General features: G+C 45.2%; 2 protein-coding genes across 3 annotated transcripts; one reads left to right on the top strand and one right to left on the bottom strand.

The window, feature by feature from the left end:
• Positions 1 to 27,651: 27,651 nt before the first annotated feature.
• On the top strand, positions 27,652 to 30,373 carry LOC123092933 (G-type lectin S-receptor-like serine/threonine-protein kinase At2g19130). Its single transcript, XM_044514790.1, has one exon. The coding sequence runs from the start codon at positions 27,712 to 27,714 to the stop codon at positions 30,184 to 30,186; it is 2,475 nt and encodes an 824-aa protein (XP_044370725.1). The 5' UTR covers positions 27,652 to 27,711; the 3' UTR covers positions 30,187 to 30,373.
• A 25,113-nt stretch (positions 30,374 to 55,486) lies between these two features.
• Positions 55,487 to 64,121, bottom strand: LOC123092932 (uncharacterized). 2 transcript variants are annotated; one of them, XM_044514789.1, is made up of 11 exons: positions 63,476 to 64,115; positions 61,943 to 62,200; positions 61,611 to 61,853; positions 61,340 to 61,489; positions 59,480 to 60,939; positions 58,289 to 58,362; positions 58,018 to 58,099; positions 57,817 to 57,942; positions 57,572 to 57,678; positions 56,369 to 56,523; positions 55,487 to 55,986 (listed from the first exon to the last, which is right to left on the bottom strand). In XM_044514789.1, exons 1-11 carry the CDS (start codon positions 63,932 to 63,934, stop codon positions 55,747 to 55,749), a joined length of 3,354 nt encoding a protein of 1,117 aa, XP_044370724.1. In that variant the 5' UTR covers positions 63,935 to 64,115; the 3' UTR covers positions 55,487 to 55,746. The 2 variants fall into 2 exon arrangements, with proteins under 2 accessions (XP_044370724.1, XP_044370723.1); XM_044514788.1 differs by having other exon boundaries at positions 57,572 to 57,942; positions 63,476 to 64,121.
• Between the last annotated feature and the right edge of the window lie 7,968 nt (positions 64,122 to 72,089).

Below are 72,089 nucleotides of genomic sequence, written 5' to 3'. Positions count from 1 at the left end.
TGGCTACGCCCGGTCCTTGGTTAGGTTAAAACAACACTAACTTGACGAACTATCGTTGTGGTTTTGATGCGTAGGTAAGAACGGTTCTTGCTAAGCCTGTAGCAGCCACGTAAAATTTGCAACAACAAAGTAGAGGACGTCTAACTTTTTTTGCAGGGCATGTTGTGATGTGATATGGTCAAGACGTGATGCTATATTTAGTGTATGAGATGATCATGTTTTGTAACCGAAGTTATCGGCAACTGGCTGGAGCCATATGGTTGTCGCTTTATTGTATGAAATGCAAACGCCCTGTAATTGCTTTACTTTATCTCTAAGCGGTAGCGATAGTCGTAGAAGCAATAGATGGCGTAACGACAACGATGCTACAATGGAGATCAAGGTGTCGCGCCGGTGACGATGGTGATCACGATGGTGCTTTGAAGATGGAGATCACAAGCACAAGATGATGATGGCCATATCATATCACTTATATTGATTGCATGTGATGTTTATCCTTTATGCATCTTATCTTGCTTTGATTGACGGTAGCATTTTAAGATGATCTCTCACTAATAATCAAGAAGTGTTCTCCCTGAGTATGCACCGTTGCGAAAGTTCTTCATGCTGAGACACCACATGATGATCGGGTGTGATAGGCTCTACGTTCAAATACAACGGGTGCAAAACAGTTGCACACGCGGAATACTCAGGTCATACTTGACGAGCCTAGCATATACAGATATGGCCTCGGAACACGGAGACCGAAAGGTCGAACGTGAATCATATAGTAGATATGATCAACATAGTGATGTTCACTATTGAAACTACTCCATCTCACGTGATGATCGGACATGGTTTAGTTGATTTGGATCACGTGATCACTTAGATGACTAGAGAGATGTCTGTCTAAGTGGGAGTTCTTAAGTAATATGATTAATTGAACTTAAATTTATCATGAACTTAGTACCTGATAGTATCTTGCTTGTCTATGTTTCTTTGTAGATAGATGGCTCGTGTTGTTGTTCCGTTGAATTTTAATGCGTTCCTTGAGAAAGAAAAGTTGAAATATGATGGTAGCAATTACATGGACTGGGTCCGTAACCTGAGGATTATCCTCATTGCTGCACAGAAAAGTTACGTCCTGGAAGCACCGCTGGGTGCCAGGCTTGCTGCTGATGCAATTGACGACGCTAAGAACGTCTGGCAGAGCAAAGCTGATGACTACTCGATAGTTCAGTGTGCCATGCTTTACGGCTTAGAACCGGGTCTTCAACGACATTTTGAACGTCATGGAGCATATGAGATGTTCCAGGAGTTGAAGTTAATATTTCAAGCAAATGCCCAGATTGAGAGATATGAAGTCTCCAATAAGTTCAATAGCTGCAATATGGAGGAGAATAGTTCTGTCAGTGAACATATACTCAAAATGTCTTGGTATAATAATCACTTGATTCAACTGGGAGTTAATCTTCCTGATGATAGTGTCATTGACAGAATTCTTCAATCACTGCCACCAAGCTACAAGAGCTTCGTGATGAACTATAATATGCAAGGGATGAACAAGACTATTCCCGAGCTCTTCGCGATGCTAAAAGCCGTGGAGGTAGAAATCAAAAAGGAGCATCAAGTGTTGACGGTTAACAAGACCACCAGTTTCAAGAAAAAGGGCAAAGGGAAGAAGAAGGGGAACTTCAAAAATAACAGCAAGCAAGTTGCTGCTCAAGAGAAGAAACCCAAGTCTGGACCTAAACCTGAAACTGAGTGCTTCTACTGCAAGCAGACTGGACACTGGAAGCGGAACTGCCCCAAGTATTTGGCGGATAAGAAGAATGGCAAAGTGAACAAAGGTATATGTGATATACATGTTATTGATGTGTACCTTACTAATGCTCGCAGTAGCACCTGGGTATTTGATACTGGTTCTGTTGCTAATATTTGCAACTCCAAACAGGGACTACGAATTAAGAGAAGATTGGCTAAGGACGACTTGACGATGCGCGTGGGAAATGGTTCCAAAGTCGATGTGATCGCAGTCGGCACGCTACCTCTACATCTACCATCGGGATTAGTTTTAGACCTAAATAATTGTTATTTGGTGCCAGCGTTGAGCATGAACATTATATCTGGATCTTGTTTGATGCGAGACGGTTATTCATTTAAATCAGAGAATAATGGTTGTTCTATTTATATGAGTAATATCTTTTATGGTCATGCACCCTTGGAAAAGTGGTCTATTTTTATTGAATCTCGATAGTAGTGATACACATATTCATAGTGTTGAAACCAAAAGATGCAGAGTTGATAACGAAAGTGCAACTTATTTGTGGCACTGCCGTTTAGGTCATATCGGTGTAAAGCGCATGAAGAAACTCCATACTGATGGGCTTTTAGAATCACTTGATTATGAATCACTTGGTACTTGCGAACCGTGCCTCATGGGAAAGATGACTAAAACGCTGTTCTCCTGAACTATGGAGCGAGCAACTGATTTGTTGGAAATCATACATACTGATGTTTGTGGTCCAATGAATGTTGAGGCTCGCGGCGGGTATCGTTATTTTCTCACCTTCACAGATGATTTGAGCAGATATGGGTATATCTACATGATGAAACACAAGTCTGAAACATTTGAAAAGTTCAAAGAATTTCAGAGTGGAGTGGAAAATCATCGTAACAAGAAAATAAAATTTCTACGATCTGATCATGGAGGAGAATATTTGAGTTACGAGTTTGGTCTACACTTGAAACAATGCGGAATAGTTTCGCAACTCACGCCACCCGGAACACCACAACAAAATGGTGTGTCCGAACGTCGTAATCGTACTTTACTAGATATGGTGCGATCTATGATGTCTCTTACTGATTTACCGCTATCATTTTGGGGTTATGCTTTAGAGACGGCCGCATTCATGTTAAATAGGGCACCATCAAAATCCGTTGAGAGGACGCCTTATGAACTGTGGTTTGGCAAGAAACTAAAGTTGTCGTTTCTTAAAGTTTGGGGTTGCGATGCTTATGTGAAGAAACTTCAACCAGATAAGCTCGAACCCAAATCGGAGAAATGTGTCTTCATAGAATACCCGAAAGAGACTATTGGGTACACCTTCTATCACAGATCTGAGGGCCAGATTTTCGTTGCTAAAATCGGATCCTTTCTAGAGAAGGAGTTTCTCTCGAAAGAAGTGAGTGGGAGGAAAGTAGAACTTGATGAGATAACTGTATCTACTCCCTTATTGGAAAGTAGTTCATCACAAGAACCGTTTCCTGTGACAACTACACCAATTAGTGAGGAAGCTAATGATATTGATCATGAAACTTCAGATCAAGTTTCTACTGAACCTCGTAGGTCTACCAGAATAAGATCTGCACCAGAGTGGTACGGTAATCCAATTCTGGAAGTCATGTTGCTTGACCATGATGAACCTACGAACTATGAGGAAGCGATGATGAGCCCAGATTCCGCAAAATGGCTAGAGGCCATGAAATCTGAGATGGGATCCATGTATGAAAACAAAGTATGGACTTTGGTTGACTTGCCCGATGATCGGCAAGCAATTGAGAATAAATGGATCTTTAAGAAGAAGACTGACGCAGATGGTAATGTAACTATCTATAAAGCTCGACATGTTGCGAAAGGTTTTCGACAAGTTCAAGGAGTTGACTATGATGAGACTTTCTCACCCGTAGCAATGCTTAAGTCTGTCCGAATCATGTTAGCTATTGCTGCATTTCATGATTATGAAATTTGGCAAATGGATGTCAAAACTGCATTCTTGAATGGATTTCTGGAAGAAGAGTTGTATATGATGCAGCCAGAAGGTTTTGTTGATCCAAAAGGTGCTAACAAAGTGTGCAAGCTCCAACGTTCCATTTATGGACTGGTGCAAGCATCTCAGAGTTGGAATAAACGCTTTGATAGTGTGATCAAAGCATATGGTTTTATACAGACTTTTGGAGAAGCATGTATTTACAAGAAAGTGAGTGGGAGCTCTGTAGCATTTCTGATATTATATGTAGATGACATATTATTAATTGGAAATGATATAGAATTTCTGGATAGCATAAAGGGATACTTGAATAAATGTTTTTCAATGAAAGACCTCGGTGAAGCTGCTTACATATTGGGCATCAAGATCTATAGAGATAGATCAAGACGCTTGATAGGACTATCACAAAGCACATACCTTGATAAAATTTTGAAAAAGTTCAAAATGGATCAGGCAAAGAAAGAGTTCTTGCCCGTACTGCAAGGTGTGAAATTGAGTCAAACTCAATGCCCGACCACAGCAGAAGATAGAGAGAAACTGAAAGATGTTCCCTATGCTTCAGCCATAGGCTCTATCATGTATGCAATGCTGTGTACCAGACCTGACGTACGCTTAGCAATAAGCTTGGTAGGAAGGTACCAAAGTAATCCAGGAGTGGATCACTGAACAGCGGTCAAGAACATCCTGAAATACCTAATAAGGACTAAGGATATGTTTCTCGTATATGGAGGTGACAAAGAGCTAGTCGTAAATGGTTACGTCGATGCAAGCTTTGACACTGATCCGGACGATTCTAAATCGCAAATTGGATACGTGTTTTTATTAAACAGTGGAGCTGTAAGTTGGTGCAGTTCTAAACAAAGCATCATGGCGGGATCTACATGTGAAGCGGAGTACATAGCTGCTTCGGAAGCAGCAAATGAAGGAGTCTGGATGAAGGAGTTCATTTCCGATCTAGGTGTCATACCTAGTGCATCGGGACCAATGAAAATCTTCTGTGACAATACTGGTGCAATTGCCTTGGCAAAGGAATCCAGATTTCACAAGAGGACCAAGCACATCAATAGACGCTTCAATTCTATTCGGGACCAAGTCCAAGTGGGAGACATAGAGATTTGCAAGATACATACGGATCTGAATGTTGCAGACCCGTTGACTAAGCCACTCTCACGAGCAAAACATGATCAGCACCAAGACTCCATGGGTGTTAGAATCATTACTATGTAATCTAGATTATTGACTCTAGTGCAAGTGGGAGACTGAAGGAAATATGCCCTAGAGGCAATAATAAAGTTATTATTTATTTCCTCATATCATGATAAATGTTTATTATTCATGCTAGAATTGTATTAACCGGAAACATGATACATGTGTGAATACATAGACAAACATATAGTCACTAGTATGCCTCTACTTGACTAGCTCATTAATCAAAGATGGTTATGTTTCCTAACCATAGACATGTGTTGTCATTTGATTAATGGGGTCACATCATTAGGAGAATGATGTGATTGACATGACCCATTCCGTTAGCCTAGCACTTGATCGTTTAGTATATTGCTATTGCTTTCTTCATGACTTATACATGTTCCTGTAACTATGAGAATTATGCAACTCCCGTTTACCGGAGGAACACTTTGGGTACTACCAAACGTCACAACGTAACTGGGTGATTATAAAGGAGTACTACAGGTGTCTCCGAAGGTACATGTTGAGTTGGCGTATTTTGAGATTAGCTTTTGTCACTCCGATTGTCGGAGAGGTATCTCTGGGCCCTCTCGGTAATGCACATCATTATAAGCCTTGCAAGCAATGTGACCAAATGAGTTGGTTACAAGATGATGCATTACGGAACGAGTAAAGAGACTTGCCGGTAACAAGATTGAACTAGGTATTGGATACCGACGATCAAATCTCGGGCAAGTAACATACCGATGACAAAGGGAATAATGTATGTTCTTATGCGGTCTCACCGATAAAGATCTTCGTAGAATATGTAGGAACCAATATGGGCATCCAGGTTCCGCTATTGGTTATTGACCAAGAATAGTTCTAGGTCATGTCTACATAGTTCTCGAACCTGTAGGGTCCGCATGCTTAACGTTATGATGACAGTTTTATTATGAGTTTATAAGTTTTGATGTACCGAAGTTTGTTTGGAGTCCCGGATGTGATCACGGACGTAACGAGGAGTCTCGAAATGGTCGAGACATAAAGATCGATATATTGGAAGCCTATATTTGGACATCGGAATCGTTCCGGGTGAAATCGGCATTTTACCGGAGTACCGGGAGGTTACCGGAACCCCCCGGGGGTTATTGGGCCTACATGGGCCTCGAGGGAGAAGAGGGAAGGAGGCAGGAGGGGGCCGCGCGCCCCTCCCCTTCCTAGTCCGAATAGGACAAGGGAAGGGGGCGCCCCCCCCCCCTTTCCTTCCCCTCTTCCTCCTCTTTCCCCCCTTCTCCTATTCCAACTAGGAAAGAAGGGAGTCCTACTCCCGGTGGGAGTAGGACTCCCCCCTTGGCGCGCCCTCCTTGGCCGGCCGCCTCCCCCCCTGGCTCCTTTATATACGGGGGCAGGGGGCACCCCATAGACACACAAGTTGATCTACGGATCGTTCCTTAGCCGTGTGCGGTGTCCCCCTCCACCATATTCCACATCGGTCATATCGTCACGGAGTTTAGGTGAAGCCCTGCGCCGGTAGAGCATCATCATCGTCACCACGCCGTCGTGCTGACGGAACTCATCCCCGAAGCTTTGCTGGATCGGAGCCCGGGGATCGTCATCGAGCTGAACGTGTGCTGAACTCGGAGGTGCCGTACGTTCGGTGCTTGGATCAGTCGGATCGTGAAGATGTACGACTACATCAACCGCGTTGTGCTAACGCTTCTTCTTACGGTCTACGAGGGTACGTGGACAACACTCTCCCCTCTCGTTGCTATGCCATCACCATGATCTTGCGTGTACGTAGGAAATTTTTTGAAATTACTACGTTCCCCAACATCTCATTCGTGCGGAACCTCTTCAGTCTTTCGTAATTTATCTCAACCGGTGAATTCTCATCTCGTTTGACATTCTTCATCTCTTTTTCTTCTCCGGCGGATTCAATTCAAGTTTTCGGTAGATCAAATCCTTTTTCCTCGAAGTGTTTTCCCTGCTCGTTCGCCTCTCGCCAATTTATCCTTCCGAAGTGTTCAAGACATCTCAGGAGATTTGTTTGTGTCCGAGTTAATTCGAGGTTGTCACCTCATTCAAATATTTCAATTGTTCTGGTGTATAATCTATCTGTTCAACAATCCTTTCCAATGGTATTTTCTCTCTAGTGGGCCCTAACCCACAGGTCTTTTCCCAGGATCTTACCTGACTCTTCTAATTCCCCCGGAGTTATTTCCAAATTCTTTTCGGAGTTTGACGTAAGAATGAATTTCATCAGTCAGATGCCTTTTCAAGATCGATTTCAAATCATTTTCATTGTTGGCTCAACCTCTCTGCTTTTCATTCTACCGGAGTATCTCAGTATTTTGGTGGTGTTTTCCCGTCGTCATTGAAGACCGAAGAAGAGTTTTTCCTCTAAATCTTGCCCGTTCTCCCGAAGATTCATGATTCTAGTTTCATATTATCCTCTCAAATTATTCCATTTGTCAGATATTCTTTTCTTAACCATCCGGAGTATGTGAGAAGTTGTTTTCCCGTTTCTTTTCATCGGAGGCCATCATTCTAGTTATCGTTCTCTATTTATCCCGGTGCTTCGTTCAAGTGTTCTTTAATCAGCTCATGATCCCTTTGTTCTTCTGCATCTATATCCCCTCTAACATATTTGGTTTTTCTAATCCTTCCCGGTGATTCATTCTCTTTCATCAGTCATTTTTGAATTCTTACGGTGGTTCGTTCAAGATTCTTTTCCTTGATTATCATTTTAATCCTTTCGTTCTTTTCAATCCTACCGGTGGTTCATGAAGACCTTCTCAAGTTTGCGATATGTCACTTCTCAATCCTTTTCAAGAAGAACAAGTAGTATGCAAAAATCCATTGCTTGTCATCAATTTAATTTGATGAAGGATAAGCATACAATAAATCTTATTCTTATTTCATCCAAGTGAGTAATCTTTTCCTTCAGAGTTTGTTCATGATGAATAAATTCTAGTTCCAAGTGTTTTCCATCTTTTCTTTTCCGGAGTTCAAATTTCCTCAGCCATTTCGTCGGAACCTCCATATAAATCATCGCAAGGCTTTTATCTTATTCTTTCTTCCTTCATTCTATCTCATCATCCTTTTGTTACCGGAGTTCTTCATGGTGGTTCTTCATGATTTATTTCATTCTTTCAAGAGTTCATCAAGATTCTCGTTGGTGGAGTTCAAGTATCTTTTCTTCTCATCTCGAAGTGCAATTAATCCTCTGTATTCTTTTGAAGTGGAGTCTTGCATTTCTTCATTCTTCTAAGTTATCCAATCATTTCCGTTTGCGGTTGGTTATCACCTCATAATTTCTGAGATGTTATCCATAAGTCCACAACAAGCTTATTCTTTCGTTGTTGATTTTCTCAACAACTCCGTTCAACCCTTCCTGCTAAGTTCTTTTCATTCTAGTCTTTCAATTCTTCCAGAGGCATTGCGTCATTTATGTTGTCAAGTGTCTTTCCATCTCGTGAAGTTCATGTTCTTTTCCTTCCATTTTCAGCCGGAGTGCTGCCTAAATCCTTTCAGTCTTATTCGTTTCGTATTTCGTTCTAACCGGAGTGGTTTCATAGTCTATCTGATTCCGTGAGCTTTAGATTCTCGTCGTTCCTCTCTTATTCTCGAATGCTCTCGATTCTTTGCTTCTTCTCTTGAGTTCTTGTTTCACCTCATCCCTTTTTCTCTTCCGTCTCGGTACTAAGATCTCGGGACGAGATCTCTTGTTAGTGGAGGAGTGTTGTAACGCCCCGGATTCGATGCGCCAGGTTTCTGCCAGTTATTCACCGTCATTGCCATGTCATTTGCTTGTGTGTTGCATTTTATCATGTCATCATGTGCATTGCATTGCATACGTGTTCGTCTCATGCATCCGAGACTTTTCCCCGTTGTCCGTTTTGCAATCCGGCGCTCCTATGCCCTCCGGCGTTCCCCTTTCGTCTCTCTTCGTGAGCGGGTGTTAAACATTCTCGGAATGGCCCGAGGCTTGTCAAGTGGCCTTGGTATAGCAACGGTAGACCGCCTGTCAAGTTTCGTGCCATTTGGAGGTCGTTTGATACTCCAACGGTTAACCGCGTAGCCCGAAACCTCCCTTTCTCTTTGCAGCCCAACACCCCTTCCAAAGTGACCCAAAACCCAGCAAACTCCCCTCCATGCTCTCGGTCGTTCGATCACGATCGTGTGGGCGAAAACCGCTCCTCATTTGGACTCTCCTAGCTCCCTCTACCTATATATTAGCCCATCCCCCCGAAATTCGCGGATGAATCCCCCAAACCCTAGATCAACCTCCCTCTCGCCTGCCGGACATGTCCGCCCGCCGCCGGACACGTCCAGCGCCGCCGCCCTCGACGAATCCGCCGCCGCCACGTGTCGCCCACGCCTCCTCTCTCTCCTCCCCGCCGCCGCGGCCCGCGAGGCCCACGGTCGGACCGCCCGCGCCCGCGCTGGGCCTGAGCCGTGCCCCGCGCGCCGCCGTCCGCCGCTGATCCGCCGCCCCGCAGCCCGCGCCTGCCCCGCCGCCGCGGATCTCCGCCGCCTTCGGTCGCCGTCCCGCCCGGCTCCGCCGCCTGCCGGAGCTTCCACGTCGCCGGCCATCTCCGTCGCCGCCCGGGCGCCTCGCCCCGCGCCTCTCCCCCCCCCCCCCCCGCCTCCTCCGTCAACGGGCGCCGCCCCCGCCGCGAGCGCGAGCCCATGAGCTCGCCGGAGCCGCGCCTCGCCGTCGCTGCCAGAGTCCGCCACCCTCGGCTTCCGCGCCGCCGCGCCGGAACCGCGTCGCCCTGCCTGCCCCCGCTGACCGCCGCCGCCTCCCGCGTCCCCGCGCCTCGCCGCCGGCGCGCCGTCGTCAACTTCGGCCGGATCCGATGAGATCCGGCCCGGAACCCCGCAGGTGGATGAGATCCACCAATCCTCCCATCCAAACGCCCGGATCCTTTCGTCCCGGGTCGAACCCGTCCCGCGTTGACTTTCGCGGAGGTAGAAATCCACCAAGTCCCCAGATCTGTAACATTTTCATGCCATGTTCTTCATGTCGTATCTCTGCATCCGTAGTTCCGTTTTGTGCGTGTAATATGTCGAATTGTTCGTCTCAACGAGTACATCATTTTATTCCATTGCATCATGTTCATTTGAGGTCATCTAGATGCCCGAATCATCGTTGCAAGAGTGCTTCATAATGTTTTCTGCTGTCTGTTAACAGAACGAGCTCTTTTGTCATTTTTGCCATGATTGATGTGTGCATCCTATGAGGTTGATGTCTACATGTGTTTTGAACTATGACATGTCTTCTTTACATAGGTGTTTACCATGTATTTTTGTGATCAATGTGGTGACTAGCACAAGCACGCAAACTAGGCATCGTGATATTGCTGATTTTAGTCCCTGTTCTGCTGTTATTTTGATGCCATGTAAACTTGATGCTACAGAGAGATCCATGCTTATTTTCAGATACTTCAGTAAGGAAGTTTTGAACATATGGTTATGCTCTATCCATTAATGCTCCTGGTTGCAATTATGGAGTAGCCTAGCATGTCATTTTCGTGCTCTACTTTTGCTTCAAAATGTTTCCTGGCAGATTCTTTACATGTTATTCAATTTTGCCAAGGTTGTTGTAGTTGATCCTTGCATGCTATGGACTTGTTCTTGCCTTGGTTTGTTCCACAAATATGTCTTCTTACTGTTGGTTGCCTTGCCATGCCATGTATTGCTCTGTGGTGAGTGGTACAAGCTCATCAACATGCCTTCATAATTCTGTTCCTGGCATGTATGAATCTTTAATATAACTTGCTATGTTTACGTGGGTGCCATCATATCTTCTCATCCTTTTTGGCTCATCGTCAGTAAGGGAATTTTGTTCTATGCAACTAGTAGATTCATATCATGCCTTTGTTTGCCATGATAAGATCCTGTAACATGTTGTTTGATAGCTCTAAACATTGCAACCTGATGTTATTTTCTGCAAAGTCTGAACTGTTATTATTTGCAATCTTTCCATGTGTGTTTGAGCATGTTCTAGTAGTTTCTGGAGATAGCTCAGTGTTCATGTTTTGTTATGCTTTACCTGTACATCATGTCCATGCCTTTTGTTTTCTTGTTGAGGTCCTGTAGCATGTTGTTTTGATGCTTGCAAGATGCCTAGTTGCTGTTTTGGACAGCTTGTCCTTTAAACTTGTATAGTGTGCATGTGTTGAACCGTGGCTCCGTTTTGAGTGTGCTTTATATGAAACTTGCTTGATTTTGCATGTAGTTCCATATTATCATGTTGCATCCATGTTTTGAGGTGTTTTGCTTGATGTTTGTATGCATTTGGCATCAATGCCATGTTTAACTTGTTTTGCTCATATCTTCTAGGTCGTAGCTCCGAATTAAATGAACTTTATATGTAACTTGACTAGAATCTCATGTAGATCATCTTGTTGCATCTTAACTTGCTATTTAACAACTTCAACTTAAGGTTTATTCAGATCTGGACCAATTTCAAAATATGCATATGAGGACTTACCGGAATTGGTATATGTTGTTCCCGACCTCATTTAAACTTGCCTTGATGTGTTGCTCTTGTTTGCATCATCTCTTGCCATGAGTAGCTTCATGTAGCTTTGTCATGCATCATGCTTGTTGTGCATCATGCCATGTTCATGTGTGGTGTGTTTACCATGTTGTGTGCTTCTTTTCGATAGTTCCTGCTTCGTTGCGATCGTGAGGATTCGTTCGTCCACGCTTGGTTCGGCTTCATCCGTTCGTCTTCTTCATGGACTCGTTCTTCTTCCTAGCGGGATTTTAGGCAAGATGACCGCTACCCTGGATCTCACTACTATCATTGCTATGCTAGTTGCTTCGTTCTATCGCTATGTTGTGTTACCTATCTTTTGCTCATCAAGCCTCCCATATTGCCATGAACATCTAACCTTTGACACCCTTCCCTATGCAAACCGTTGTTTGGCTATGTTACCGCTTTCCTCAGCCCTCTTATAGCGTTGCTAGTTGCAGGTGAAGTTGAAGATTGCTCCATGGTGGACAGGATTTTGGTTGGGATATCACAATATCTCTTATATTATTAATGCATCTATATATTTGGTAAAGGGTGGAAGGCTCGGCCTTATGCCTGGTGTTTTGTTCCACTCTTGCCGCCCTAGTTTCCATCATACCGGTGTTATGTTCCCGGATTTTGCGTTCCTTACGCGGTCGGGTGATTTATGGACCCCCTCGACAGTTCGCTTTGAATAAAACTCCTCCAGCAAGGCCCAACATTGGTTTTACCATTTGCCTCACCACCACCTATATTTACCTTGGGAGTAATTAACCCAAGGGTCATCTTTATTACAGCCCCCCCGGGCCAATGCTTGTCTAAGTGTTGGTCCAAACTAGAGCACCGTGCAGGACCATCCCTTGGCAACTTGGGTTACGTCGGTTCCTATACGCTTAGCTTATCCGGTGTTGCCCTGAGAACGAGATATGTGCAGCTCCTATCGGGATTGTCGGCGCATCGGGCGGTCTTGCTGGTCTTGTTTTACCATTGTCGAAATGTCTTGTAAACCGGGATTCCGAGTCTGATCGGGTCTTCCTGGGAGAAGGTATATCCTTCGTTGATCGCGAGAGCTTATCATGGACTAAGTTGGGACACCCCTGCAGGGTATAATCTTTCGAAAGCCGTGCCTGTGGTTATAGGCAGATGGGAATTTGTTAATGTCCGGTTGTAGATAACTTGACACCAGATCCGAATTAAAACACATCAACCGTGTGTGTAGCCGTGATGGTCTCTTTTCGGCGGACTCCGGGAAGTGAACATGGTTTCTGGGCTATGTTTGACGTAAGTAGGAGTTCAGGATCACTTCTTGATCATTACTAGTTGACGACCGTTCCATTTGCTCTCTTCTCGCTCTTATTTGCGTATGTTAGCCACCATATATGCTTAGTCGCTGCTGCAGCCTCACCACTTTACCCCTTCCTTCCCTTTAAGCTTTGCTAGTCTTGATACCCATGGTAATGGGATTGCTGAGTCCCCGTGGCTCACAGATTACTACAAAAACAGTTGCAGGTGCAGGTTATGCGATGATCATGACGCGAGAGCGATGCTTGCTTGCGTTGGAGTTCTACTTCTGCTTCTTCTTCGATCAGGGATAGGTTCCAGGTCGGCATCCTGGGCTAGCAGGGTGGATGTCGTTTGAGTTTCTGTTTGTGTTTCATCCATAGTCGGATGATGCTCTTATGTATTGTGATGATGTATTCGTGTGGAATTGTATGCCTTATGTATGTATCCCCATCTATTATGTAATGTTTATGTAATGATATCCACCTTGCAAAAGCATTTCAATATGCGGGTCTATCCTTGGTGGGACCTTCGAGTTCCTTTTGGATAGGGTCGCATATTGGGCGTGACAGGCGGAGCGCGGACGGTGGCAGAGAGCGACATCGTCTAGCTTCAAACCCGAGCTCCTCGAGCTGATCTAGGGCAGGGGATAAGAACCACTCGTCAAACTTGGCTTGGACCTTGCAGTTGGTACTGAACATGCGGATGTCAAGGCGTCTGGATGGCCCAGGGTGCAATGAAAGGATCTTGGAGACTGCGGCCATGCATCTGCAATCCTCGTCGCAGAGGTAGCTGTCAATGGTGAGGTTGAGCGGGACACGACGCCAGATGGGGCGCCACCGTCGGGAGAGCAGGGTGGTCCCGCACGGGAGATTTGGTGGGGAGGAGGCCGATGATGATGAGCAACATGTCGTCGGGGAGGCTGCTGATGAAGTCCAGGCTCGCCGGATGCGGCTTTGGCTCGAGCCACCTCTGCTTGTTGGCTGCCTCGCCGTCCATCTTAGCCGGCGACGACGCTGGTGTACACGTGTGCTGGTGTCTATTGTGTGTTGGGTGTGCGTGAGTGCGTCCTTCACGCGGAAGAAGTGTGCCCTCAATTTACTAGCACGTGGGGTGCTACCCCGAGTGGTTTCAACTTTGTTTACTTGACCGTATGTCAGATGGGGCTCTAGTTTACTTATTTTCACCCACTGCCACATGGGCCAGCACACAAAGATAGAGAACACGAGCTAACAAGGCAACATGTGGACTGGTTGACCCGTCAACTAAACAATATACGGAGCTATACGCTAACACAGTGACCGTATAATCCCTCGGTATAGAGAGTTCGAGTGAGAGGGGAGGCCCATGAGAAATAGTAGAGAGAGAGAAAGATCTATTCCCTCCGTTCGATAATGTAGTGCCTATATTTTTTAAAAGTCAAACTTTTGAAACTCTGACCAAGTTTATAAAGAAATTACTTATATCTACAATACCAAAGATAAATGATAGTATGAAGTAAGTACATGTTGTGATGAATCTAATGATCATTCCAGATGTAAATGTTTTTCTCCACATATACCTGGTCAAACTTTTCTAAGGTTTGACTTTTCAAAACATCCATATGCTTATGGACATGAGAGAGTCCCTAACTAGAGAGAGAGAGAGAGAGAAATAGAAAGAGTGAGTGAAAAAGTGTGTGTGCGTGTGTGAAAGAGACATGGACAACACACGATAAAGTAGAGAAAAAGCATGTGTGTCTTATGCAAACATATAACTCATGCATCTTCGACAGCGGAAGCGAGGTGATGAGATAGTGTGTGGTTGTTTGCGAGCGTGAGAGAAAGACCCCTAGCACGTGGCCAAGAGAGGTCTGACAAACAAGGGAGAGAGGTCGAGAGAGATGTACGGAGAAAATGCAGACATGAGGAGGAGAGAGTGTATGTTTGTGACAGAGAGATCCCCTGGAGATCGTTTTGGGACTACATGGGTGGGAGATCGAGTGACAAGGTGTGTGCATGATAGAAGATACCCCTAGAGATATCAAGATAAACGCATGGATGGAAGGAGACAATACGTGTGTCCTGATGGCTAGTGAGATATAGTCATTCTTTGGGGGGGTGCTCTAGCCGCGGTAGCGACATGAGCGGCGATGATGAGCTCTCGGCTCCGGCGAAACTATGGCGTAGGCGAGGCAACAAGCGTGGAAGCAAGAGGGAACGGCGGCGGGGCTCACCGCGTGCCAGTAGAGCAGCTTAGCAGACTCGGTGGTGGCTGGACGGTGTCGGAGGGGTGATGGCGATCTCGGGTGGCCTACAAAGAAGATGACAGCGATGTCGGTGTTTGGGGACGTCCGGTGATGCGTGGCTCGGTGGAGACATAGCAGGCGATGTGTCGGATCCCGAGGACACGTCGTGGAAGAGAGACGGCGGCAGTGCCTACGATGGTGCTCGGCGGCGCACTGCGGTGCGCTCGGGTGTGAGATGGAGAGGTGCCAAAGGAGGGGGAGGTGACCAAGAGAAGTGAGGGAGAGAGGCAAGGAGGTGCATGGCATCCCCAGGGGGTCACGGGTGCAAGCAGGGAGGCAGGAGGTGGCACTGCTCGTGCCAGTGCGCTCTGGCCACGCGCCCCTGTCCTCCTAGCACGAGGTAGGGGGTCACTGGCAGTTGGGCGAGTGGGCCAGCCGGGCTGCATAGTGCGAAGCTGCTAGGTAGGCTCTCCTTTTATTATTTCTTTTTGTTTTCTTTTCTGTAATTTGTTTTGATTTAGTTATAAACACTAAATCATTTTTGTTGCTTCTGATAATTTTTGTAGGGACTAGTTGGATTATTCCAAAGCCCCTCACCAAAATTCAGAATTGTTAGAGCTAGTAAATATTTTATATGAATTAATAGCCCCAATTCAAATACAATATGAATTGATTCAAAAATCCAAAATTTCATGGAGAAATGTGCATCATCTTTGGTTATTGTTTCCAACACTTTCCAAAAATGATGAACATTTTAAAGGCCATTTGGGTTCACTAAGAGTTTTTTTAGTTGAACCTATTTGAATCCCAAGTGCTAGGGTTTGATCATCCCTCATTTCAAGTTCATTTGAAAATGTAAACATGATACTCACATGAAAGGCTAGCCTAGGTCATACCAGAACTAGGGATGTGACAAAAAGTCATTATATCAAATAGATCTCCAAGAACATCGAGGAGAACATTGTATTGAAGATCAAAAAGAGAGAAGAAGCCATCTAGCTACGACCTATTGACCCATAGGTCTGTGGTAAACTACTCATGCATCATCGAAGGGGCAAGGGTGATGATGAAGAACCCCTCCGTCATCGTTGACCCCTCCAGCAGAGTGCCAAAAAAGGTTTCTAGATTGGATCTCGTGGTTCTGGAACTTGCGGCGGCGGAAACTGTTTTCTCTCGACTCCCCTAGGATTTTTAGGATTTTAGAGTATTTATAGAACTGATAGTCGGTGGATGGGTGCCTGTGGGCTCTAGTACCAACCAGGGCACGGCAGGGTCCTCTGGCACGACATGCTGCCTAGTGGGCCCCACGGGGCCTCTCTGGTGCACTTCTTGTGCCTCTTGGGTGTCTTCTAGGCAGAATTTTTTTCCAAAAAGTTCCGTGGCATTTGGGCTCTGTTTGGTATTGATTCTGCGAAGTAAAAAACAAGCAAACAACAGCAACTAGCACTAGGCACTATGTCAATAGGTTAGTCCCAAAAAATGATAAAGTTGCTAGTAAATGAATATAAAGCATCCAAGAATGATAATATAACAGCATGAAACAATCAAAAATTATAGATACGTTGGAGACGTATCAAGGAGCTAGGGAGGGCGAAAGGCCACTGTCGCGGAGGAAGACCAACTCGAAGAAGGAGGACAAGCACGATGCGGCGTCGATTGCCTTGCTTGCAACCATGAAGGGCATGATGAGTAAGAAGGACACAAGGGAGGAGAAGCACCAGCAAGACAAAGAAAAGCAAATAAACGCCTTCATGGAGATTCAAAGGAGAAGGCTTGAGCTCGATGCGAAGAAGCAAGCCAAGATGCTTGAGATGGAGGCGGGGAATCAAACCAAGATGCTCGAGATCAAGGCCGCCAATGCCAAGACCAAGGTGAAAGAAGTGGCGCTTGCTAGAATGATGACGGGGCTGGAGATCATGAAGGTGGACCTGAACACCGTGTCGCCGAGGAAGAAGCCATGGTTAGAGAAGATGCAGGCTGACATGCTTACGTTTGACGACAAGTGATCTATGGCGGAGAGCGCCGTCCTTTTTTTATACTGGCAAGTGTGCTGGCATGACCACGGTCGAGATGGCGTGGTCGATTCTCGCCCGTTTTTGTGTGCTGACATGTGCCCCGGCCGCTGGCAAGTGTGCCAGCATGAACTGTGTGGTGGTTTTTTTGGAGGCTGGCATTGTATGCCGGCAGCTGACATGACGCCGACATGAACTTTGGGCGATGGCATGGCCGTTGGCATGATCTATGACTGCGAGTCTTTTAAATTTATGCATGAACATGAAATAGATTGCGTGCGTTGGCCGTACGGCCGACCCAAAACAAAAACAGAACGGGCATCCGATCCAAATGGACGAAAAGCAGACAAAACACGCGCCCATTTGGGTCGGCGTGTTGGAGTTGCTCTAAAACGAAAAAAAGAAGTTGCTGTTCCCGTCGCACAGCGAATTGTCTCAGAGGAAGAAAAGACCGATATTTTGGGTCCGATTCATCGAACGTCTCGACGCTTACGTCCCCGCCCTTGGCATCGCATTGGCCATGCACGGCAGCTCGACAGCAATCGACACCGCAACCGCGACGGCCAACCAACAGCAATAAATCGGGCCGCGGCACTCCCCTTTCCTAGCATGCATCAAGCGACGATTTCAACCCTTGGCAACAGGAGAAGGGCGCAGCGTCCAAATCAGCGCAGCAAACTTCTCTGAATCGTCGTCGCGGCCGCATCCCCGTGGTCATCCATTCGTTGGCGTCTCCGTTCCTCATGCTCATCCCTGTTCCAATCCTGATCCGTGGGCTGTCACATGTTACCCGAGTTAATGGAGTACGTCGCATCCATTAACTCCGTTTACCGAGTCTTTGGGCTGTCACATGTTCATGCTCGGACGGTCGATTTCTTCAGTGACATGCATCCGTCCAAGAGTACTTGTCTGTCTTTGGCGATATTTTTCAGCTAGCCAGAATTACTGGGGGATGCCATCCATCGGGAACTCAGAGTGCCGTTCGCTGAAGAAAATTATACTGCACGGCTGTGCCAGTACCTGATCACCGCCTGTTTGTAGCGGGTACACGTTTCCATTATCTCAAGTGGGACGGAGTACTCGCGCACATTGATTTCCATAGGCCTTTTTGGTTGATGAATAATTGAATGCGGGTGGATGAAAAGCCGGCCTCCAAAGGCTTGATGCTGCGTGTGGAAGAAAATGCCAGCACGTACGTACTTGCCTAGTTGCATGATTGCTTCATCTCTCGCCGCTTGCTCAACAGATCCTTCATAACTAGCGACATCAAACCAAACCAACTGGCCAGTGAGTGATGAAACATAAATTATATGCTAAGTAAGCAATGTTGCTTGCAGGTCACTGCTGGCAAATGAGTGAAGATCCTGAGGCCAACTTATAAAATGATGAAAAATGAAACACAAAGGACTGGAAATGACCCGTGCCACAAAAGATTGGCGCCTGGTCTCGCTGTTGTTTTCGGCGCTATTAAGTTCGAATGTGACATTACTTTTTTTCTTGAAGGGAATGTGACATTACTTGCTGACTAGCTCCTCTTCCCAAAAGGTCTTGCGTTTCTTCAAAATGGCAGGACGTGATACTTTTCGGAAGTACTAAATAGTTCATTTAGCATGTTTATTTTAGATGACGTTTTCCGTTTTAGAGGGTGCTTGAATACGTTTTAGTCCCATGACTAAGAGGGTGTTTGGATTCACTTTTAGAGGCTAAAGTTCCAAGCACCCCTGACTAAAGAAAGGCTAGGACTAGTTTTGAGGCTAAAAAATTTTAATCAGAGGAAACCTACTAAAATATGGAATAGTCCTCTCTCTCCTCATTTAACTCCTCTCCTTTAACACCGGCGAGTTTTGGATTGGAGGGTTGGAGCATAATAAATGCTCATTAACTTAATTTTAGTCTCTTTAGTATTTGGATCCAAACATGGGTGAGGCTAGCAAGTTTTAGTCTCACTACTTTTAGTCATGGGACTAAAACGTATACAAGCACCCTTTAAAAATAGTATGACTAAAACTTGCTAGCCTCACCCATGCTTGGATCCAAATACTAAATAGACTAAAATCAAGTTAATGAGCATTTATTATCCTCCAAACCCTCCAATCGAGAACTCGCCTGTGTTAAAGAAGATGAGTTAAATGAGGAGAGAGAGGACTAATCCACATTTTAGTAGGGGTATCCCTGACTAAAATATTTTAGTCTCAGGACTAGTTTTAGCCCTCTTTAGTCAGGGGTGCTTGGAACTTTAGCCTCTCCTAGAGACTATTTTAATCAGACTAAAATAAGTCCCTTGGATCCAAGCATCCTCTTAGATTAGTGAGAAATAACTTCCACTAGTACTAACATACACGCTTTCCTAGACTATGTTACTACCTCCGTAGTGGGTAGTAACATATGTGTGGGGTCATGCAAAACTTCATTTATTAGATTGTAGACTCATATTGTCTTGAAATATGTGATGTTACGTGAACCAGCTAAATTACTCAATCTATCTCTCTCCTCATTAACTCATTGTCACATAGACAAATTTGTTGAGTTGAACTCGATGTTACTCTTGAAATTACTCTCAATGGCTAGTCTTACCATGATTGATACACTGTCAAATGAAAGTGAGGCACCAGCGCAAATTATTTGGGCAAAAAGACTAAGAGAAAGTACAATGGACGTTCAAAACTTTGTGACCGCCGAGTGGTCTCGCATGACTCTATTCACAAATGTTCAAATCATGATAAGTTTGGTGCAGCCTCGAAATAGGCTTGCGTCATGCATAAAGCAATGACCAAAGTACACGGTCAAATGACACAAGGTGAAGGGGCAGCCCTCTTACAAAGCACATCTTGTGATCTCTGTACACCGCAGAAACTACGCTACCGAATCAGAACATGAGGATGACAGAGTACAACACCGCGCCACGCCCTACCACACCTAGAACGTGTTTGGTTGCCTATATTTGGCCCAACGAGGCCCGCACGGAAAGAATCCGGCCTGTTTGGTAGCCCACATACACTGTTCGACATGCATCGCACAAAGTTTAAAGCACCTCCTAGTCATGTCCAACAGCTACGCCCGTATTCGCAGTTTTTAGAGAGGCAGGCTCGGCCGAAGCAGGGGAGAGGAACGCGGTGTTGAGCTCGTGCGACCAGGGAGATGCCGCGAGCTTGCGCGCGTCTTCGAAAAATCCCGCCGATTCGGTCGCCCCTATTTAGCCCCCTCCTCTCACCGCCCAAAGTCCCGCCACCCTTCTCCCCCCTTTTGAGCTTTGCCCCGGACGCACATCGGCACCGACGAGCAGGTAAGCGACGCTCCTTCACCGTCGGGCGGTCCACGGCAGCGATGACTCCTGTCATCAACTTCTTCAACCGTTCCCGCGTCCACCTCGAGCTGCAGCGATGGCCTCTATGAGTTCAATCACCCTCTTCTCTCTGTTAGTTGTAGCTAGATCCGAGAGCATGTGATGTAGGTTTTGATGTGCAAGCATGTGGTAGGGTTGATTCATGCAGTTCGTGTGCTATGCTTACTGTCAATGCGGTAGCTTATGATGTTGTGGTAGCCATTGATGGTGGATTTGTAGCATGGTAGAGTAGTGTGACAGTGATGCATACACTGGATTCATAGCTAGTTGTCATGCATGCTCCTCCTTTCATAGATCATCTGGTACTATGTGTTATGCTTATTGTCAATGCGTGCTACGATTGTAGGACATAACCTTAGTCAAGCCCTTGTCCTTTCCAACAACCAGTACGGTGCGTCGTATGTGGAGGACTCCCACTACCCCCCCCCCCCTCGATGGGAGATGCCTCCTGATTCAGATGTGTTCGAGTTATCACCCGCTGGTTCTCTTTTTGTGTTTGTTGTGCTTGTTGAGCCAACTGCTGTTGCCGCTACACTGACGGCGGCCACAAAGGAAAAGAAGGATGGTAGGGGGAACAATATGAAGTGGCAGCAGTTCATGTACATGTGCGCCGAACAAGATGTGTGAGCTCATCTCTAGTGGGGTTAGTACTGACAAGGGCTTCAAGGAGGCGCACTTGAACACCGTTGCGAAGCAGGTGTTCAAGTTCTATTGCCGGGAGGTGCTGCCACCCAGGTGTACAACCACCTCAGGAAGTGGAGAGCTCGATAGATCCAAGTGTCTAAGCTCAGAGACCTTAGCGATGCCTCATGGGATCAAAACACTTGCTCGATCGTTCTTGAAAGAACATGCAGTGCCCCCATGTTTGGTTTTGGTAATTGATGACAATCTCTATGTACTAATGGTTGCCTTGAGTTATATTTGAAGGATTTGTCCATAGGCTTTTCTTGGAGTCCATTTGTTGGTTTCAAGGAGGTGATGACCAAGGTGCTATTCAAGGAATTACCTAAAGATTGGTCATTTGAGAGGTTGATCAAGACTAAGTCAAAGAGTAAATCAAAGTGATCAACTTACAAAGCGGACAAGATGTACCAAGGTATCAAGTGATCCCATGGTATGGTAAGCATTGTCCATTACGCTTTGTATGCTAACCCATGGTATTCGTGAGAGTTCGTTATGGGGTTAGGTTGCGGTGTGCAAGTTCAAGTGGAGCATCACGAAGAGATCAAATGCTTGAAGTCTGTCGTCCATTGTGGTAAAAATGGATTTGTGAAGATGTGCGAAAGAGTGGCTCACCCATAGTGGAGTATGGGGGAGCAATCAACTAGTCTTCATCGAGCCAACGCAATCACGAAAGGTGGTCCAACTTGAGGGAGTCAAGATCGTCATCATCTAGCTCAAGTGGACCATGTGCAAGGCAAAGGTTTGCCCTTGATAGGTTTTCTATTTTACCGGTCTCATGGTGGTAGTAGGGAGACCAGGTTATAGGATCGATTGTCGTACTATCAAGGGGGGCTCTCGATGAGTAGCTTGATCGTATTATTCATAGAGAGCTCAAACCATTGCATCCTTGCATCATCTTTCTTGGTTCTTGTATGGTTCTCTTTGTGAGATTTGGAGCTTATGGTCATCTTGATGACAAGCTCGAGTTCATCGAAAACGGAGTTCACATGCATCTTCTATGATGTTTTCGATGTTGGAGGTTCTTCCGGTTCTACTCTGTTGGAGGTTTCTCTCCTCTTTTTGTTAGGCATACCTCCTCTGCCTCTTCTTACTGTATCCAACAAGCTTGAGTTTGCTCAATTCGGAGCTCATTTACAGAGGTTGTGACAGTTCTGATTTTATTGGAACCGTCTATTGTCTTTAGCTGCGTTTTGTAGGCATCCAAGTGCTAAGGCCTCTGTGGTGTGCGGTAGTACTGCTCAAGGGAGCGGTAGTACCGCAGGGGCCAGCGGTAGTACCGCTCCTGGTGAGCGGTAGTACCACTGCCTCTAGCCCAGAACGCTGGTGCGAATGCTGGGTGCTAAGAGGTAGTACCGCGGTCAGAGTGGTAGTACCGCCTACCGGCGGTAGTACCGCTTGTTAGCTGCTAGTACTACCGTCCCTGTTGTGGTTTCGATTTTTCGTGTCAGGTTTCCGTAAAGGACCATGCACGGGAGCGGTAGTAGGGACGGAAATAGGGCGCGGTAGTACCGCTCCTACGTCCACTCCAACTGCCGCTCAGCTCGCTGCCCTCCTCTGTTTTCCAGCGGCTATAGGGAGCGGCAGTATTGCTTATCAGTGGTAGTACCGCCCACAGGGCAGTAGTACCGCCCTAGTGCATGTACTTCTTCTCCCTCAGCCCTGGTTGCCCTATGCCTGCTTGCCACAGTAGTAGTACCGTTGTGGCAGCAGTAATACCGCTCCGACAGCGGTAGTACCGCTCTGTGCGGGCTGTGAGCATAACGGTTGGATTTTCCCCCTCCTATAAAAGGGGGTCTTCTTCCCCAATGTACCTTATCCTTTGAGCTCGTGTTCTTCCCCCATTGTTGACCTTCTTCGAGCTTGCTATCTCTCAATCCCTCCATGGATTCTTGCTAGTTTTGGGGGGAAAGAGAGAGGAGATCTAGATCCACATTTCCACCAATCACTTTCTCCTCTAGGTGAGGGGAACCCCTTGGATCTAGATGTTGGAGTTCTTGGTGTTTTCCTTCCGTTCTTCCTTTCATTTCCCTCCCTAGCATTAGTTGCTTTGGTGGGATTCGGGAGAGAAGAACTTGGGCACTCCGTGTGCCCTTGCCATTGCATTTATTGCATCGGTTTGAGTTCTCCATGGTGATACATGGAAGTTACAAGTTGAGAAGATTATTACTCTTGGGTGCTTGGTACCCTTGAGCTTGTTCCTCTTGGGTGCTTGGACGCCCTAGACGGTTGGTGGTGTTCGGAGCTCAATCATTTTGGTGTAAAGCTCCGGGCAAGCGTCGGGGTCTCCAATTAGGTTGTGGAGATTGCCCTGAGCAATTTGACGGGTACCGGTGACCGCCCCCAAGGGTTGCCATTTGTACGGGTTCGGTGACCGCCCTCAAGGGTCCCTTAGTGGAATCACGACATCTTGCATTGTGCGAGGGCGTGAGGAGATTACGGTGGCCCTATTGGCTTCTTGGGGAGCATTGTGCCTCCACACCACTCCAAACGGAGATTAGCATCCGCAAGGGTGTGAACTTCGGGATACATCATCGTCTCCGCATGCCTCGGTTATCTCTTACCCGAGCTCTTTACTTATGCACTTTACTTTGTGATAGCCATATTGTTTCTTGTCATATATCTTGCTATCACATTATTGTTTATCTTGCTTAGCATAAGTTGCTGGTGCACATAGGTGAGCCTAGTCATTTTAGGTTTTGTGCTTGACAAAATAACCGCTAGGTTTATTCCGCATTTGTTCAAGCCTAAACCATAATTATTTTAAAGCGCCTATTCTCCCCCCCCCCTCTAGGCGACATCCATGATCTTTCAGTTCTAAAGGCAGAGCACTACACCGGCCATGTCCCTGTTAGCTCACCGGCCCCTTGTTTTTCACACTGACTACCATTGCCTACTCACAACTGACAACGCTTGTGCTTCTTTCTTAGGACCAACCGAAAGATGTCAAGTTCCTCAACACACCCATCCAGAACTACAACCAGATGCAGCACATCTTTTCCATCGGGTTGGCAACCGGCAAGCATGCCATGGTCTTCGGTGAGCCTCTCGGTTCTCCCATGTCGGAGTTCCCAAGCACCCCGAATGTAGAGGCAGACCTTGATGGCCTTGAAAAGCCATTTGAGCATGTCCCTCTGGTCAATAGGAAGAGGAAGAGGGGCGCCCTAATGGAGGAGGAGATTAGTGTCTTCACCAGCATGACTGAGGCCGTGAAGGAGGTGCAACCGCCATTAGGGAGAGCAAGTCCGTTGACGTCCACGCTGACCTGTACAATGTCGTATGGAGCAAGGTGGCTTCACCGATGTGGCTCTCATGGCAGCTCTGAGCCACTTGCTAGAAAACAAAGCCCAGGGTGTTGGGTTTGTTGCCATGGCAGATGCCCACAAGGTGTTCTGCCTCAGGAGCTGGTTGGGCAAGCATTACTACTAGAGATTGTTGTTGGTTACCACGTGCATGATCCTTGATGGCGATGGCGATGGTGACAAGGACGATGATGATGATGATGACGTATATTCTATGTAGCTAGGGCTTGAAAATAACATGATGGTTTGCATATTTTGATGAGGTGGTATATACTAACCCCTCACAGTGATCCTTAGGGTGATCATGAACCTGCGGTGGTAGGATGACACCCTCTTTTGGATGTGGTGATGGTAGGATGACACCATAGTACTGCTAGGTTGAACTTGATATGCCATATGATCATGTATGCTTACTAGTTCTCTTCTACTACATTGCATGTTGTTTGTGTGCTACTTTGCTTGCCCCTTGATTGTTCCATTGCTTGTTGCTTCAACTGTTGATCCTTTTTCACTGCTAGGACAAGTGGTATGTTGTGTTCATTGGAAGGGCACCAGGGGTTTACAGTTTATGGGAAGCTTGCAACCAACAAGTTTCAGGGTACAACGACAGCAGCCAAAGAGGGTTTAAGACTAGGCAGGCGGCAGAAGATGCATACGCCAAGTTTGTGTGAAAGCAGGCATGCAAGGTTGAAGTTGGAAAGGCGGCGCCACACTTTTGGGTCAAGACTTTAATCATCATCGTGCAGTTCATCACCATTGCGGTGTTTTGGTGTTGGTGTGGTAGTTGTGCTCGTGTGTAAGGTAACATCACCACATAGGGTACAAGGTTAGCACACCTTGCACCCTGTGTGTAACCAAACAATGTGCTTATGTGTGAGTTGAGACAATTCAGGCAACCAAACAACATGTGTAAAGCTATCCCCTAATGCAGGCAAGCAAGATGCATGCAACCAAACAAGTTGTAGATGTTGGTTTTGGGGCTGTTTCTACTAAGCCAGGCTTCATTGAGCCAAGCCTCATTGAGCCAGGCTAGGGTGGAGCGGCAACCAAACACGCCCCTAGGCTCCACGATAGCGCCCTCAAGAGAGAAAACGACGATGAGCCTTGCGTTACCGAGTCCCGAACGGACAAGGGTCTTCACCCGGAACCCTAACACAGAGAGGAGAACCAGAACGACGTCTTCAGGAAGATAGAGGCGCCCACGGGTGTCGTCGTCATTGGCACCAAAGTGCAGAGCTTCTGCTAGGCAGCTCACCCTATGCCACAAGATGCAACCAGGCCATACGCTACGAGCTATGACTCCCAGATCTGGATCCGAGCGCCGCCTATGATAGGGCGCCTGAGCCACATGCAGCTTGACCTCTCACCACCCACATGACCGAGAGAGGAAGCCACAACTCCATCATGAGGCCTGCAGAGAGCCAATCATGGGGATCGCTGTTCGGGGCCATGCCCCGACATCCCTGTCCTAAGACACTGCCACCCATCCACCTCACGACACACCAACCCCGACAATAAGAGGCCAACCTTCCCCTCCTAGCCCCACATTAGTCCCGGATCTGGGTCAACACCTCCACTGTAAGAGACAATGCATGCATCCCCAACTAGTCCCGGTGGACCTGGGGGACACGACCCTAAGGCTGTCGACGGCCGCTGCCAAGCTGAGCTTGCACGAGGCCAAGTCAGTGGTCATCAGTGCCACACCGCAAGATGGGGAAGCATCGTTAGGACAACCACCACACCTGCAAAGACAACACTCACGTGCACATCATGGGCCGAGCCCAACCTCACTTGCCCGGAGAATCCACCCCGATCCGCCCAGGGCCTAGATCTGACCTGCCCAAGGACAAACCCTAGGTCAGAGAAACCGTCCTGCGTGCAACTGACACCAGCCCCGCATGCTACCGGCTCCGGACCGGAAGAAGGGAGATAGCCATGCCGCCGGCACCCCGAGCCACCATCCAGACTACGGCCATCGCACCGCCAGCCAGACCACAGACACCACGCCGCCATAGTTAGCACCAGCGTGTACTGTCGTCCTAACCCACTGCGGCCCCCAATTCAGCCGCCCGCGGCCACGAGCCGCTGCCGCCGCCACCGGCAGGACAACGACCTCCAACCCACGCCGCCGCAACTCGCGTCGCTTGGCGACCAAATCTGTCTGTCGCAGCCCAGGCACGTCATGCCGTCGTTGATGTCCGTCGCGCAGGCCTCGCACCAGCGCACCGCTGCAGCCACCACACGCGATCGTCAAGCTGCACGACGCCACGCCATCATGCCCACCGCCGCGCCACGCACCAGCCCGAGGGGGCAAGCTCGCACTTCCCTCATCGTGCGGGAGGACGCCAGGGCCCCATCGGAGCCATAGTCGGCTGGGCTTCGCCCGGCCACACCCTCTTGTTGCGTCGCCTCGCGGGGGGGGGGGGGGGGGGGGGGGGGACGTGGGAGAGGCAAGGCAACTCGTTCCTCGTCTAGCTCAGCAATACAAACAACTCCCTCACGAAGCGAGCCGTGCCAGTGCTCAAGTTTGGTGCACTCATGATGTCTCAACTGATTTACAACATTGTATTGTTCCACCATTTTAATATTTCATATCAATTTAGTACAAAAGTACACACGCCCGTGCACAAATACAGTTTCAATATTTTGCGGGACTCAAACTTTTTTCGAGAAAACTTTCAATTTATTCATCAAACATTGTGGCAGTACAAAGAACACAAAACATAATAAAAATTACAGCAATGTCCGTAGACCACCTAGCAAATGAGACGGGGCAAATCGCCGACGGCATACGGGGAAACCCTTGTGTGGGAGGAGGAAATGAGACATTGGGATCGTTTATTTTTTTTCTCCGGTGGATCTTGCGGGATTCGATCGGCGTTTGTCTTTGGTTGATCTGCTTCAATCCGGTCTTGATTCATTTGTAGAGTTTTCTTTGTAACTGGAATTTTGTGGATATTTTGTTTGTCAATTGACTGAAAATGGGAGGAATTGACATCCAACGATCCTGATAGAATCGATTGGAACGTAAGGTGGTGTTTGTTTCTCTAGTCCTAGAACTTTTTCTAGTCCCTGAAACTTTTTAAAAAAGACTCTCAAGGAGGTGCTTCTAAGGACTTTTAGCAAAAAGTCCCAAAAAAGTCTCACCCTGTTTGATTTGCTAGGAACTTTTTCTATTCTCTACCCCAAAAAGTCCCTGGAAACAAACACCCCTAAGTGCTTTCAGCCAGCATGATCCTTGGGCATTCCAAAAATGAATATTCTAGATTTTGGTAGGAAAAACGAAACGAGGGCAAATTATTTCGGCTCGCCAGCCGCCAGATTAACCCAGACTCGGCTACTTATTTATCGGAACCAGCAGAGTGCAGACAAACCAATCATACGCAGATCGTAGCAAAATCCTCCAATTTGCATGCCACCATGCTCCTCCTCCCGCTCCTCCTGCTCTTCTCCAGCCTACAGCTCCCCACGACTGCCGTCGACACCCTCGCTCTAGGCCAAGCACTCCCATGGAACGAGACACTGGTGTCCAAGGGCGGCGAATTCGAGCTCGGCTTCTTCTCCCCCGGCAACTCCAGCAAGCACTACGTCGGCATCTGGTACAAGAAGATCTCCAAGCAAACGGTCGTTTGGGTGGCGAACCGAGAGCACCCGATCATCAAGCCGTCGACCTCCCGCTTCATGCTCAGTATCCACGGCGAGCTGCTTCTCCTCACGACGCCGTCAGACACCTTGTTGTGGTCATCCAACGCGTCCTCCCGGTCGCCCCCGAGCACCACCGTCGCCACGCTCCAGGACGACGGCAACCTCGTGGTGAGGCGGAGCAACGCGACGTCGTCGTCTGCCTACGTGGTGTGGCAGAGCTTCGACCACCCCACCGACACCTGGCTCCCCGGGGCCAGGCTCGGCTACAATAGGGGTGCCGGCGTCCACAGCTTCCTCACGTCGTGGACGGACGCCGAGAACCCGGCGCCCGGCGCGTTCACGATGGAGATCGACGCGCGCGGGCAGCCCAAGTTCGACCTGTTTTCCGACGCCGGCGGCGGCGAGCACCGCCAGTACTGGACGACCGGCCTGTGGGACGGCGAAATCTTCGTGAACGTGCCGGAGATGCGATCGGGCTACTTCGCCGGGTTCCCCTACGCGCGCAACGGCACTGTTAACTTCTTCAGCTACCACGACAGGATCCCGATGATGGGCGCCGGCAACTTCATGCTTGACGTCAACGGGCAGATGCGGCGGCGCCAGTGGAGCGACATGGCAGGGAAGTGGATCCTCTTCTGCTCGGAGCCGCACGACGCCTGCGACGTCTACGGTTCGTGCGGCCCCTTCGGGTTGTGCAGCAACACCACCAGCCCCGCGTGCCAGTGTCCCGCCGGCTTCGAGCCGCGGTCGGAGCAAGAGTGGAAGCTGCAGAACACCGCCTCCGGATGCGAGAGGCGGACCTTACTGGACTGTACCAAAGACAGGTTCATGCAGCTGCCGAACCCCGTACAGCTCCCGAATGGCTCGTCGGAGGCGGCCGGAGTTAGGGGTGACAGGGACTGCGAGCGCACTTGCTTGAAAGATTGCTCCTGCACCGCGTACGTGTACGATGGAACCAAGTGCTCCATGTGGAAGGGCGAGCTCGTTAACTTGAGGGCCCTCTCGATTGACCAAGGTGGCGATCCTGGCCTCGCCGGAGCTGTTCTTCACCTCCGCGTCGCGCGCTCGGAGGTGGCAGCGTCGTCATCGTCACCGGCACATTCTTGGAAGAAATCGATGGTGATCCTCGGGAGCGTAGTTGCGGCCGTGGTGGTGCTCCTGGCAAGCCTCGTGATCGGGGTGGCGGTGGCGGTGATGCTGCGGAGGCGGCGGGGGAAGGGGAAGGTGACGGCGGTGCAGGGGCAGGGCTCTCTGCTGCTGTTCGACTACCTGGCCGTGAGGACCGCGACGAGGAACTTCTCAGAGAAGCTCGGTGGCGGGAGCTTCGGCACGGTGTACAAGGGCGTACTCCCGGACGCGACGCCGGTGGCCGTGAAGAAGCTGGACGGGCTCCGGCAGGGCGAGAAGCAGTTCCGAGCCGAGGTGGTCACCCTGGGCGTGGTCCAGCACGTCAACCTCGTCCGCCTCCGGGGCTTCTGCTCCGAGGGGAACAAGAGGGCGCTCGTGTACGACTACATGGCCAACGGCTCGCTGGACTCGCACCTGTTCAAGGGCGGCGGCTCGGCGGCGAAGGTGTTGAGCTGGGGCCAGAGGTACGGCGTCGCGCTCGGCATGGCCAGGGGCCTGGCGTACCTGCACGAGAAGTGCCGCGAGTGCATCATACACTGCGACATCAAGCCGGAGAACATCCTCCTCGACGACGAGCTGGGCGCCAAGCTCGCGGACTTCGGCATGGCCAAGCTCGTGGGCCACGACTTCAGCCGCGTGCTGACCACGATGCGCGGCACGCTCGGGTACCTCGCGCCGGAGTGGCTCGCCGGCTCGCCGGTCACCGCCAAGGCCGACGTGTACAGCTTCGGCCTCGTGCTGTTTGAGCTCGTCTCCGGCCGGCGCAACAACGCCCCGTCGGAAAAGGGAGGCTACGGGATGTACTTCCCGGTGCACGCCGCGGTGAGCCTGCATGAGGGCGACGTGGTCGGGCTCCTCGACGAGAGGCTGGCCAAGGAGGCCGACGTGAAGGAGCTGGAGAGGCTCTGCAGGATCGCCTGCTGGTGCATCCAGGACGAGGAGGCCGACCGGCCGACCATGGGGCTCGTCGTGCAGCAGCTTGAAGGAGTCGCCGACGTCGGCTTACCGCCGGTCCCGTCCCGGCTTCACATGCTGGCAAAGGTGAACGCAGGCGCCGGTGGAGGTGAACAGGATGAATTCTATACAGAGAGCAGTAACAAACTAGCGACAGAAAAGGCGTAAGGGCGAAAATTAGCCACATCATATAACTCGAGTGAAATATGAAATGCTTGTATGGTTTGACGGTAGTTAATTTTCCTTGCGTGCGTCGGATCATGGAAGTCGAAGGAGCAGTGCTCTGGTAGTAGTATTAAGCTAGTACAGTACTATGTTGAATTTTTAGGGAATGGATCTGGAAAATTTTAGAACTGCATTACATTTTCTTGGTCCTGTTTTAATAGGCAAAAATCCTACAGTAAATGTCTAATTCATATCTACTCCCTCCGTTCCAAATTATTCGTCGTGGTTTTAGTTCACATTTGAACTAAAACCACGACGAGTAATTTGGAACGGAGGGAGTAGATGTTTTTAAAGATGTCACATCTAAGCTCCCACAAATATATAATGCAGTAATAAGAAACAAAAAAAATAGGACAAAAAAATAGACCATAAACAGAATGGACATCAGCTTAGATGTGACATAACTATGTCACATCTAGATGTGTCCTAGACAGACCCAAAATCCTATACTTGTGAGCCATACTTAGAGCATCTACAACTCAACCCCTCAAATCCCCCCTATACGACCCGGCCTTGCCGCCCCTGACACAGTCGGCGCCCTGGACGCCATCGTGGTACGTCCTACTCCTCTGGTCATACACCTTGCCCTCTGAGTGTTCGACAAAATGTCCATGCTGTTTTTTAATTCTTTTGTAGGTAAAACGATGAATTCGCTGGATGAGGAGTTTGAGAACAATGAGTCATCCAACAAGAGTTGTCGATTCGTCGGATGAAGAGTGCATGATGATGATGAAATGGAGAAGGAAGTGGAGCATATTCTAAACTTCAAGGGTTCACTCAAAGGGAGGAGAATTATACACCAGGATAGGATCGTTGGTGCACGGCTATTGTACAAGGACTACTTTCAACCCAAACAAAAGTTCCATGATGGGGGTTTCCAGGGTCGCTTCCGGATGAACAAACCCTTGTTCTTGCACGTGATGGAGGGCGTGGAGGCACATGTCCCTACTTCACTCTCGGAAAGGATTGTTATGGACAACTAATGTTCTCTCCTTTACAGAAATGCACGGCTGCTCTGAGGTTGCTTGCATTAGGTACTGCCACAAATGTCGTTGGAGAGATCATTCGGATGGGGGAGAGAACATGTCTTGATGCCACTCTCAAGTTTGCCTGAGACTTGGTAAAGCTGTTTGGAGCAGAGTACATGAGACAACCAACTGTCGAAGACACGAAAAGGTTGACGGCAATTGGAGCTGCAATAGGTTTTCCAGGTATGTTTGGTTCAGTTGGTTGCATGTTAGCAATGAAAGACTATCTCAAAGGTTTGTGCGGGATGTATCAAGGTCACACCAAAGAGGCCACCATCATACTCGGAGTAGTGGCATCCAGAGACTTGTGGATTTGGTATGATTTCTTTGTCATGTCTGGTTCTCACAATGACATTATTTTGCTCGAGCGATCTCCGTTGTCCAAGAGACTTTGTGATGTGGATGCTTCATCGTGCAACTACATCATCAACTGACACAACTATAACATGGGGTACTACCTTGCCGATGATATCTATCCTCAGTGGCGGTGTTTGTCAAGACCATATGCGATCCCCATGAAAAAAATAATGCTACTTTGCAACAATGCAAGAAGGAGCTACGAAGGATGTGGAGAGAGCATTCGTAGTGAAGCTCATTGGCGTATTATTTGTGGAGTTGCAATGATATGGGAATTGAAGACATTGTGGCAGTGGCAGCTAATGACATGTTGTCTCATTTTGCACCACATGATTGTCGAGGATGAGGGTGAAGGGGTAGCCCGAATGCATGATTTTGAGAAGCCCGGAGTACAAGTCCGCCTCCTAGAACAAGATGTTGAGCATAATGTGAACTTTTTGGAAATGCATCAGAATCTTTGAAATCAAAACATGCATGTGCAACTACTCGACAATCTTAAGGAGCATATGTGGACCCACAATGGAAGCCAAGAAAATTAATGTCTGAATTACGCGCTCGATTTTCTTTATGTTTGAACTGTATTTTTGTTAAGAGCAAATGTTATTTACGTATAATATTTATGTGTATGATCGACCTGCATGTGTTTGCATTAATTTGAGGATTTGAAAGTAAGGGAGGTGGTTGCAAGGGAGGGCATTTGAGAAGTCGTCCAATGATGTCCGGGGTCGCGTCCACGGACGTGTAGAAGGGCGGATTTGCCTCGTCCGACTATAGATGCTCTTATCGATCTATCATTGCATGTGTACGTGTTATTTCCCCACTAATCCCCCTCGATATCACTGTGATTTCCAACCATGTGATGCCACACCAGCATATAAGTTTTAATTCCTAAGTGCGTCATTAGGCTGATTTCAATGGAAGTATCATAGATAGTATCATGCATGTCAATTAGGCATTTTTGTTGAGGTAACACACAATTAAATAAAAAAAGAGAGAATTGGATACTTGTATTAAATGATATAATAGTACGTGTTATGAATGATAATAAATGAGGTCACCATGATACCAAGTTATGATACTCCCTCCGGTCCTTTTTACTTCGCATATTAGATTTGTGTCAAATCAAACTTTACAAAGTTTGATCAAATTTATATTTAAAAATGTCAAGATCTACAACACCGAATATATATACTATGAAACTACATTTCATGATGAATCTAACAATATTGATTTGGCATTGCGAATGTGATACTTTTTTCCATAAGTTTGGTCAAAGTAGAGATACTTTGACTTCGGACAAAATTTATATGCGGACTAAAAAGGACGGAGGAAGTACTATGCACTGTGACAATAGTATCATACATTAGTATTGTATGCATTAGGCTAGTAAATATATGATACTTTTCATTCTAACATTAGTAGGCACCTCCTTGCAACCGAAGTGAAAGTGAAGCACCCATAGCCCAAAACCAAATTTTAAAATAGCTGACTGCCATAATATTTGTTACGCTCATCTCTATTATGTACAACTATAAGATGGAAAAACCGTCGTAAATGAAGAAAATGTCAGAAAAAAGATAAGGAAATAAATCGGATAACTCAAAAGAATAAGAAAGTAAGCATGCAACAAGAGAGGTACTCTAATGAACAAACTATTACAAATTAAGAGCTAAATTATGAGCTGTTAATTGTTAATAAATTATTGCAAACCAACGTGTGGTTGGATGGTTAGGAGAATAGTGGTATCCCCAGCCCACCAGGTTCAAGATTTTCGGCGATGCGCATTGAGTGAGAGAAGATGTTCCCGTCGAGGGTCTGCGTGTGTGTTCATAGGGATGAGTGTATGTGGCTTTATATGAGCACCTGTCGTCTGTAATGTGTTTTAAAAAATAGCTAAATTATTAAACCCCGAAAAGAAGGAAAGGAATCACTATAATAGCAACAAAAAGGGAAAATTAACAAACCACGGACATGGAGTTTCTAGTCGCAAGCTTAAATGCTCCCTCATGAACATAAAACTCTAAGTAAATAGTAAAAGAATCAAAAACTTTTTGACAACCAACATTGACGAAGTGTCTACATGCTCAGGGTATGATGCTTCAAAAAGACTATTTTTAAAAGAAGTTTGAAGCATGATTTTTTTTAGAACATTAGGGATGTTTTTTCATCATGGAAATTTGCACATGTATAGACAATTTGTCAATGTTTGTTGCCAAATAATTTCAGATTTTTTACCCTTTTTATTTTATTTTACTGTTCATCATCGACGCATTTGAGCTCGTGGGCAGAAAAACACTTTCGCACAAACCACCTACTGAGGCTGATTTTTCATATAATGCCCACTATTTGGGTTGCACAAAATAACACTTATTGTTGTAATCTATTGAGCTAGCTCTAATCCGTCATTTGGCACCGTTGACAGTTTGGCACAATTCCTGCCTGATGGATTGGTCCCGTTTTTAAGTGCACACGTGACAGAAAAAGTAAGCCACACTAGTTGGCCAACCGAGCTACCAGTATCTCCCAAAGTAGTGGTAAAAAAAGCCAAAAAAATCCAAATCAATAGTAGGTACTCCAAACAATTTTTTTGAATGAGCCAACTAAACCACCAATATTTCCCAAATCTATTATCCAAATAAGTTTTTCAAAACCAAGGTACATATATGATTTAATAAAAAAATAAACATTGCATTTGAGCCAAAAGAAAATTTTGAATGAGAAACTAAAACAGCAATGTTTTAGCTGAACTAGCCTTTTTTAGACATGTGTACGCTTACAAGTGGGATCCATCCATTAGGAATCATGTGAACTGAGTCAAATGATGGATTAAAGCTTTTTTACATGGATAGGTTAGAGCTAACTACAATGGATTATATCAAAGATGCGGTTTTTCGTGCAACAAACCAGAATAGTAACTGTTCTATGCAAGACTGGCCCCAGTAGTTACTGGCTAAGAGCAACTCTAGCAGACCCCGCATCCCGCCCTGACCCGTAAAATAACCGTCAAAATGCGGGTCGGGGCGGAAAAAGCAGCCCGATCAGACCCCGCATCCCGCCCCGATCCGCAAAAAAATTTAGGGGGCGCGGCAAAATCCCAACCCCAACCCGGGAAAACGCGGGTTTCCCCCGCGGTTGCGGTGCCCTGCATATAAGCGAAAGTGGTTGGGGGGCATTTCATCCCGCGCTTTCTTCCACCAACCACCCCTCATACCCCCTCGCGCCGCCGCCGGCCGCCGCCCAAGATTCCGGTGACAGCAGCCGGCAGGAGCACGCCGGAAGGCCTCCACACGCACGAGGCCTCCCTTCCCTTCCCCCCTGCGTCGGCGGGCCGCCGGATTTGCAGATCTGCGACACTTCATCGCGGGCCGCCGGATTTGTCTTTTTCCAGCTGCCGGTTGCTGCTGAAAGAACATGCGATGCCCCCATGTTTGGTTTTGGTAATTGATGACAATCTCTATGGACTAATGGTTGCCTTGAGTTATATTTGAAGGTTTTGTCCATAGGCTTTTCTTGAAGTTCATGTGTTGGTTTCAAGGAGTTTATGAGTTGACCAAGGTGCTATTAAGGAATTCTCCAAAGATTAGTCATGTGAGTGTTGAGCTTATTGCAAGCATATCTTGAAGAAGAAGATTGTGTGATCATTCATGTTTACCTTCAAGACATCATCCAAATGAAGAGAGTTGGAAAGATCAAGGTTGATCAAGACTAAGTCAAGATTGAATCAAGTTGATCAACTCACAAAGCGTAGAAGATGTGCCGAGAGGGATCAAGTGATCCCATGGTATGGTGAGCATTGTCCATTGCACTTTGTGTACTAACCCATGGTCTATGTGAGAGTTCTATGTGGGGTTAGGTACGTGTCCATGGGCTTGCGTCAAGAGGAAGATATCATACAACCCATGGAAAGGATGACATCAAGTGGTGATCGTCATCATGATTGTCGTGTGCAAGTTCAAGTGGACCATCACGAAGAGATCAAGTGCTTGAATCTTGCCATCCTTTGTGGTGTCAATGGTCTTGTGAAGATGTGCCGAAGAGAGGCTCACCCATAGTCGACTATGGGGGAGCAATCATCTAGTCTTCATCGAGCCAACGCAATCAAGAAAGGTGGTCCAACTTGAGGGAGTCAAGATCGTCATCATCTAGCTCAAGTGGACCATGTGCAAGGCAAAGGTTTGGCCTTGATAGGTTTTCTCTTTTACCAGTCTCGTGGTGGTAGTTGGGAGACCGGGTTATAGGATCGTTTGCCGTACTATCAAGGGGGGCTCTCAAGTTGGTAGCTTGATCGTATCGTTAGTAGAGATCTCAAACCATTGCATCCTTGCATCATGTTTCTTGGTTCTAGTTTGGTTCTCTTTGTGAGTCTTAGAGATTATGGTCATCTTGATGACAAGCTTAAGTTCATCAAAAACGGAGTTCGCATGTGTCTTCTATGATGTTTTTGGTGTTGGAGGTTTTACCGGTATTATTCGAGGAAGGGTTCTCACCTTTTTCTTATGGGCCTTTTCTAATTTGCTTCTTATTGATATTTCTTTCAGGATTGTGTTAGCCCTTGTTGCTAGCTTTCCAAAAAACTTTGTTTCATCAAATTCGGAGCTCGTATGCGAAAGTTGTGGCTGTTTTCATATTGCCTGTTTTACATAGAGAGGTTGTACCGCCCCATAGAGTGGTTGTACCGGTTGACCGGTACAACCGGTGTTTGGAGCGGTTGTACCGCTCCAGAATTGGTCCGGAGGTTGTACCGGCCATGTACCGCTCTACCACCGGACTAGCTTCTGTTGTGGTGCGGTTGTTGGGCGGTTGTGGGCCAGTTGTTCCGCTTATTGCCTGTTACCGGTTGTACCGGTGCTCATAGCGGTTGTACCGCTCCTATGTCTTTCTGCACATAACGAGTAGATTCGTGGGGACCTATTTAAGGGGGTCTTCTTCCCCAATGGTTCCCCATCTCTTGAGCTTGTTTTTGCCCCCATTGTTGACCTTCTTTGAGCTTGCTAACTCTCAATCCCTCCATGGATTATTGCTAGTTTTTTAGGGAAAAGAGAGAGGAGATCTAGATCCACACTTCCACCAGTCACTTTCTCCTCTATGTGAGGGGAACCCCTTGGATCTAGATCTTGGAGTTCTTTGTGTTCTCCTTCTTGTTCTTCCTTTCACTTTCCTCCATAGCATTAGTTGCTTTGGTGGGATTTGAGAGAGAAGGACATGGGCACTCCGTGTGCCCTTGCCATTGCATTTGTGCATCGGTTTGAGTTCTCCACAGTGATACGTGGAAGTTTCAAGTTGAGAAGCTTATTACTCTTGGGTGCTTCGTACCCTTGAGCTTGTTCCTCTTGGGTGCTTGGGCGCCCTAGACGGTTGGTGGTGTTCGGAGCTCAATCATTGTGGTGTAAAGCTCCGGGCAAGCGTCGGGGTCTCCAATTAGGTTGTGGAGATCGCCCCGAGCAATTTGGCGGGTATCGGTGACCGCCCCCAAGGGTTGCCAAAGTGTACGGGTTTGGTGACCACCCCCAAGGGTCCCCATTTGTATGGGTTCGGTGACCTCCCTCAAGGGTCCCTTAGTGGAATCACGGCATCTTGCATTGTGCGAGACCGTGAGGAGATTACGGTGGCCCTAGTGGCTTCTTGGGGAGCATTGTGCCTCCACACCACTCCAAACGGAGATTAGCATCCGCAAGGGTGTGAACTCCGGGATACATCGTCGTCTCCGAGTGCCTCGGTTATCTCTGACCCGATCCCTTTACTTATGCACTTTACCTTGTGATAGACATATTGTACTTTGTCATATATCTTGCTATCACATAGTTTCTTATCTTGCTTAGCATAAGTTGTTGGTGCACATAGGTGATCCTAGTTGTTGTAGGTTTTGTGCTTGACAAATTAACCGTTAGGTTTATTACGCATTTGTTCAAGCCTCTACTGTAATTATTTTAAAACGCCTATTCACCCCCCCCCCTCTAGGTGACATCCACGATCTTTCAATTGGTACCAGAGCCTCGTCTCTCTTTGTTGGGCTTAACCGCCTACAGAGTAAACATGTCAACTAGGGATTAGGATTCTCAGACACTCTTAGTTTCGATGGCACAAATTTTGATGTTTTGGTAATTCGCATGCTTAATCTCTTTAGGGTCATGGATCCAAATTTAGAGCGAATTGTAGATATGGGTTTTTCTCCTCCAAAGGATCCCCAAAGCTTATCTTTAGAGGACGATAAAAACTCTTATCTCAATGCTCAAGCTTCTAATGTGCTTTTCGAGGCTTTGAGCAATGTAGTTATATTTGAACTCATGTCGTTCCCGGATGCTCATGAGTTGTGGATGAAGCTTCAAGATAAATATGGTGTGTCCAAGATTTGTGGGGATGATTGTTCTCCCTCCTCCTCCGGCCGTGTTGCCTTCTCAACTTCTTCTACTTCACCTACATGTGGATTGCCACAAGGTAATGCTAGGGTGAGTAGTGGTGGTCATTGTAATGATGATAGTGTGCTTGTTCTTGGTGATTCTTCATCACTATCTTATTGCAATGGTCCTTCTTTGGACTTTAACACTTCGAGCACCTTACATGTTTCACTTGCTCATGTTGGTAGTCCTTGCATATCATGTAGAAATTGCTTGCTCAAATCTCATGATGATATGCTTGATATGTCTTGTTTCCATGATAAAAATGTATCTATTTCCTCGAGTTGTTGTGCTAACAATGTAGAGGAAACTCAACACTCCATGGAACAAGATGTGGTCTTGAATGGTGCTTCAAGGGATCCTACATCATCATCTATTGCATTTTGCCTTATGGCCAAGGCCTCAAAGGTATCTCCCACTTTGAATCCCAATATATCTTGTGATGATATTGATGATGGCAAGAATGATGATGATGTCGATTATGATGAAGAGAATGATGATGTTGCCTCCTTAAAAATTAAGGGGGAAATGATTTTTAAAGCTCTTCTTAAGAATAAAATTGCTCGTTCCAACTTCATGGAAATCATGTCGATTGCTATTGATATCAAGAAATATATTGATGAGTTGGAATCTTGTCTTGAGGAGCATGAGGTCACCATTGATAAAATGGAAGGTCATGGGCGTGATTACGCTAATGAGATTGCGGACCTCTCTCAAGCTCTTGAACTTGAACAAACCACCAAGGAATCTCTTGAGGAGACTTTTGCTCTAGAATTATCTAGAGTGAAGGAATCTAATGATAAAGCTCTTGAGGTGGACGATGTTTTTGAAACTAAAAATGCTAAGCTTGAAGTTGCTCATGCTAGACTCCTTGAGGATTTTAAGCACCTCGAAAATGGCTCAAGGGTCATCAAGGGTGAGCTCATTAAACTCACCGAGTCTCATGCTCAACTTGAAGCTTCTTATTTAAAAGAGCTTCCCAAGTTTCCTTCTCCTCTTGTTGTTAATGATGATGCTTGTGCTACTAACTCTAGTTCTTGTGAAGCATCCATTTTGAAGGAGAATGTTGAGCTACGGGCTCAACTTGAGGTGCTATCTAGTAATTATGGGAAATTGGAAGAAAGTCATGAAAAGCTCTCAAGCTCTCATGATGATCTTCTAGTATCCCATAGTGTGCTAAAGATAGCTCATGAGGCCATGATTGTTAAGGTAACATCTAGTGAGCCTCATGTGGATACTAGCACTACTTTTAGTCAAAATAGTATATTGCCATGTGCTAGTCCTTGTAATTCATCTACTCACAATGTTGGTACATCTTGCGATGAATTGCTTTCCTTGCCTTGTTGCTCTAACAATGAAGCTTATACTTCCTCTAGTACTTGTGTTGAGACTAACCATGTAGAGGAAATCAAAGAGCTCAAGTCCCAAGTCACTTCTTTGAAGAAAGACTTGGAAAAGTGTCATGAAGGAAAATTCACACTCAACAATATCTTGAGTGTGCAAAAATCCCCCAATGACAAAGGTGGACTTGGATTCAACTCCAACAAGAAGAAGAAGTCCAAGATCAACAAGAAGAAGGGCCAAAAACAAGTTAAGAATTCGGCCAAGATTATTTGCTTCAAGTGCAAAATTGAAGGGCATCATGTTAGATCTTGCCCATTGAAGAAGGCCATTAGTGACAAGCAACAAGGGAAGCGGCTACAAGTGCATTCTCATGCTCAAACTCAAGTTGAATAAAGGCCTCTTCCCAAGAAGACTCAAGCTAATGCTTCTCAAGTTGATAAATCAAGTGAGAAGAAAGTGAAGAGTAGACGTTGCTATCTATGTCATGAGAAAGGTCACCTTGCTTCTTCATGCACTAGTGGTCACTTATCCAACCCAATTGTTATTGATGATGTCTATTCTCTTGGGAAGGATAAGGTTGGCAATGTGTTTGCCAAGTTTGTTGGTACTCAAAGTGGTTTGAAGCAAATAACCATTTGGGTAGCCAAGCCTATTGTGACTAACCTCTTAGGACCCAACTTGGTTGGGGACCAACTAGCTCAAACTTGATCAATAGGTGTTGTTGGAGGTCATTGGGGACTTGGCTACATTATGAAGAATTAAGGGGACTTCATCATTCTTGTTGTCTCAAGCCAAGTCAATTGGGTTGTCAAGTTTCTATCTTATATCCAATGTGCCTCCTTGCGGTAACTTGTACTTAAATTGTTTACATTGAAAGTTACTTGCCCCTTTGCATGTTTTGGTTTTGTTCCTTGCATGTGTTTGTATATGTTGTGCTTCCAACTTGCTTAACTTAAGCAATCAAGTATGTGTGTGTTGGTTTGCACATCATGTACATGTGTGTCGTACATTGAGCCTTTATGCATCTTGTTTGTATCTTAGTCAGATCTTGTGAGAGATTAATGGAATATCCCATTATGGGGGAGTGATGTGGTTTGTACACCTCACAATCCTATAAATGTTTGTACATGAGGAATACCATCTAGTATTGATATTACAAGATTATGTAGTCGCTATGTGGTATGTCTTCTCATGAGAAATTCAAATTCTAAAAAGTCCATTGATTATCTCTTGTTGGTTCCTCTTATTGCCTCTTGTTAAGTTTTCTTGGTATCACATTATGGGGGAGTAATATGCTATGTGCATACTACAAGCCTAGAAAATGTGTACATTTGAGATATTGTCACTTAGAGTTGACATTATTAATTATCTTGTTCCTAGGTGACATGTTAGCTCTACAAGTTGCAATTTGCTTGTGTTTGTTGTGAAGATGATGTTGGATATCCTTGTTATCTACCACCAGGAATTATTTCCAAATACTTCTTGTCTTTTGACTATTGATACTCACTTATGTGTGGTAGAATTTATTGATCGTCTTTACATTGGCTTTTGCTTTTATTTGCCTTATCTGTTGCCAAGGATTGTGTCAACTCCTGTTTTCTTCCATATCACTTGTGGATCTTGTTAATTTCTTGGTCTTGTCTAGTGTTTTCTAGATATAGTGAAAGTGGTGATCCCACCTTGTGCGTTTTGTATTCAAATGTAAATTCTCTATAATGCACTACTCCTGGGGGAGCTATGGTATTTTCTCTAGAACACTCATCTTCTGATCCTTATCAAGTGTGTTGGTGGAAGGTAAGTCGTTTCCTTTTGGTACTTTGTGCCATCATGAAACTTTGTAGAGAGCTTGGTTTGTTTGGAACCAACCTCTCTTTTGGGGGTTTGACATCTTTTTTTTGCGTGTTTAATGGATATCTCATTCCTTGATGTATCTTTTAATGATATCTTCCAAGTGATGATTTATCCATTTGGTATTCTATTTTCACTTGGTATTTCTTTTTATTTGGTTTCGGTCCTTGAAAGTCTTGAGCATGCATATATCCTTCATGTATTTTCTTTGGCATGCTTTCTTTCTTTGACCCATTATATAGGGGAAACTCCACCAAGTCTCAAATTGGATGAGATGTGCATGAAATTATATTTCCTATCTATGTGCACATATTTATGTGGAGTTTGTCCTATGTATTGGTGTTTCTAACTGAAGGAAATATGCCCTAGAGGCAATAATAAAGTTATTATTTATTTCCTCATATCATGATAAATGTTTATTATTCATGCTAGAATTGTATTAACCGGAAACATGATACATGTGTGAATACATAGACAAACATATAGTCACTAGTATGCCTCTACTTGACTAGCTCATTAATCAAAGATGGTTATGTTTCCTAACCATGGACATGTGTTGTCATTTGATTAATGGGATCACATCATTAGGAGAATGATGTGATTGACATGACCCATTTCGTTAGCCTAGCACTTGATCGTTTAGTATGTTGCTATTGCTTTCTTCATGACTTATACATGTTCCTGTAACTATGAGATTATGCAACTCCCGTTTATCAGAGGAACACCTTGGGTGCTACCAAACGTCACAATGTAACTGGGTGATTATAAAGGAGTACTACAGGTGTCTCCAAAGGTACATGTTGGGTTGGCGTATTTCGAGATTAGGTTTTGTCACTCTGATTGTCGGAGAGGTATCTCTGGGCCCTCTCGGTAATGCACATCACTATAAGCCTTGCAAGCAATGTAGCTAATGAGTTAGTTACGGAATGATGCATTACGTAACAAGTAAAGAGACTTGACAGTAACGAGATTGAACTAGGTATTGGATACCGATGATCGAATCTCAGGGCAAGTAACATACCGATGACAAAGGGAACAACGTATGTTGTCATGCGGTTTGACCGATAAAGATCTTCGCAGAATATGTAGGAGCCAATATGAGCATCCAGGTTCCGCTATTGGTTATTGACCGAGGATAGTTCTAGGTCATGTCTACATAGTTCTCGAACCCGTAGGGTCCGCACGCTTAACGTTACGATGACAGTTTTATTATGAGTTTATAAGTTTTGATGTACCGAAGGTTGTTCGGAGTCCCGGATGTGATCACGGACATGATGAGGAGTCTCGAAATGGTCGAGACATAAAGATTGATATATTGGAAGCCTATATTTGGATATCGGAATGGTTCCGGGTGAAATCGGGATTTTACCGGAACACCGGGGGGTTACCGGAACCCTCCCGGGGGTTAATGGGCCTTAGTGGGCCATGAGGGAGAAGAGAAGGGCCGGCCAGGGCAGGCCGCACGCCCCCTCCCCCCTAGTCTGAATAGGACAAGGAAGAGGGGGTGGCGCCCCCTTTCCTCTTTCCCCTCCCCCCTTTCCTTCTCCACCAAGGCAAGAGGGGGGAGTCCTACTCCCGGTGGGAGTAGGACTCCTCCAGGCGCACCCCTAGGGGGGCCGGCCGCACCTCCCCCCTCCCTCCTTTATATACAGGGGCAGGGGCACCCTAGAACACACAAGTTGATCTTCAAGATCGTTCCTTAGCCGTGTGCGGTGCCCCCCTCCACCATATTCCACCTCGGTCATATCGTCGCGGAGTTTAGGCGAAGCCCTGCGCCGGTAGAACATCATCATCGTCACCACGCCGTCGTGCTGACGAAACTCATCCCCGACACTTTGCTGGATCGGAGTCCGGGGATCGTCATCGAGCTGAACGTGTGCTGAACTCGGAGGTGCCGTACGTTCGGTACTTGGATCGGTCGGATCGTGAAGACGTACGACTACATCAACCGCGTTGTCATAATGCTTCCGCTTACGGTCTATGAGGGTACGTGGACAATACTCTCCCCTCTCGTTGCTATGCATCACCATGATCTTGCGTGTGCGTAGGAAATTTTTTGAAATTACTACGTTCCCCAACAATGGTATCAGAGCCAGGTTTTATGCGTAGATGTCATATGCACGAGTAGAACACAAGTGAGTTGTGGGCGATACAAGTCATACTGCTTACCAGCATGTCATACTTTGGCTCAGCGGTATTGTGAGATGAAGCGGCCCGGACCAACATTACGCGTACGCTTACGCGAGACTGGTTTCACCGTTACGAGCACTCGTGCTTAAAGGTGGCTGACGGGTGTCTGTCTCTCTCACTTTGGCTGAATCGAGTGTGGGTACGCCCGGTCCTTGCGAAGGTTAAAACAGCATTAACTTGACGAACTATCGTTGTGGTTTTGATGCGTAGGTAAGAACGGTTCTTGCTCAGCCCGTAGCAGCCACGTAAAATTTGCAACAACAAAGTAGAGGACGTCTAACTTGTTTTTGTAGGGCATGTTGTGATGTGATATGGTCAAGACGTGATGCTATATTTTATTGTATGAGATGATCATGTTTTGTAACCGAAGTTATCGGCAACTGGCAGGAGCCATATGGTTGTCGCTTTATTGTATGAAATGCAAACGCCCTGTAATTGCTTTACTTTATCACTAAGCGGTAGCGATAGTCGTAGAAGCAATAGATGGCGTAACGACAACGATGCTATGATGGAGATCAAGGTGTCGCACCGGTGACAATGGTGATCACGACGGTGCTTCGAAGATGGAGATCACAAGCACAAGATGATGATGGCCATATCATATCACTTATATTGATTGCATGTGATGTTTATCCTTTATGCATCTTATCTTGCTTTGATTGACGGTAGCATTTTAAGATGATCTCTCACTAAAATTATCAAGAAGTGTTCTCCCTGAGTATGCACCGTTGCGAAAGTTCTTCGTGCTGAGACACCACGTGATGATCGGGTGTGATAGGCTCTACGTTCAAATACAACGGGTGCAAAACAGTTGCACACGCGGAATACTCAGGTTAAACTTGACGAGCCTAGCATATAACAGATATGGCCTCGGAACACGGAGACCGAAAGGTCGAGCGTGAATCATATAGTAGATATGATCAACATATTGATGTTCACCGTTGAAACTACTCCATCTCACGTGACGATCGGACATGGTGTAGTTGATATGGATCACGTAATCACTTAGAAGATTAGAGGGATGTCTATCTAAGTGGGAGTTCTTAAGTAATATGATTAATTGAACTTAAATTTATCATGAACTTAGTACCTGATAGTATTTTGCTTGTCTATGTTTGTTGTAGATAGATGGCTCGTGTTGTTGTTCCGTTGAATTTTAATGCGTTCCTTGAGAAAGCAAAGTTGAAAGATGATGGTAGCAATTACACGGACTGGGTCCGTAACCTGAGGATTATCCTCATTGCTGCACAGAAGAATTACGTCCTGGAAGCACCGCTGGGTGCCAGGCCTGCTGCTGATGCAACTGACGATGTTAAGAACGTCTGGCAGAGCAAAGCTGATGACTACTCGATAGTTCAGTGTGCCATGCTTTACGGCTTAGAACCGGGTCTTCAACGACGTTTTGAACGTCATGGAGCATATGAGATGTTCCAGGAGTTGAAGTTAATATTTCAAGCAAATGCCCGGATTGAGAGATATGAAGTCTCCAATAAGTTCTATAGCTGCAAGATGGAGGAGAATAGTTCTGTCAGTGAACACATACTCAAAATGTCTGGGTATAATAATCACTTGATTCAACTGGGAGTTAATCTTCCTGATGATAGTGTCATTGACAGAATTCTTCAATCACTGCCACCAAGCTACAAGAGCTTCGTGATGAACTATAATATGCAAGGGATGGACAAGACTATTCCCGAGCTCTTCGCAATGCTAAAAGCCGCGGAGGTAGAAATCAAGAAGGAGCATCAAGTGTTGATGGTCAACAAGACCACCAGTTTCAAGAAAAAGGGCAAAGGGAAGAAGAAGGAGAACTTCAAGAAGAACAGCAAACAAGTTGCTGCTCAAGAGAAGAAACCCAAGTCTAGACCTAAGCCTGAGACTGAGTGCTTCTACTGCAAGCAGACTCGACACTGGAAGCGGAACTGCCCCAAGTATTTGGCGGATAAGAAGGATGCCAAAGTGAACAAAGATATATGTGATATACATGTTATTGATGTGTACCTTACTAATGCTCGCAGTAGTACCTGGGTATTTGATACTGGTTCTGTTGCTAATATTTGCAACTCGAAACAGGGACTACAGATTAAGCGAAGATTGGCTAAGGACGAGGTGATGATGCGCGTGGGAAATGGTTCCAAAGTCGATGTGATCGCGGTCGGCACGCTACCTCTACATCTACCATCGGGATTAGTTTTAGACCTAAATAATTGTTATTTGGTGCCAGCGTTAAGCATGAACATTATATCTGGATCTTGTTTGATGCGAGACGGTTATTCATTTAAGTCAGAGAATAATGGTTGTTCTATTTATATGAGTAATATCTTTTATGGTCATGCACCCTTGAAGAGTGGTCTATTTTTATTGAATCTCGATAGTAGTGATACACATATTCATAGTGTTGAAACCAAAAGATGCAGAGTTGATAATGATAGTGCAACTTATTTGTGGCACTGCCGTTTAGGTCATATCGGTGTAAAGAGCATGAAGAAACTCCATACTGATGGGCTTTTGGAATCACTTGATTATGAATCACTTGGTACTTGCGAACCGTGCCTCATGGGCAAGATGACTAAAACGCCGTTCTCCGGAACTATGGAGCGAGCAACTGATTTGTTGGAAATCATACATACTGATGTTTGTGGTCCAATGAATGTTGAGGCTCGCGGCGGGTATCGTTATTTTCTCACCTTCACAGATGATTTGAGCAGATATGGGTATATCTACTTAATGAAACACAAGTCTGAAACATTTGAAAAGTTCAAAGAATTTCAGAGTGAAGTGGAAAATCATCGTAACAAGAAAATAAAATTTCTACGATCTGATCGTGGAGGAGAATATTTGAGTTACGAGTTTGGTTTACATTTGAAACAATGTGGAATAGTTTCGCAACTCACGCCACCTGGAACACCACAACGAAATGGTGTGTCCGAACGTCGTAATCGTACTTTACTAGATATGGTACGATCTATGATGTCTCTTACTGATTTACCGCTATTGTTTTGGGGTTATGCTTTAGAGACGGTCGCATTCACGTTAAATAGGGCACCATCAAAATCCGTTGAGACGACGCCTCATGAACTGTGGTTTGGCAAGAAACCAAAGTTGTCGTTTCTTAAAGTTTGGGGATGCGATGCTTATGTGAAGAAACTTCAACCAGATAAGCTCGAACCCAAATCGGAGAAATGTGTCTTCATAGGATACCCAAAAGAAACTGTTGGGTACACCTTCTATCACAGATCTGAGGGCAAGATTTTTGTTGCTAAATTCGGATCCTTTCTAGAGAAGGAATTTCTCTCGAAAGAAGTGAGTGGGAGGAAAGTAGAACTTGATGAGGTAACTGTACCTGCTCCCTTATTGGAAAGTAGTTCATCACAAGAACCGGTTCCTGTGACAACTACACCAATTAGTGAGGAAGCTAATGATATTGATCATGAAACTTCAGATCAAGTTTCTACTGAACCTCGTAGGTCTACCAGAGTAAGATCCGCACCAGAGTGGTACGGTAATCCTATTCTGGAAGTCATGTTACTTGACCATGATGAACCTACGAACTATGAGGAAGCGATGATGAGCCCAGATTCCGCAAAATGGCTAGAGGCCATGAAATCTGAGATGGGATCCATGTATGAGAACAAAGTATGGACTTTGGTTGACTTGCCCGATGATCGGCAAGCCATTGAGAATAAATGGATTTTTAAGAAGAAGACTGACGCTGATGGTAATGTAACTGTCTATAAAGCTCGACTTGTTGCGAAAGGTTTTCGACAAGTTCAAGGGGTTGACTACAATGAGACTTTCTCACCCATAGCGATGCTTAAGTCTGTCCAAATCATGTTAGCAATTGCTGCATTTTATGATTATGAAATTTGGCAAATGGATGTCAAGACTGCATTCTTGAATGGATTTCTGGAAGAAGAGTTGTATATGATGCAGCCAGAAGGTTTTGTTGATCCAAAAGGTGCTAACAAAGTGTGCAAGCTCCAGTGATCCATTTATGGACTGGTGCAAGCATCTCGGAGTTGGAATAAACGCTTTGATAGTGTGATCAAAGCATATGGTTTTATACAAACTTTTGGAGAAGCCTGTATTTACAAGAAAGTGAGTGGGAGCTCTGTAGCATTTCTGATATTATATGTAGATGACATATTATTAATTGGAAATGATATAGAATTTCTGGATAGCATAAAGGGATACTTGAATAAAAGTTTTTCTATGAAAGACCTTGGTGAAGCTGCTTATATATTGGGCATCAAGATTTATAGAGATAGATCAAGACGCTTAATAGGACTTTCACAAAGCACATACCTTGATAAAGTTTTGAAAAAATTCAAAATGGATCAGGCAAAGAAAGGGTTCTTGCCCGTACTACAAGGTGTGAAGTTGAGTCAGACTCAATGTCCGACCACAGCAGAAGATAGAGAGAAAATGAAAGATGTTCCCTATGCTTCAGCCATAGGCTCTATCATGTATGCAATGCTATGTACCAGACCTGACATGTGCTTAGCAATAAGCTTGGCAGGAAGGTACCAAAGTAATCCAGGAGTGGATCACTGGACAGCGGTCAAGAACATCCTGAAATACCTGAAAAGGACTAAGGATATGTTTCTCGTATATGGAGGTGACAAAGAGCTAGTCGTAAATGGTTACGTTGATGCAAGCTTTGACACTGATCCGGACGATTCTAAATCGCAAACCGGATACGTGTTTTTATTAAACGGTGGAGCTGTTAGTTGGTGCAGTTCTAAACAAAGCGTCGTGGCGGGATCTACATGTGAAGCGGAGTACATAGCTGCTTCGGAAGCAGCAAATGAAGGAGTCTGGATGAAGGAGTTCATTTCCGATCTAGGTGTCATACCTAGTGCATCGGGACCAATGAAGATCTTCTGTGACAATACTGGTGCAATTGCCTTGGCAAAGGAATCCATATTTCACAAGAGGACCAAGCACATCAAGAGATGCTTCAATTCCATCTGGGACCAAGTCCAGGTGGGAGACATAGAGATTTCCAAGATAAATACGGATCTGAATGTTGCAGACCCATTGACTAAGCCTCTTCCACGAGCAAAACATGATCAGCACCAAGACTCCATGGGTGTTAGAATCATTACTGTGTAATCTAGATTATTGACTCTAGTGCAAGTGGGAGACTGAAGGAAATATGCCCTAGAGGCAATAATAAAGTTATTATTTATTTCCTCATATCATGATAAATGTTTATTATTCATGCTAGAATTGTATTAACCGGAAACATGATACATGTGTGAATACATAGACAAACATATAGTCACTAGTATGCCTCTACTTGACTAGCTCATTAATCAAAGATGGTTATGTTTCCTAACCATGTACATGTGTTGTCATTTGATTAATGGGATCACATCATTAGGAGAATGATGTGATTGACATGACCCATTCGTTAGCCTAGCACTTGATCGTTTAGTATGTTGTTATTGCTTTCTTCATGACTTATACATGTTCCTGTAACTATGAGATTATGCAACTCCCGTTTACCGGAGGAAGACTTTGGGTGCTACCAAACGTCACAACGTAACTGGGTGATTATAAAGGAGTACTACAGGTGTCTCCAAAGGTACATGTTGGGTTGGCGTATTTCGAGATTAGGTTTTGTCACTCCGATTGTCGGAGAGGTATCTCTGGGCCCTCTCGGTAATGCACATCACTATAAGCCTTGCAAGCAATGTAGCTAATGAGTTAGTTACGGAATGATGCATTACGTAACGAGTAAAGAGACTTGTCAGTAACGAGATTGAACTAGGTATTGGATACCGACGATCGAATCTCAGGGCAAGTAACATACCGATGACAAAGGGAACAACGTATGTTGTTATGCGGTTTGACCGACAAAGATCTTCGCAAAATATGTAGGAGCCAATATGAGCATCCAGGTTCCGCTATTGGTTATTGACCGAGGATAGTTCTAGGTCATGTCTACATAGTTCTCGAACCCGTAGGGTCCGCACGCTTAACGTTACGATGACAGTTTTATTATGAGTTTATAAGTTTTGATGTATCGAAGGTTGTTCGGAGTCCCGGATGTGATCACGGACATGACAAGGAGTCTCAAAATGGTCGAGACATAAAGATTGATATATTGTATGCCTATATTTGGATATCGGAATGGTTCCGGGTGAAATCGGGATTTTACCGGAAGACCGGGGGGTTACCGGAACCCTCCCGGGGGTTAATGGGCCTTAGTGGGCCATGAGGGAGAAGAGGAGGGCTGGCCAGGGCAGGCCGTGCGCCCCCTTCCCCCCTAGTCCTAATAGGACAAGGAAGGAGGGGAGGCGCCCCCCTTTCCTCTTTCCCCTCCCCCCTTTCCTTCTCCACCAAGGCAAGTGGGGGGAGTCCTACTCCCGGTGGGAGTAGGACTCCTCCAGGCGCACCCCTAGGGGGGCGGCCGCACCTCCCCCTCCCTCCTTTATATATGGGGGCAGGGGGGCACCCTAGAACACACAAGTTGGTCTTCAAGATCGTTCCTTAGCCGTGTGCGGTGCCCCCCTCCACCATATTCCACCTCGGTCATATCGTCGCGGAGTTTAGGCGAAGCCCTGCGCCGGTAGAACATCATCATCGTCACCACACCGTTGTGCTGACGAAACTCATCCCCGACACTTTGTTGGATCGGAGTCAGGGGATCATCATCGAGCTGAACGTGTGCTGAACTCGGAGGTGCCGTACGTTCGGTACTTGGATCGGTCGGATCGTGAAGACGTAAGACTACATCAACTGCATTGTCATAACGCTTCCGCTTATGGTCTACGAGGGTACGTGGGCAATACTCTCCCCTCTCGTTGCTATGCATCACCATGATCTTGCGTGTGCGTAGGAATTTTTTTGAAATTACTACGTTCCCCAACACTAACTCTTTGGTCCCAATGAGTTTGGGTACCATTTTGTTTGTGTTTTTGTTCTAGGAACAATTGGAGATGCATTGGATGCTCGTCTCACTCACAAGGAAGGTGTTGTCACCATGTGCTTACTGTAGTCAAGCTAGGATCATCAATGAACTACTATCTACCTTCAATTGGTATCTACTATATCCTTCCAATGGTATCTCGGTAACAAGTATCATCATCTACTTCATGCACACATTTCTTGCATCAACCTTGTGTAGGTTGTATCATGGCATGTTATTCATTCTTTCTTGTGTTACTTGTTTCCTTTCTCAAAGCATCCCAACAATGATCTCTTGTTGCTAGTTGTGATGTCTTTGATGTTCGTGTGGTTGGAATTCATTTATATACAATAAGACCATATCTAGCCATGTGCTATGCTCTCAAGCAAATTTCTTATTGGTATATTTATGACTTCCTTGTGGATATCTTGTTCTTTCCTTTTTATAACTATTTCATGTGTATATCCTTCTTTGTGGATTGATATCATCATGTTTTTCATCTACCTAGAATCTTATACACTTGAGAGAAGGTACATCTCTAGTTGATATCCCTTTCTTTCACGTCCATCGTTTCTTTCTCATGTTATTTCTTTGGTGGCTCCATGAAAGTGTGTGCCTTGAGTGCGGGTCTTATCTCGTTGCATCTTGTTGCACTCTTGTGTGGTGAAGATCATTTTCTTCATGCTTGTCTTGATGAGGTTTTTTAATTGGTATCCCTCGTCTTGATGAGGCTTTCACTTTCTATCTTCACAATGGGTTGTCACAAGTGTTGGTTATTCTTTTTGCATATTTAGTGTGCTTGTGATCACTTTTTCCTGGTGTGTGTGTGGGAAGGACATGTCATGCACCTTGTATCTCCACTTTTCAAGACTATGTTGATGCTTAATGCTCACCCTTACATTAGTCTTCTCAAGTGCTTTGCCATGACTCACACACATCATTTTGGTTGAGCCTACTCTTAAGTTTCCTCTTTTATATGTTGCTCAACCATTTGTTTGTTGCAAGACTTTGTTTCCTACATGCTCACTTGCACTTGTTGTGAGTTTCTATTGATTTTCGGGGAGTGGTGATCCTATTTTGTGCACTTGGTATCCTAATGCAAATATTCTAAGGAGTGCACAGATCATGGGGAGCTTCACTAGTGTCTTTAGAACACTCTGTTGCTCTCTTGCACTTGTCATGAGGTTCTATTGATCTTGGGGGAGCTATGATCCTATTTTGTGCACTTTGTATCCAAATACAAAAATTCTTGATGTGCACAAATCATGGGGAGCTTCTCTAGTTTCTTTAGAACACTGCTCCGCTCTTATCATAATATCCTTTATTCATGTGGCTCCTAGGATCATTGGCCTAGTTGGTTCAATTGGTATCTTTTGATAGCTTGCTTCAATTGGTGTCTTTTGGTTGCTTGATTGCTTGTTTCTCTCTTTGATTATGTCTTTGTGGCATATCTTCCTTTTGCAATCTTTGGGCCTAAATATAGTTTGTCTTCATCCAAGTATTTATCGTTGGATATGTGTATTGCATTCCACTCTCTTGTTGATAAATACACAATTTATGGAGGAACACATTTTATATTGGCCTTTTAAGCTTTTAGCCCATTTTGGCAATCGATGCCAATGGGGGAGAAGTTTCAGAGAGTTTTCTGGAGAAGTTTAGAGAGTTGTCTCCTCTTGCTTTGGTTTTGTTCCTTAGCATCTGCATCTCATTCGCTGCACTATTGGTTGTTGCATTGCATGGTGATGCATAATTCCTTATATAAACTCTCTTGAAAGTGATTGTCATCAATTACCAAAATGGGGGAGATTGAAAGAACATGCGATGCCCCCATGTTTGGTTTTGGTAATTGATGACAATCTCCATGGACTAATGGTTGCCTTGAGTTATATTTGAAGGTTTTGTCATAGGCTTTTCTTGAAGTCCATGTGTTGGTTTCAAGGAGTTTATGAGTTGACCAAGGTGCTATTAAGGAATTATCCAAAGATTGGTCATGTGAGTGTTGAGCTTATTGCAAGCATGTCTTGAAGAAGAAGATTGTGTGATTATTCATGTTTACCTTCAAGACATCATCCAAATGAAGGGAGTTGGAAAGATTCAAGGTTGATCAAGACTAAGTCAAGAGTGAACAAGTTGATCAACTCTCAAAGCGTAGAAGATGTACCGAGAGGGGTCAAGTGATCCCATGGTATGGTGAGCATTGTCCATTGCACTTTGTGTACTAACCCATGGTCTATGTGAGAGTTCTTTGTGGGGTTAGGTACGTGTCCATGGGCTTGCGTCAAGAGGAAGATATCATACAACCCATGGAAAGGATGACATCAAGTGGTGATCGTCATCATGATTGCCGTGTGCAAGTTCAAGTGGAGCATCACGAAGAGATCAAGTACTTGAATCTTGCCATCCTTTATGGTGTCAATGGTCTTGTGAAGATGTGCCAAAGAGAGGCTCACCCATAGTGGACTATGGCGGAGCAATCATCTAGTCTTCATCGAGCCAACGCAATCAAGAAAGGTGGTCCAACTTGAGGGAGTGAAGATCGTCATCATCTAGCTCAAGTGGACCATGTGCAAGGCAAAGGTTTGCCCTTGATAGGTTTTCTCTTTTACCGGTCTCGTGGTGGTAGTTGGGAGACCGGGTTATAGGATCGTTTGCTGTACTATCAAGGGGGGCTCTCAAGTTGGTAGCTTGATCGTATCGTTAGTAGAGATCTCAAACCATTGCATCCTTGCATCATGTTTCTTGGTTCTTGTTTGGTTCTCTTTGTGAGTCTTAGAGCTTATGGTCATCTTGATGACAAGTTTGAGTTCATCGAAAACGGAGTTCGCATGGGTCTTCTATGATGTTTTCGGTGTTGGAGGTTTTACCGGTATTATCCGAGGAAGGGTTCTCACCTTTTTATTATGGGCCTTTTCTAATTTGCTTCTTATTGATATTTCTTTCAAGATTGTGTTAGCCCTTGTTGCTAGCTTTCCAACAAACTTGATTTCAACGAATTCGGAGCTCGTATGCGAAAGTTGTGGCTGTTTTGATATTGCCTGTTTTACATAGAGAGGTTGTACCGCCCCATAGAGAGGTTGTACCGGTTGACATGTACAACCGGTGTTTGGAGCGGTTGTACCGCTCCAGAATTGGTCCGGAGGTTGTACCGGCCATGTACCGCTCTACCACCGGACTAGCTTCTGTTGTGGTGCGGTTGTTGGGCGGTTGTGGGCCGGTTGTTCCGCTTATTGCCTGTTACCGGTTGTACCGGTGCTCATAGCGGTTGTACCGCTCCTATGTCTTTCTGCACATAACGGGCAGATTCGTGGGGACCTATTTAAGGGGGTCTTCTTCCCCAATGGTTCCCCATCTCTTAAGCTCGTTTTTGCCCCCATTGTTGACCTTCTTTGAGCTTGCTAACTTTCAATCCCTCCATGGATTCTTGCTAGTTTTTGAGGGAAAAGAGAGAGGAGATCTAGATCCACACTTCCACCAATCACTTTTTCCTCTATGTGAGGGGAACCCCTTGGATCTAGATCTTGGAGTTCTTTGTGTTCTTCTTGTTATTCCTCTCACTTTCCTCCCTAGCATTAGTTGCTTTGGTGGGATTTGAGAGAGAAGGACTTGGGCACTCCGTGTGCCCTTGCCATTGCATTTGTGCATCGGTTTGAGTTCTTCATGGTGATACGTGGAAGTTTCAAGTTGAGCAGCTTATTACTCTTGGGTGCTTCGTACCCTTGAGCTTGTTCCTCTTGGGTGCTTGGGCGCCCTAGACGGTTGGTGGTGTTCGGAGCTCAATCATTGTGGTGTAAAGCTCCGGGCAAGCATCGGGGTCTCCAATTAGGTTGTGGAGATCGCCCCGAGCAATTTGACGGGTACCGGTGACCGCCCCCAAGGGTTGCCAAAGTGTACGGGTTCGGTGATCGCCCCCAAGGGTCACCATTTGTACGGGTTCGGTGACCGCCCTCAAGGGTCCCTTAGTGGAATCACGGCATCTTGCATTGTGCGAGGGCGTGAGGAGATTACGGTGGCCCTAGTGGCTTCTTGGGGAGCGTTGTGCCTCCACACCGCTCCAAACGGAGATTAGCATCCGCAAGGGTGTGAACTTCGGGATACATCGTTGTCTCCGAGTGCCTCGGTTATCTCTGACCCGATCCCTTTACTTATGCACTTTACTTTGTGATAGCCATATTGTTCTTTGTCATATATCTTGCTATCACATAGTTGCTTATCTTGCTTAGCATAAGTTGTTGGTGCACATAGATGAGCCTAGTTGTTGTAGGTTTTGTGCTTGACAAATTAACCGTTTGGTTTATTCCGCATTTGTTCAAGCCTCTACCGTAATTATTTTAAAACGCCTATTCACCCCCCCCCTTCTAGGCGACATCCACGATCTTTCAGCTGCCCCAGACGATGGAGTGGTCGGGGAGCCTCTCCCGCAGCCCAGGCAAGGGCGCATCGCCGCATGCAGGCGCGGGTTCGTCCGCCCGCCGTCGCCGAAGGTTTACGGGCATGGACTCGTCCAGCCGTCCACCGGGCTCGGCGCTCGCGCAGCGCCTTTGTGGCCTGCCGATGCCGTTCATACAGTGTGACGACTGCCCGGACGAGCATTATGCTAGATCAATCTAAGTTTTAGGGGCCGGGACGAGCTGCGCCAGATCAAAACCCGCCGACCCGTAAAAAGGTATATTCCACAAATATGATTTTTTTTTCGGGTCCATTATGCGAGGTCTGCATCTGTGTCACCCCGCGCCGGCCCACAAAAATGGTTTTGGCGAACTGCAAACAAGTTTTGCGGGTCAGCGGGATGCAGGGTCCGCTAGAGTTGCTCTAACACAAAAACGTCCCCGTGTCGCTCTACCATGGCAACCTCTATAGTGTAAATTATTCAAATAGCCATGTACACAATTATTGATGAGCTAGCATGGTCAAACTTCACTAGAATTATAGGTTTTGTTTACATACACATTCAAAAAAAAAGGAGGTACCATTGCGTGGCAGGGAGTGAAAAAAGTTGCCAAGTACCCTCTCCGATCCAAAATAAGTTCACAGTTGGACACTTATTATGGATCGGAGGTAGCAGAAATATTACCGGTAGGGTCACAACTAGATATCATTAGAGCATCTCTTGTAGATCCCGAATAACCATTCCTCAGTAGTGTGTTATTAGCAAGTTTGGCTGAGCAATCCAATAAACTACAGTACTTTACCACCCATGACGCGGAACAAATTGTTCGAAACAGCTTATTGCCAAAATTGCATTTACACTCATTCACTCAGTTTACCTCTGTTCTGTACAGCTTTAAGATGAGTAACTATTTGATAAATCAAAAGAATAAAGGAAGCACAACCTAGAGAGCTAATGGACAAACTGTACAGATTAACAGCTAAATACAACCCCCAAACAAATGAATGAAATCACTACATGACTACAAGAACTAACACATCAGGATATACACTTTACAGGTAACGGCGAAGAAACTGCTCCAGAGTAAAGAGCCCTAAGTACAGAAATGAACTTCAAAAGAGTTTCTTCAGAAAACCACTTCAGTTTCCATGTATGTACTGTGTAATTTTCATCTGCTTGCTTGTTCTGCGAATTTCCAGTGCTGCTGTGAAATTTTCCTTCGTTTATGTGTTTGTGCAAAATTAATGTCAAGCATTCCTTGTCACGCTGATCCACAACCTAAGTATAGGAAATGCAGTAGGAAAATTTAGAAATGTCAACAAAATGGCATCAACCCTTTTATTATAATGAAGCAATATATTTAGCTCGTATTACATCACAACTCGGTAAAATAAGAGGGGATTCCCTTCAGAAATACGGAGTAAGGTCGATGATAAGTACTCCGTACAATAAAAATACAAGTTTAGAGACAAGGGTCAAACCTGTGTGCGAGAATACACAGAGCCACACTTATGCATATTCCACAGTAGACAAGAATAAAACAGATATCCCCTTTTTGGGCAAGGGAACTATCAGAGCAAACTATTTTATGGAAAGAATATCGCTGCAATGCAAAGTAACCAAGATAGATTGGAAATCTTAGAAATCAAACACAACTTACCACTTCCTTAATACTGTTGATAGAGCAGCATTCATCGAGAGAAAAATATGGAGGATGTGAATCATCAGGAAAGCAACCAAACTGATGTAGGTTCTCAATGCACACACATATTGATCCTTCGGTAACAACAAGGGATCTAATAACCAGGGATTCCTCTGCAAAACAGAAATGGACATAATTCAGCAATTTCTAAGTAAAATAACTAAAAAAATGTACAATACAGAGGTAATATTCGTGTTCTCCAGTTCTAATCCCTTCGGGTTTAGTAACTGAATTATTACATAAGCGGCAGATGCAAATAAAATAATAGATCATCAGCGATAGATGGACGAGGCTCATGGCATGCCAACATATGCCATGTCATGCCAGATGCGGCATCATCAATATTTGGTGATGATGCATGCCACTATCAAATTGTTTACGGGATTTCACAAAATGGACCCAATTAAAGCCAGAAGGAATGTATGCACCTGGGTGCTGAAATTGAAAAAATGGGTAAACATCTAATATGCATGTAAAGAATTGGGGATGGAAAATTGAAATTACCTTGCAAACATCTAATCATGAAGAATTAAACAAGGTAGCGTTAGATTTCTTAGATCAAATTACATGACCACCCAGCAGACATACTATGTAGTTATCTACCTTGCAAACTAACATAACATATGCATATGCCAAAGTCCAAGTAATCATCATGACGACTCAGCTCACTGGCAGCATGTTGTGTCATGATGGGTTTGAGTCCTTGATCAATTAATCCCCAGCTCTCTCACCATAGGACTGAGTGCACTGTACCAAGTTTAACACTTCGATGTGGAATCTTTGATACTGAGCAAGAAATTGTGTGTATTCTGGACAAAATATCACAATGATTGCCCAAGATAAAGCTTGTGGGCTCATTGCTTTAGTTATCATATGTCCAAACGAGATTCTGGACAGTAAGCATAAACAATATTCATTTAGAAACAAAATGGCTTAAATAGTGTTACTCGACTTACCATAATACAGATGATAAAAAACTATATGTTTTCTTTCACAAGGATAAGATGTGTATCAATCCTACTCTACTTTGTCAGGCTTCAAGGGAGAAAGCCAAGACTCACCCAAGCAGGTAAGATCATAAGAATTCAAAAAGTGAAGAAAGTTCTAGTCTAGATCCCATAGACAAATAGGGGTAATATTTCACCACTCAAATAACAGTACCTTCAGCATCATTCTTCCAAAACATCAACATGGAGTAGAGAAATATCCCCATCTTCAAACTTGCACATATACATTTCTCAAGCAATTTAACTTGAATCTTCTCCCAACTGCCATTTAAATTACAGGAGAAAGTGTAATCAGAAATGAAATAGAAGGCACAATAAACACAGACAAAATCCTTTTCTTGTTTATCTAAAAGAGAAGGCCTTTGCTCACGGAGAAAACATAAAGCTAAATAGACAAACCTTTGCAAAGATACCCCGCTAGTTAACTGTGGAAAGCTGAACAGATTCAAGAGCCAAAGTACATCTTGTGCTTCCTTGGAAGTACGTGTCAAGAATAGATGAGCTGTATGATCTGCCATGTGTACCCTGCGATATGAGAAAACAAAAGTAAGCCTCAGATAAGCCAAAAAACCACCACTTATGATTGATATGCTAATAGACCTTAGTGCTTGTAGACCCAGCCCAGTCAAAACTTTTTCCAGATCTTCAAGCCTATAGCACCCCAAAACTCTTGGCATAATTTCTGTAAATTAGTCAGTGTGTAAAGAATTATTAATACAGTTTTAGAATAGGAACATGAGAAAATAAATTTCCATACAACAATAAAAATGTAAAATTCCAGTTGCAATAGTCTTATAATTGTCTAACAGAGACAGAAGAGAACCTAGAGAAAGGCTTTGGAAGAAAAGAAAACAATGTGTAGAAAACTAACCTTGTTCATCTTGCTCCATATCAACTAGCAGAACATACAATTTATTCTGAGAACTTCTCAACAAGGCTACTTCTCTACAATAAGTAACAATACACTAGTCAGGTACAGTAACTAAAAAGAATATCGCATGCAGACAGGCTTTCAGAACTGCTGTTAAGTTCAACAGAAGTTAAGAGAGCATTTACTGGGCATGGTTGAGGATTAAATGGTACTCCCTCCGTCCCATAATATAAGAACGTTTTTGACACTAGTGTAGTGTTAAAAACGTTCTTATATTTTGGGACAGAGGGAGTATACAAGAAAGTACTTAGAATTAAAAAATCCAACTAAATGTCATGTTCAAAGAGCTGTTATTGATAACTACTTATTGTGCATTTAAGTACTTTGAAGTCTGAATCATGAGATATATTACTGGACATTTACGCATTTTATGTTCTATGCAAATGCCATCAACATCGGTGAAGATGGTGGTGGAGCCAAGGATTCAGGTCCCCATATCTTGGATTCAATTTCATTAGAAGTTTGGCCTAAAAAAAGTTGGTTTGTAGACCCCCATACTGCACAAGGCCCCAAGAGTCTTTCATCATTCGCCTACGGGTACAAACCATGGACTCCTGCGCCGTCTCAGGTGGGTGTCTGACATGTCAAATTGTTACTTGATTAAAGTAACGAAATTAAGTAGACCCAACACATACAGCCCTGTCATGTGTTGCATGACCATGGTGTTTTGATATACTTTGAATACATTCATCGCCAGCTTCAGTTTTCTCTAAGCAAGCTCATGAATAAAAAAATGTAATAGATAATAGTTATGATTTTGAATATAATTGCATTCGCTCCTCCAAAGCACTAATGGTCAGCAATTACCTGATTAACAGGTTAAGGCAGTTCTATTCTGCTAATTTTAACCGTCAGTACATGTTTTGTTGTGCTGCATGGTGTTTAGTTTGAAAAACAAACTATAACAGCAGAGGCAAATAAGTAACCATGTTAGTCTGATATGCAGCAGCTAGTCCTTAATTTGCGAACTTACAGAAAAAGAAGTAATCCGTACTTGTACTGATAATCTTTGGTTCTACAAAATGTACTTCGATGGTCAGCGACTCTTTCATTCAGATTCAACAGCCGTTCATCATCAGTTTCTAGTCTCTACTCTCTACACATGTCAAATATAGGTAAAACAACTCTAACCTTTGAATTAAATCGCTTCCATCTTGAAATATGTATCCACAACGAGCTCCTTGTTCACATATTTCGGACTCTTCAACATTAGCAACTTCCAAATTGAAGAAATCCTCTATAAGCTTGTACTTATCCCTATCAGTGTTGCAAGTAACTGTATCGGCATCAATCGACAAGTTATTCTTGTGCAAGATACTTGAATAGTGTTTTTTTGAGCTTTGATCCTTGCAAATAGTACTTCCAGTTAGGTCGTAGCTCAGGTGACCATTTGCACCCACTGAACCCCCCTCTTCCAACTTATCTCCATTAGCCTCTGTAAATTCTAGTTTAGTGCCATTACGGTCCTTAAAAATAGGGAATATCTTCCTCTTAACCTTTTGCTTGTCATTTTGTCTAATCAGATGGCCACCTGAATCTTGACCTAGATGTCCATTCCTCTGGTTACTGTCATCTGGCTCCTTAATACCAAACTCTATGGCATCTGTAAAAGTTGGGTCATCTTCTGCCGAACAGTCAGACAATTTTTCCTCTTGTGAGAAAAGCTCCATCCCATCCATTTCCTCATGATCAATATCTGCATAAGGAAATGAAGCAATCTGACCATTCAGGGCTAGTTCCCTTTTTGTCTGAATTGCTACGCAATCATCTTCTGAATTGCACGAACATAAATCACCTGAAGAGTCATCACTGCAGCTGCTACCACTACCAAGAGAACCAACACATTGGAAATCTCCTGAACTCTGCAAAAATTCTTCCTCCATAAAAAGTCTTCGACGTAGGATGTCTTCCTTGTATTGTGGAGGTGACTGTGGACTAGGGTATGCAAAGGATGGACTTGGTTCTATCAACTTGCTTGTTGCATTAGATGGTGTTCCGTTCGTATGCAAAAAATTTGCACCACCTCCCACATCAGATAAAGAATCTGGATGTGAAGTGCCCACAAATTCTAGTGGAGGAAGCTGTACGGCAGAATTCAAGTGTACCCTTACATGAGTTTGGTCAGCATTCACTTCGTTCAAGGATCCTGCAGTGAAGCCATTAGCGACGTTGCATGCATCATCTGTGAAAGACAATTTAGACTCCACAAGGTTTGAGCTGCTTCCACCTTCTGATGTTTTTGCCAGGTCTGTGACACTCTTGGAGCTCTCTATGTTCAATTTTTCTCTTCTGTTTTGTTTTTCCTGACTTCCATTTCTGTTAGTGAAATCAACATAAAGGCTGTCACCATCTGTGTTCTCTGTATTTTCATCCATCCACTCCTTAAATTCACGCAGCCAGTCAGTCGATCTTTCCTTCTTCATCAACTCTGCTGTACTTATCAAAGAAGTAATTTTTATGTCATTATCAGCAACGGCAACTTCATCCTTCTTTGAACTAGCACTATCACGGGGGCTGGACTGCTGGTCCACACCTTCATCACAAGGACTTCTCTCTTCCTCCAGAATACAGGCAAGTCGGGAAATCTTTTTCTAATATAAGTGGAAAGCAGAATGTCATTAAAATAGTCATACACGGTCACATTTAATCGCGTTCAGGATACAAATGCAGGATGCCAAACTTCTGTAAAATTATTTCAGTTCTGCTAAGATATATTGATGGTTTTATAGTGCATTTATAGAAACTAAGATGTCATATATGGCAGCACCTAGGCTGAACCAAGCAAAAAAAGGAATCCTGACAACATACGGAAATAATGTATATCCAAGGGGAAAATTAAGCCTTACCAATTCACTAAGCAACATGCATTGACTTATCTATCCTCCAGGGAATAATAAAATCAAAAGAGTTAACTGAGGAAGCTTATAATTGGTGTGACATGCTGATATATAATAGATTAGACTATTAGAAGTTAGTAAAAGAGATGCATACCATCATAGAATTTGAAGTGTATTCATCCGCATGATCATCTTTTGCAGGAAAATAAAATCCATAGCCAGCAGGTTGTTTTTGTCTGCTTCCAAACAATACTTGCTTTTCCCAGTATTCTTGTGTGTTCATACCTTTATCATCTAACTTTAACTGAGGAAGAAAAATCATGGAACAGAGTATTCATGTTACTTCAATACTGTGGAAGAGACTTATTATAAACAAGACTATGGACAACCAAAATAGTTTAACATGCTTGAGCTAAAGCACTTACATTTTCTGAATTATGGAAAAAACTAAAAACACGTGCTCGATACCAACGAGCACAGCAGATTGGATTGCCTTCCAACCATACGTTCTGTAGCAAAGAGAAGCTGCCAAGAATTTCCAACTCTGAGAAATTTGATATGATGTTGTAAGACAGATCAAGGCCCACAAGCGACGTGAGATTTTCAATCCCATGTATAGTAGTTAAAGCATTGTTTCTAAGTACTAGTTTACCAATCCGACTGAAAACCTGCACAAAGGTAACATGTAATCAGACAACAAAAGTAAAGCCAAGAAGCTTGTTTACTATTTTAAACTGAACTATGAAGGAAGTTAAACCTCACTCAAGGATGATATAGAGCGCAAATGATTAAATCCAAGGTCCAGATTTCGCAACTTTGTACATTTCCGCAGATTATCCACCTTTGCAAATCGGTTCCGACTAAGATCAAGGGTTTCAACCGCAGGTAACAATTGCAATGACTCGTCCATGAGTACGAGATCATTAGAAGCACAAGAGACGTACGAAAGCCGAATCCATACAGGAGAGTCCTTGATATCCATCACTCTACTCACAAATATATGCCTAAGAGCATCCTGCGGTAGCACAAAAATTAACTGTTATGAATCTGGTAACATCGCAATATTTCGTACAAGTGCTTGGAAAGGAAGCATAAATTGCAATAACCGCTCAATGAATACAAAGATATATGCATCACTTTTTGCTGCTAGCTGAGCTTTTGGTTGCATGCCATGATACGAATAGAGAGAAGATGTAGCACACCCGATCAACCTGCGGCCATCACATCAGGAACCAATACCGAAGTTCTCAAGCTACAACCCTCAATAATAATTCTGCCGTCCATCGGCCAACAAAGAACATTATTTAAAACAGAATAACAGATGCCGGATGACATGTCATGATTGGCAATGCAAGCACATGGGAGTAAGGTAAATCTGGTGTACTTATAATTACGTAGTCCATGGGCCAACAAAAGAACTGTGTTTAAAAAAGAATAGCAGGTGCCACATTAAATCTTTATTAGTTCCAGATATCACTGTCAATCCACCAAACATCTAAGGTTCTAGCTCAGAGGGAGCGATAATTTCCATAAGAGTTTCCGTCAGAATTTGGAAAACAAAGTACATGAGGTGCATAAAGCAACATTTCCAGCTGCATACAAGTAGAGACATGACAATCTATCAGGAATCCACATGGCTGGGCATCTTTTTAATCTCACGGATTGACTAATTATATCAGGGGATAAATGCAGCATGTGCGAAAGACATAACTATTAGAATAGCACTATGGTGATGTTGATCATGTGCGACAACAATTGCATTACAGCAGCATTGCAAGATGCCACAGTTGGTCTACTACAGGCAAAACAAATGACGCAGACTAAATTGGTAAATTTGCACCGAAGTTGCAAGTGCAATACTCAGTGAAACCAAAATACAACCAACAAGATTCCATTAAACCCCACCAGAAAGACTGTAAACGTCAGTAAACATAGAAGTTTCACTAGAAAGGCATCTTAACACTACGAGAACAGCAGATCACCAAAAATATTGTCAGGAACCTATTGAGTAAATAGAACATAATTGATGCATGCAGCGGACCAGATTGGATCCTAGGAACATAGTATTAACTATGAACCATACCAAACTACTGCAGCAAGTGGGCTGAAACTAAACTCCCCTTTGCTAGCTGTAGATGAACCAAACAGCGAACGATAATCATGATTCACAGCTCAGCTTAGCTCATAAACTCATAGTTTAGTAGGGGGTCTTAATTAGCTGAATTGTCACCAGCAACAAATTGCGTTAGCTGTATGGCCAGAATTACGGGGAAACATGACAGAATCGCACCGTGGAGTTGTGACAGACGAGCCTCTCGAGCGTGTGTCGGAGGTCGAGCAGCCCCCTGGCGGCGGAGGTGGAGAGGTCGCAGCCCCGCAGCTCGAGCACGCGAAGCCGCGCGAACGGCAGGAGCGAGAGCGGCGCCGGGTCGCGCCCTGGCCCCGCGGCGACGACCTTGAGCGACGTGAGGAGGCGGAGGATCCGGCGGAGCTGCTCGAGCGCGCGGTGGTCCCCGAGGTCGGCGACGTAGGCGCGGAGGTAGTCGACGGGCGCCCCCGCGCCGACGGCCTCCAGCTCGCGCAGCGCCTCGAGGCGGGAGGCGACGTAGTGGAGGCCCACGGGGTGGAGGCGCAGGGTGAAGGAGCCGTCGAGCAGCTCGCCGGCGTGGCTGGCCACGAAGCGGACGAGCAGGTCGAGGTAGCGGTCGCCGGTGACAGGCGGCGCGGCCCCGGAGCGCGGGGTCGCCATTGGGATCCGGCTAGGGTTCGGGGGCGGGCCGCATCGGCGGAGGGCGGGGCGGGGGGAGAAGGGCCGGCGGGCCGGCGGGCGGGCGAGAGGAAACGGACACGGCCGCGGCGCGGCTGGCTGCTATGATTGAGGGACACGCACGCACGCGGGTGGGGGAGGGAACGGAAGGCGACGGGGTGCAAATGCGCAGTGCGACGCAACTGCAAATTGTATCGCCGGTTTCGCTTTGGTTTCGGCAGACTCTTTTTTCTTTAGGAAGGTCCTGTTTGTTTAAGAAGCTAGACTAGACTGGAAACTGACGGGATCGCCTGGCCTGGGTACTCCACTGTGGGAGCTGTCGTCCTGCCTGCCGCGTGACTTTGCATGTTCCTTCACCGTGCGTTGGTGTATGCCCAACGATTTGTGTTAGTCTATACTCCTTTTTCTTTTGAGACATTGTTAGTCTATACTCCTAGATACGCATGATTATATCATCTATCTACTGACTAAATGGAAATAGCCAACAATGGCACATCAACCATGTCTACAACTAAATCATCGATCTTCCATGGCAAACACCTTCAAGAAAAGACTACACACTCGCAGGTAGGCGTCGAGTCAAGACTGGAAGACCCGAACAATTAATCGTGGATGACTGATCCCATCAAGGCCAGGAAATAAACATAAAGATAATGCCTTAAACAAATAGACGATGCAAAGTTTGTCGTGGATGTCAGATTGCAGATTTTCATCATGGAGATCAGCTACGCTCCGGCCACATCTTGATGGTAGATCTTCTTATAGCTACTCCATCCCCGTGGCCTCCGGAGATAGATGACGTAGTCTACCATTGGTATTTGGTACCCTTCATGACCGTGCACCGACTAGGCCAAAATCATCTTTTGTTCTGACTAAATTAGCAGTCCACCTACCGGTCCTTCACTTGTTAGCAAAGGGTAGAGGGTGATGCCATGAGCGACCACCATTATTTGCTAATATGGAATCACCGATAGGCACCTGGCACATCATCTATATTGTCACACCATTGGAGCAAAGCGCGTCGCTACATCGCCACACAAAGGCCACACACGATGCAGGGTAGCCATCGCTCGAACCACCTCCGATGGAGAAAAGCCCTGCCATCAATGTGCCATCAAGGGGAACAACCCTCCCCCCTTGTGGGTGTTAGGACTGACTGGGTCGGCAAGCATACAAGATCAGTCTGTGGCCTGACCATGGTAGTTCCCACCGTGGCGTGCTCACGCAGCACTGTAGCCCCGTGTAAACTTATTGGTTTGAAAACATACAAGCTTGTCCTTAGTTCCCCTTATTATCTGCCACATCATTATGTAAATTACTACATGACAAGCTTTACGACGTTTCCAATAAGGTTTGACTTCTCCCACCACCTAAATTCAGTTAGGTAATAGACATGTTGTACAATGGGCTATCATTAATGTCGTCTTTCGAATATCATGTGACATCATAACATATACACATTAGACTTTTTATCAACGATGATGACAAATTTTATGTCATATCTGATAGTAGATAAGGTTGGCTTATATGGTTTCTCCTACATGATAGTGTGCATTGAGTTGTCATTGGTATCGTCCTTGCATTTTTCCCACGTAGCATCATCAGGTAGCGTCATAACCGACAAATGGAAAACTTTACCAATGATGACAAATTTTAGGTCATCTCCAATAGCAGAGAAGGTTGACTTCTTTCAGGTCTCCTACGTTGTCTAGAGGAGACAATAAAATTTTGTTTGTGCGATGAGTTGCTCTTCGCGTCATATCTTGTAATTTTTCAGGCATCATGTGACTGTAACATATTTACATGCGGCTTTAACAAGAATGATGATAAATTGTGGCTCGTGTTCAATGGTAAGGAAAGTGGCTTATTTTCAACCTCCCACATCATATAGAGAAGATAATAAAACATTGTTGTGCAATGAGTTGTATGTTGATTGTATTTTGCAGCTAATACAATGACGATGCGTGACTTAATTAGAGTAAGTTTCACTTATTGCCTCTAGTTCTCACATTTGTGATAACGAGTTTTACTCCATTTTAAAATCTTGCCACATATTACCTTTTAACAATGACATAGTAGTGCAACATAAGTGCAACTGTTTCACTTTGGTTTCGGTGGTTTCCTTTTCCTTTAAGAAGTTCATATTTGTTTAAGCTAGACTACACTGAAAACCGATGAGATCGCCTAGGTGCACCACACTGGGAGCTGTCGTGCTGCCTGCCACGTGACTTTGCATGTTCCTTCACCGTCCATTGGTGTATGTGCAACGATTTGTGTTTGTCTATAGATAAGAATGATTATATCATCTATCTACTGACTAAATGGAAAGAGCCAACAATGAAAATTCAATCATATATACAACCAGTCTACAAAAAAATTGCCAATTTACCAAGGCAAACCCTTTCAAGAAAGACTACATACTCACGGGGCATTGTCGAGTCTAGATTGTGAAGGCCAGAACAATTAACCGTGGATGATTGGTCCAATCAAGGCCAGGAAACAAACACAATGATAATGCCTTTAACAAATAGACAATGCAAAGTTTGTCAAGGATGCTAGGCTGCAGATTTTCATCATGGAGATGAAGTATGTTCCAGTCACAATCTTGATGGTAGATCTTCTTATAGTTGCTCCATCCCAATGCCCTTTGGAGATAGATGACGTAGTCTACCATTGGTACCCGTCATGGTCGTGCACTGACTAGGCCAAAATCATCTTATGTTCAGACTGAATTAGTTGTCCTCCACCTACCGGTCCTTCACCTGTTACCAAAGGGAAGAGGATGATGCCATGAGCGACCGCCATTATTTGCTAATCTGGAATCACTTGTCGGCACTGGGCACATCATCTGTATGGCCACACCATTGGAGCAAAGCATCGATGCTACATCACACACAAGGGCCACACATGATGGAGAGTGGCCATCCCTCGAACCACCTTCGATGGAGGAGAGTCATGCCATCTCCGAGGCTATAAGGGGAACAACCCCCGGTGAGCGTTGGGACTGACCGGGTCGGCAAGCATCCACGATCAATATGTGACTTGACCATGGTAGTTCCTCCCAGGTGGCACTCACGCTACACCGTAGCCTATGTAGACTTATTGGTTTGGAAACATACAAACTTGTTGCATCATCATGTAAGTTACCACATGACAAGCTTTACGATGTTTTTAATAATGTTTGACTTCCCCCACCATGTAATGTCAGTTAGGCAATGGACACATTGTATAATGAGTTGTCATTAATGTCGTCTTGCGACCATCACGTAACATCATAACATGTACACACTATACTTTATCAACGATAATGACAATTTTTAGGCCATATTTGATAGTAGATAAGGTTGACTTATATGGTTTCTCTTATGTGACAACAAAACTTTAGCATGCAATGAGTCTTCGTTGGTATCATCCTTGCCTTTTTCTCGTGTCACATCATTAGGTAGTGCCATAACCGACAAATGGCATACTTTACCAACTACGACAAATTTTACGTCATCTCCAATAGCAAAGAAGGTTGACTTGTTTTAGGCTTCCTATGCCATCTAGAGGAGATAGTAAAATTTTGTTAGTGTGATGAGTTGTCTTTCATGTCATATCTTGTAATGTTTCAGGGGCACGTCATCACACAACTTTGTAACCTATTTACATGGCAAACTTTAACAAGAATGATGATAGAATTTGGATCATGTTCAATGGTAAAGAGTGACTTATTTTCAACCTCTGACATCATATAGAGAACATAATAAAACATTATTGTACAATGTTGATTGTCTCTTGCAACTAGTACCATGATGATGCATTGTAGCGACCACGATCCGAATGGACCGAAGTCTCTATGCATCAGTGTCATCCCTGGATCGGTAATGCTGACATGCACAGTACTTGAGGAATTATAACAGAGTTCAATCACACACTTATTACATCGAGTCCTCATAAAGAGTATGATTACACAAAAAACATCATGGTTGAAGGCCATCTAAATTAAATAACTGCGGAAGCTTCAAAGGTAAATGAGTCCATCAACTCCAATGGCATAGCTGAGTGCAAAACAAACGAGCTATCGCACCTTATTCATCGTCTGAGTAGTCTGCAACATGAGACGTTGCAGCCGTGTAGGTCAGCATATTGAATATGTTGGCAGAGTTACACTGTAAAGCAATGAAATGCAAGAACTATATCTACATGCAATATTTAGCTGGTGGAGGCTGTAAGTCTATGATTTTGCATAAAGCTAGTTTTTTCCTACAACAAAGGAATAAATTTATTCAACTACTCCTAAGTTGCCCAATATTTGAGAAGGTAACCCCAACTCAAATCCCAATTAAAAGTATCATCATTAACCCAATAAATTCATTAAGTAAAGTGATGAGATCACATCAATAATTCAAGTACCAGATACTCAAGATGTCCATAACCGGGGACATGGCTAACCATGATTAGTTTATACACTCTGCAGAGGTTTGCGCACTTTTCCCCACAAGACTCGGCCACATCCATGATCGGATGGTCAAGACATAGTCTTTCTGAAGCACTTACTCTCTACTCTAGGCAGACCGATACACCTACTTTCCCCTACATCTGCTAGTCCACCTCTTCAAGAGCTCACGCAACTTACTCAACTATGCCAAAGCCCATAATGGCTTGTGGCTGCACACGGAAGTTTCTAGCATGAATAATCTTATGATCTGAAAGCACAAGTGCTCCCTAGGAGGTTTTGGTAATTAATGTCAACATATCTCTTGTTGGACTAACACTTTTACCTAGTATGTTTCAGATAAGTTCAACAATGGAGTGGCATGGTCTAGAGGATGTGGAACCCCTTCAAGATGCTAAGGACAAAGGATTGGCTCAAGCTCCAAGAACCAGACTCTACATTTTCTATTTTAGTGATCCAAGATCACATTGAGTGTATAGGAAAAGCCAATACTATCAAGAAGGGATGAGGTGTTGCTTAATGGCTTTCTTCCTCAAAAATGCTTAGTGATATGATCCAAAGCCCTCAACTACTTTCTCACATCCACATATGACCTAAACCAAAAGTCAAACTCGGCCCCACCGATTCTTTCTATCCGGCGCCACCGAGTTCAGATGTCATAGCCACTGCCACAAACCCTAGGCAAATCGGTCTCACCGATAGGGATCTCGGTCTCACCGAGATGGGATTGTAATCTCTCTGTGTATGTCCATTACCAAAATCGGTCCTGCCGAGTTTGTGTAATCGGTCCTACCGAGATTACAATGCAAACTCTCTGTTCCTCTTCGTAACATTTCGGTCCAACCGAGATGAGCGAATCGGTCCCACCGAGTTTGCCTGACCAACTCTCTGGTTAGCTTATTACCAAAATCAGTCTCACCGAGTTTGTGTAATCGGTCTCACCGAGATTACGTTATGCCCTAACCCTAATCATATCGGTCCCATCGAAAATCCTAACAGTCACATCATTTGCTGAATCGGTCCGACCGAGTTTCTCAATTCGGTCCCACCGAGATTGGTAAGTTGTGTGTAACGGTTAGATTTTTTGTGGAGGCTATATATACCCCTTCACCCACTCTTCATTCATGGAGAGAGCCATCAGAACATACCTACACTTCCAACATACATTTTCTGAGAGAGAACCACCTACACTTGTGTTGAGGCCAAGATATTCCATTCCTACCATATGAATCTTGATATCTAGCCTTCCCCAAGTTTCTTTCCACTCAAATCTTTTTTCCACCAAATCCAAATCATATGAGAGAGAGTTGAGTGTTGGGGAGACTATCATTTGAAGAACAAGAGCAAGGAGTTCATCATCAACACACCATTTGTTACTTCTTGGAGATTGGTGTCTCCTAGATTGGCTAGGTGTCACTTGGGAGCCTCCGACAAGATTGTGGAGTTGAACCAAGGAGTTTGTAAGGGCAAGGAGATCGCCTACTTCGTGAAGATCTACCCCTAGTGAGGCAAGTCCTTCGTGGGTGACGGCCATGGTGGGATAGACAAGGTTGCTTCTTCATGGACCCTTCGTGGGTGGAGCCCTCCATGGACTCGCGCAGCCGTTACCCTTCGTGGGTTGAAGTCTCCATCAATGTGGATGTACGATAGCACCACCTATCATAATCGCGTCTCCAAAATCTCTGTGTCTCCAAATTGCGTTTGCACACTCCAATCCCATCCCTTTACATTCTTGCAAGTTGCATGCTTTACTTTCTGCTACTCATATACTCTTTGCATGCTTGCTTGATATGTATTGTGATTGTTAAACTACTGCCAAAACTCCACTTCAACTTAAAGAAATTAAAACTGCAACTGAGGGAGTCCTGGATTAGGGGGTATCCGGACAGCCGGACTATATACATCGTCCGGACTATTGAAGCGTGAAGATACAAGACTCAAGGCTCCGGCCCGTGTCTGGATGGGGCTCTCCTTTGCGTGGAAGACAAGCTTGGCAATCCGGATATTATATTTCCTTCCTTGTAACCGACTCCGTGTAAACCCTAGCCCTCTCCGGTGTCTATATAAACCGGAGAGGATGGTCCTTAGAAGGCCGATCACATTTACAATCATACCATCATAGGCTAGCTCCTAGGGTTTAGTCTCTACGATCTCGTGGTAGATCTACTCTTGTACTACTCGTATCTTCAATATTAATCAAGCAAGAATTAGGGTCTTACCTCCATCGAGAGGGCCCAAACCTGGGTAAACATTGTGTCCCTTGCTTCCTGTTACCATCAGCCTAAGACGCACAGATCGGGACCCCCTACCCGAGATCCGCCGGTTTTGACACCGACATTGGTGCTTTCATTGAGAGTTCCTCTATGTCGTCGCTTTGAGGCCTGATGGCGTCTTCAATCGCCAACAACACGGTCCAGGGCGGGACTTTTCTCCCCGGACAGATCTTTATGTCCGGCAGCTTCGCACTGCGGGCCAATTCGCTTGGTCATCTGGAGCAGATCGATAGCCACACCCCTGGCCACCAGGTCAGGTTTGGAAACTTGAACTACACGGCGGATATTCGGGGGGACTTGATCTTCGGTGGATTCGGGCATGTGCCAGGAGCGCCGGACAGTCACGACGAGCACGGCCTAGACCTGCTGTCGGACAATGCTCGGGATATCACCCCTGCAGTAGCCCCGGATCTAAATCCGGAGCAGGTTGCGTTGCCTAAGGACGAAGGGGTGGACCCCGCCCCGTAGGACGCATACTCATCGGCGGTGGAGCCGAACACATGTATCACCTCTGTGGAGGCCTGTAACCCCGGGCCCCCGGGCTCGTATCCGGTTGTTGGTCCCAGTCCGCACACCCTTGAGCCAGCCAGGCCAGGTTGGGCTCCGGTAATGGAGTTTACCGATGCGGACATCTTCCAGCACTCGCCCTTTGGTGACATGCTGAACTCATTAAAGTCTCTCTTTTTGTCAGGAGGCTCTGAGCGGAACTATGCCCGGTGTAAGGGCATTCTTGTCCTTCTGTAGTTTTGGTGATTGATGACAATGCCTTTGCGGACTAATCGTGTGTATTGAGCTTTTCAGATATATCATGACTAAACATAAGACGATTTGATGCCCCTCGGAGATTATAGAAGATGGCCTTTCTCTACGGTTTGGTTCGGTGGAGTTGAGTCGTAGGAAAGCCGTACTATTAAGAGGGGTCCGCTTTGGAAAGGTTTGGGTGGAATCTCACGTACACATTCCCTTCTGCACCGCCTTTCCTCGAGCTCCTCGGAGTGTTCCTCTGTCTCACCTTGTCTCTGCGAAATGAAGGCCTCAGTCTTGCTCTTCTCAAGCTAGCGGTAGTACGGCTCTCTTGAGCGGTACTACCGCAGGAGCCAGCGGTAGTACCGGGCTATGGCATGGTAGTATCGTAGGCTCCCACGGTAGTTCCGCTCATCCGAGCGGTAGTACCGTGAGCTCTGGTATGGCACCGCTCTCAAGCGGTGGTAGGCGCGGATGTAAATTTTTACATCCGTGCTCCCCGCGGTAGTACCGTGCTGCGGCGTGGTAGTACCGTGGCACCAGGCCAGGTTCCGTAGCAGGAGCAGAGGTAGGGGCGGATGCAATTTTTTACATCCGCACCCTTCACGGTAGTACCGCACCCTCGGTCGCGGTAGTTCCGTGTCGGATTTTTGCACGACTTTTTCTCAGCGGAGGCAGTCAC

This window comes from Triticum aestivum, chromosome 4B (genome assembly GCF_018294505.1).
Source record: "Triticum aestivum cultivar Chinese Spring chromosome 4B, IWGSC CS RefSeq v2.1, whole genome shotgun sequence".
In the NCBI taxonomy this organism is placed as follows: Eukaryota; Viridiplantae; Streptophyta; class Magnoliopsida; order Poales; family Poaceae; genus Triticum; species Triticum aestivum.
Note: the sequence above shows the minus strand (reverse complement) of the source record. Positions and strands in the feature narration are given on the sequence as shown.

What these genes read in the sequence shown, in the direction of transcription:
- LOC123092932 (XM_044514788.1), bottom strand. Translation starts at nt 63,934, where the DNA reads ATGGCGACCCCGCGCTCCGGGGCCGCGCCGCCTGTCACCGGCGACCGC. An exon ending in TTTTCCATAATTCAGAAAAT is followed by an intron (nt 61,490 to 61,610) that starts GTAAGTGCTTTA and finishes TTTCTTCCTCAG; the next exon opens with TTAAAGTTAGATGATAAAGG. An exon ending in TTGGAAGAATGATGCTGAAG is followed by an intron (nt 56,524 to 57,571) that starts GTACTGTTATTT and finishes TCTGTTTTGCAG; the next exon opens with AGGAATCCCTGGTTATTAGA.
- LOC123092933 (XM_044514790.1), top strand. Translation starts at nt 27,712, where the DNA reads ATGCTCCTCCTCCCGCTCCTCCTGCTCTTCTCCAGCCTACAGCTCCCC.